Genomic DNA, 72,089 nt, shown 5'->3' with positions numbered 1-72,089 from the left:
ATCAGTATAATTTCAGTAATATTTTCGTTTACATTTCAGTTTAAAATGAGAACAGGATCCTGTTACAGAAATAGTGAATCAGTGCCCTCTTCAAATTACTTTTTTTCCTGTGGCCCTTTTTATTCCCTTTATTAACTGAAATTTAAAAAGGAGTTTACTTTTTACCTCTTATTTGGTAGAATCAGAATTATAAGTCTTTATAGTGGTATTAGAGAGGTAAACATAAGCGAAAGTACCTTGTACATGTCTGGCATACAGTAAATATAGTGTCCCAGACCTCTTCTACTTTTACTTTTTTTTGCAGTTACTGTTGTGTTGATGTTTCCTGAGTTATATTTGATTGTGTATACATTTTCATGGTGCTTAAAACTAGAGGGAAAATTTAAGTGAAAAATTTACATAGAGGGTGCCTGGGTGGCTCAGTTGGTTAAGCGACTGCCTTCGGCTCAGGTCATGATCCTGGAGTTCCAGGATCGAGTCCCACATCAGGCTCCCTGCTCGGCAGGGAGTCTGCCTCTCCCTCTGACCTTCTTCCCTCTCATGTTCTCTCTCTACCGTTCTCTCTCCTCTCAATAAAAATAAATAAAAATCTTTAAAAAAATTACATAGAAAAATTATGCAAATTAGAACTGAAGGTGTTTTTAAATTTTTATTTTATGTAGATATAAACAATATTATATCTTCATTTTGATGTTGAGATTTTACCATAGAAATATATTTTTTTCTTTCTGTTAAATGTTACACTTCAGAATAGGGATTTGGAGAAAACCAGCCCTTGATGCTCTAACATACATATTTTTTAGATACCCGTAGGTGAATCATTTACTTTTCTAGGTTACCATTCCTTTATTCACAGAACTGTAAATTTGAAAACACAATTGCTAAGGTACTTTCTAAGTTTCCAAACACTTATCTATCTTCTGGCTCAGTGCTATCTAGGAAGGAAATCTCTCCCTAGAATTGTGAATAAAGATGCACACAATAGTGTGACTAATTGTGGTGGGTTTATCATCTCTAGTTGTTTGGAACTGACCAAAAGGAATGAAATTATTGAGTAGGTTAGAAACATGTTGGTCAGATAATGGCTATAATACTCTTCATCAGCATGAATATTTAAAAGTAGCAGATATCTTAAATTACTCTGTTATTCTTGTGTTCTAGAAAATGAAAGACAGTCATATGGAGGATTTTTCCAAAGACAAAGAAACAAATTGGGATTTTCTACCATCTGGAAGAATTGAAAGTACAAGAACTGGGGAGGCTCCACTAGATACTCATTTTTCTAAAGACAAAGACAGTGATGAATTCCCACTCTGCTCACTTCCTGAAGGTATTGACCAAGAAGTCTTTAAGCAGCTTCCAGTAGATATTCAAGAAGAAATCCTTTCTGGAAAATCTGGAGAAAAAGTTCAAGGCAAAGGAAGTTTGAGTTGTCCATTACATGCCTCTAGGGGAGTATTATCTTTCTTTACTACAAAACAAATGCAAGATAGTCCCTTAAATCCTACAGATCATTTATCCAATAGTAAACAGATATCATCTGTGTCTCCCTGTGAACCAGGAACATCAGGTTTAAATAGCGGTAGTTCCTCTTCTCCGTCTAGCCAAAAGGATTATTCACATTATGTAGACAGTAGATTAAAAGATGAACGAATGAATCAAGGACCTAAACAATCTCAAGGATTTCATTTTTCAAATACAAACCCTGCCGTATCTGTTTTCCATTCATTTCCAAATTTGCAGAGTGAGCGACTGTTCTCCAAAAACCGCACTACAGATAGCCATAAGGAATCAACAGTGACAGTCTCTCATCATGAAAGACTTACAGAAAATAAAGAGCAAGATTCTAGTGATGAGAAAATTACTTTTCCTTCTGACATTGATCCTGAAGTTTTCTATGAACTACCAGAAGAGGTACAAAAAGAGCTGTTGGCCGACTGGAAGAGAGCAGGGTCAGATTTGCCCACTGTGCAGAAATAAGCATGTTCAGAAAAAAGGTCTAGAAAGCAAAGGAAAAGCCATTGTTCTCAGATTTAGCAGTTTATTAAGCTCCTCTAAATTAAACACTAATAGATATTCAATAATGTAGAAATCCAATATAAAATGTTCTCGATAAAAGCAAGTGTAGTTAGGGGAAGTAAATTCTGGCACAAAGCATAAAAATATTCATAACAGAAGAAATAATGTAAAATTATCTTCTTATTTCTAAAGCTATTTTGTATTGCTTTTCAATAAAAAGAATATCATGGTTAGTATTAGTACATTTCCCATAAATTGGGGAGGGGGGGAAGGGGGAGAGATATACACCTATGTGTAAAAAATAGACTAGCCAAATCATTGCTATGACATAGCAAAGAATTTTTTTTCTGTGAAATATGGAATGGCTCAAGAAATTCAGCCCATTAGGAAACTTCCAAAAAAGAAATTCTACTGCCAACTACTAAATATTCAGGTATCTTTGACTGATGTACTATGTACCATTTAATAAGATGATTTTTAAATACCGAAGCAATGTATATCCAGTTCATGCTTCTGAGTACACGAGAATCTACTACAGTGCCTACATAGAAGGCACTCAGTAAATATTGAATGAATGGTGTGGCAGGGGCCAGGTGGGAAGTTGAGCAGGGGAGTGTACATGTTGTAGAAAACTAGAAGGAACTCTCCATCCAGGTAGATTAAGGGAAGGATGGACACCAGAAAGGCAATGTGATAGGTTTTTAAGAATGCTAGATAATGGAAGAAGTCCATTTCCTTCTGGCTCATCTGTGTAGGGTTTTAAACTAATGATTAGATGTTTTTGCATCTTCTTATTTTTGGAGATGAGATTAAGGATGTCATATCCACAACAAATATGCACAATTACTAAATCAATAGGTGTTCTCTTTTTCCCATTGTTAATTGCCTTCCCCTTTTGCCTGCAAGGTTAAAAATTGGGTATAAGATTGTGGACATCTTATAATTTGCAAGACATAAGTTTCTAGAACACATCAAAGTATACCTCAGCACTGATTCGGAAGAGTCCTGTTCTCGAGTTTATGACCTTTGCAGATATAATCTAAAGAAAAAATGATAAAAATAAAATATACAAATGTGAATAAAGAGTAACGGAAAGATACTTTCTTTTAGATAAGAAGTTTTAACTTAGTTTTAGATTTTTTGAAATTTGAAAATTTCCTAACCAAGGATTTTTAACAGGGAGTTTGGGGTTATCAAAAACAATAACTTAGAGCAAGAACCTCAAAAGTTATTCATATGCAAATATTTAGTATTCTGGATCAAGGACTATGGAATTTTCTACATGTAGTATACTGGTAAGATTGTTAGCCTGATAAAAAGGATATATTACTTTTTTAGATAATACATTTAAAAATTTTTTCAAATAATCCTTGTATTATTTTAGCCAGAAATTATTAAGCAACTAGAAAGGTTTGAAAAAAAAAAAAAGGTTAAGAGTAAAACAGTTTTGGCCAGTTTAAAAAGAGAATAAAATAGTAGTTAAAGTACACTCTCTGAAGTGAGAATGCTGTGGGGATTATCGAAGCATTGTTACTCATTCTGTGGCTTTAAGTTAGCCTTTCAATATCTTAGTGCCTCTGCATTCTGACTTTCTAGTTTATCTTTTATTTCCGTCTCCTTTTAATCCTTGTTTTTGTTTTTCCTTTGGTGTTCTACAGATTTACTATGTTTGGAGATGTGAATTTCCTTTTTAGCCTCAATATATGCTGGATTCCCATTTCTTTCAATTTATGTTAGTTCTGTAAAACATTTGGCCACTAGTTCTTCAAATATTGCTTTTGTATTCTTTTAGGACTCTGCACAAATTATGGACTTTCCCTTAATCTCATAGTTTTTGTCATCTTGTTTATCTGCTGCATTTTGGTTATTTTCATCAGCTCTGTCTCTTGTTCATTAATTTGTTTTTCAGCATTGTCTGATCTACTGTTTAAAACACTAATGATGGTTTTAATTTTAATAATTATATTTTTCATTTGATTCTTTTTCTAATCTTCCCATTTATTCATTATAGCCTTTTATAAGTCCGTTTCTAATTTTTAAAAACTCATTTTATATTCTATTTTTGATCATTTCAATATTTTAATTCTTTATAAGTAAGTTTTTGATTATTGTCATGTACCTGTCGATTAGCCTGTTTCCTTGAGTGTGTAGCTGAGTTTAGTCTGTGGGAAGACAAAGGACCAAAATTGTGCATACTTCCCTTCAGATATGATTTGCATTTGCTTCCAGTGAGTCAGTATGAACCCATTTGGTATCACTGTAGCCCCCTGAAGGGTCCTTCATGAATGCAGTTGTCTTAGTTTGTCTTATTTTCAGCTCCCTGACCTTGCTACTGTCCCAAGGTTTTGTCTCCAAAAGTGGTTTGCAGGCATTTGCTGTCAGGGTGAATCCCACCTTTCAAGAAAGTTTGCTTTTTGCCTGATGCTTCCTGATCCTTTCCTGCTTTTGTTTCAGCTCAGTTTTTTCCCCCTGTGATTGTAGGGGATTTGGGCCTGGAGATTTCCCTTATATAGTTCAACCGACAATGAATTAAAAAATCTGTTTTCTACGGAATCTAGTATTTTGTATTGAAGGAACTCTTAAGAGTATTTGTCCCTTCATAGTGCAGAAGTGCAAATCTATTTGGATTTATTTTTTCCATATTGTTTGTGCTTTCTGTTTTTCTCTTTTTCTATGCTATGCTTCTTTCCCATCTTTTTTCTCATCTTGTTTTTGTATTACTTGAATTTTTAAAATATATTTTCCTTTGATTTGAAATGTAAACATTCTAAGTATTCTTGATTACCCTTAGAAATTAAACATGCCTAACATCCAAAAATGGTAAATATATGTACCTTCTTCCAAACAACATAAAGATATTAAAATATGTTAAACTTCTTTTAAAGATTTTATTTATTTGAGAGAGAGAGAGAGCACATGAGAGGGGGGAGGGTCAGAGGGAGAAACAGACTCCCCGCGCAGCAGGGAGCCCGATGCGGGACTCGATCTTGGGACTCCAGGATCATGACCTGAGCCGAAGGCAGTCGCTTAACCAACTGAGCCACCCAGATGCCCCAAAATATGTTAATTTTAATTCCTCTAGTTCTTTATTAACCTCCAAATTGGATATTATTAGTATTTTATAGAGTTAATGTTTAGATTTATGAGCATGATTATCTTTTTTTCCCACTCACCTTCTTTACTTGCATCTCATACATTCATTCCTTCAAAGTAGAATTCACTTTCTGAAATTATGTCGTTAAAACTGTGGATTTTGAGCTGACTTCTTTGGACTGTTTTAAGATATTCCCTTTTATCTTTGGAGATCTGCAATTTTTATTATATGTCTAGCTACAGACTTCTTTTTATCATGGTTGGGATTTAGGTGTTTTGTGAATCTGCAGGTATATGCCTTCATCAAATCTGGATTAATTTCAATATTTAAAAATATTTTTTTGTGAAATTTATATGCAGAAAAGTGCATAAGTAAGTTAATGGATGATTATAAGCAACAACTATGTAACCCGGTCAAGAAATAAAACATATCAAGTGATCAGGAAAGTCCAGAGGTTTTTTTGTTTGTTTGTTTTTGGTTATGTAACAACTCAAGGGGTTCACTGTTGGGGGTTGAACATCACATTGAACACAACCCAAGGAAATGTTGAAAGCAAAGAACTTTTTATTGCTTGTTACAAGTAAGAAGACAGGAAGGTAGCTCCCCAAGAACTGTCTCACCATGTGGTTAGTGCGGGAAGCTCTTATTCAGTGTGAAGGTGGGAGCAGGGAGCTTGCACAGGCACTTTGGTTCAATTGCTCATGCCTAGCCTGTCGAGGGGCTAGTGCATACATGGTATGTTCAAAAAATGTCAGAAAACTCCACCCATAGAAGGAGATCTTGGTAGTATAATGAGCTAAATGTAACAACTCAGGGGGGCTTCTGCCCTGGTGCTCGGCTCTGGTCCAGCTCAATAGCTCAGATATGGGGCTCTCAGGTGAGACACACCTAGCAAGGGGCTATCAGGTGAAACAGTTGAGCTTCTACTTGGCTGGAACTGTTGGTTCTGCACAATGAAATACATTCCTTCCCAGCTTTTGTCCCTTCCCCCACCTCCCTTCTGCTGAGAGCTTTCAGCTCTCTTTGAGTAACTTTCTGTTGCATCCTAGGTAACAGTTGTTTTTAAATTTAGATATAATTGACATACTATCTCAGGGGTACAATATAATCATTCGATATTTGTATATATTGTAAAATGATCACCACAGTAAGTCTAGGATCTGTCACCATTCTTAGTTACAAAAATTTTTTTTCCTTGTGATGAGAACTTTTAAAGATCTAAGGAAGTCCAGAGTTTTTCTTAGGGTATCATCATGTTGGGAGGGTTTAGTAAATCATTGACCTTGTGGTTAAACTCAGTCTCCAATTCCCCAGGGCTCCTACCCTCCCAGGATGTCAGGATGGCTCAAAGTTTCAACATTCTAATCATGTGGTGGTCTTTTTGGTGTGGGCTCTTGCCATCCTAAGCCTTCCTGTTGGCATAAACTAGGCCCCCACACCCCCCCCTGCCCCATGAGTCACCTCATTAGCATATACCATGATGAATAAAAAACACACATTGGGAAATTCTAAGGGTTTTAGGAGCTCCATGCCAGGACAAAGACCAGATAAATTCTGCAGAATATTTTGAAATAAGTCTTGAGATATTTTATGACCCCAAATGTGCCCTTTCTTAGTAAATGTAATGTGTGCACTTGAATGTGTGTTTTGCTGTTGGATGGGATATTGTATAAATGTCAATTAGCTTTATTTAGTTCGTGTTCAAGTCTTCTGTATCCTTACTGATATTTTTGTATATTAATTTTTGAGAGGAGAATATTCAAATCTCCAACTATGATTATAAAGGTATCTTTTTCTCCTTGCAGTTTTTTATCAAGTTTTGCTTCATGTTATTTGAAGACACATTCAGGGCTATTATGTTTTGTGGAATTGACCCCTTTTCATTCTGAAATGACCTGCTCTGAAAACCAGTTTCTTCATAAGAGCCACTATAGCTTTTGTAAAAAGTAATGTTAGACTAGTATCTTCCCCCATCCTTTTAACCTATTTGTATGTTTATGTAAAAAATGATGTTTTGGGGGGGTTATACAACAAATAGTTGGGTCTTGCTTTTTCGCTCAGTCTGATATCTTTGCCTTTTAATTGAGGTTTTTGACCATTCATATTAACATGGTGACTGATACAGTTTATTTAAATCTACCAGTCTGCTATTTATTTTCTATTTTTCACCGTGTGTTCTTTGTCCCCCCCCCTTTTTTCCCCTCTTCAGACTTTTACTGGGATTGAGTTGTTTTTTTTTTTTTATCGTTCTTTCATCTCCTTTATTGGCTTGTTACCTATAAACTCTTTGCTTTGCTATCTTAATGGTTGCTTTAGGGTTGATATTATATATCTCTAACTACTACTTTATGTTTAGGGGCCTTAAACCCCTTATGTACTTACTTCCATTTCTCCCCAACTGGCCTTTGTGCTATCGTTACTATACATTTTACTCCTCCATACATTGTAACCTCATATATATTTTTTATTATTTTTATTTTTGCTTTATATAATCAAATTTTAAAGATTTTTTTTCTTTGTCTTAGAGCATGCATGTGGGCGGAGAGAGGGAAGAGGGACAGAGGGGGAGGGAGAAGGAAAGGGAGAGAATCTCAAGCAGACTCCACACTGAGCATGGAGCCCAAAATGGGGCACAGTCTCATAACCCTAAGCTCATGACCTGAGCTGAAACCAAGAGTTGGACACTTAACTGACTGAGCCACCCAGTCACCCCTATACAATCAAATTTTAAAAAAAGATTTAAAAATAGGGGGAAAATGCTGTTAAATATACCCACATTTCTGGTGCTCCTCATTTCTTTGTAGATCCATATTTCCATCTGGTATCTTTTTTTCCCTGCCTGTTAGACTTTCTTTAACATATTTTTGTAGTGCAAGTTTGCTGGACACGAATTCTTTCAGCATTCTTATAGCTTATGTCTTATGTTTTAATTTTACCTTTATTTTTTGAAGATAGTTTTGCTGGGTATAGAATTCTAAGTTGTATGTATTTTTTTTGTTTGTTTTTTTTATGGGGGAAGGTGGGGTCTGGTTGCCTTTAAGGTTTTCTCTTTATTACTGGTTTTAAGAAATTTGATTATGATATTCTTTGGTTTGGTTTTATTCATGTTTGTTGTGCTAAGTATTTGTCAAGTCTTTGGAATCTGTTCGTTTATAGTTTTTGCCAAATTTGGAAAAATTTCAACTATTGTTCATTCAGATATTTTTATGCCTCCCACCCTCTTCTTTGGGGACTTGAATGAGATATTTCCATTCAAGTTGTTCAATAGCCCACCGATACTCAGTTAATTATTTTTTTCAGTCTTTTTTCTCTCTCTCTCTTAACTTTTGATTAGTTTTCATTGCTCTGTCAAGTTCACTAATTATTTCTTACATAGTTTGTCAGCTGTTACTTCTATTCACTATGGTTTTCATGTCAGACATTTTATTTCTTTGGATATCTGATTTGGGTTGTTTTTGTATCTTCCATGTCTCTACTTTTAATATCCTCAGTTTTTCCTCTACCCTCTTGAATATGTGGAATATTAATATTAACTTAATTGTTTTAAGGTCTTTTCCTACTAATTGATACCTGTGTCATATTTGCAACTATTTCTGTTCATTTGCTTTTCTCCTCATTATGGCTCATACTTTTCTGCTATATGTATGCTTGGTAATTTTTTTTAAATGAAGTATTTTTTTAAGATTTTTAAAATTTGAGAGAGAGCACAAGCTGGGGGAGAGGGGGAGAGGGAGAGGCAGACTCCCTGCTGAGCAGGGAGCCCCACTTGGGGCTTGATCCCAGGACCCTGAGATCATGACCTGAGCCACCCAGGCACCCCATAAATTGTTTTGCAGTAGTTGTGAATTTTGCCATGTTGAATAATTGGTGTTTTTGCTTTTCTGTAAATATTCATGAGTTTGGTTCTTGGTTACTTTAATGGGCTATTTTATTAGGTGCAACCAGAGCAGCAATTAGTCTAGGGACAATGTAGGGATAAGATAGGGATATGTTTTTCAGTTAGTTTTTACCCACTTCTCTTTACCAAGTGATGTTAGCATCACATTGGTAATGTAGCACAAGTCCTTTGGGGAAAAATTAGATTTTATCAGTTAGATGTAGTCCTGTGATTTTTGAAAGGTGAAAAATATAACAAAATTTACACAGTGAAGGTGAGATGGAATCCTGCCTATTTTGACTATTTTCTGCTGACAAGGCTGTGCAAACATGAGTCATTTTTGTAATGATATCGCTCAGTTTGTTCTCCAGTTTTCTGGAGATAGAATTGTTATGGAGATGGTGACTGGACTCTTTGTTCCAATGCCCAGTCACCAATTCATAGATGTCAAGAAGTATTTGCAGAAGTAAAAGTAATGATTTTCTGATGTTTGAATTACAGCTGTAATATATGTTCTTACACGTCATATTTCCAATGTAGACTTAGAGATAGTAGCTCTTCTGGTAGGATGCCTCCCTAGTATTCTGGGAGACATCCCTTGGCCGAGAACCTCCCCTTCCAACTTTTCCAACAATGATCTAGGTAGCAATTTAGCTGTATTAAATCCAACCCTTTCTACTTAAAATACCTAGATTGTTTCTTTATTGTTTCTAGAATGATAAAGTTCTATTTCATTTTTTAAAATTTATTTATTTTGATAGGGAGAGACACAGCGAGAGAGGGAACACAGGCAGGGGGAGTGGGAGAGGGAGAAGCAGGCTTCCCACGGAGCCGGAGGCCTGAGGCGGAGCTCAATCCCAGGACCCTGGGATCATGACATGAGCCGAAGGCAGACGCTTAACGACTGAGCCACCCAGGTGCCCCTCTATTTCGTTTTCTTAAAAACTACTTAAACCTTTTCTTATACTCTGTATTAAACCAGTTTATTAGTCCTGTCTTTATTTTACTTGTTTTAAACATAGTCATGTTAATTCTGTATTAGGTAAAACAAATGTTTGAATTCTTTGGTGGAGGACTCTTAATTCTTTGTCTTATTATTTCTTCTGACAATTTATTCATGCTGGTCTTTTTTCTCAGGTATTCTATGATTTTGGATTATGGGCTTATACTTGTTGGACTTTATTTGTGGGACTCCTATAAGGTCTGGATACCGATCTGCCCCTCCAAAAAATATATACACTTGTTTCTGCCAGCCCTTTGGGAAACCATAATTTTGGACCATTTTAATTTCTCATCTGTACAATTTAACCCTAGATCTGGACAGACTGTGGGCATGATTTTGCAGGCAGAGGATACTTCTACCTTTTCCCCTAAACCCATTCATTTGTCTTTTATTTTATGGTTGGATTATTTTTTTCTAATTCACCATTTTACTGAGAGGGTAGTCCTGTGAGGTTCCTGGGCTATCTCATCCCAGTTACCTGCCTTGCATGGGTCCAAGTTTTTGTCCTTTGTCTATAAACTTAGATTTATTTTGTTTTCTTATTTGCCACATTTCTCTCTTTTGCATACTATTTCCACTTGTAAATAAATGATTTGAGTTGTGTGGAATTCACTCTCATTTGTTATCTCACAGTGTTACCTGTACTGTCTTTTTTTTTTTTTTTTTGGAACAGATAGATATAATCTCCATATATAACCTTGTTCTATAAAGTTGATTGACATTAACAACAATGTCTTACAAAGAGTTCTTTTGATATATAAAGGTGAAGCTCTCATAATTTGGTGATATTTGGGTATCCTTTCTTTCCTAAATTGTATTTATTATATATTAGGTATATTAAAAATTTAAGATATTGAAAAAATATTTTTAAAATATGCTACAATACTTTGGGATAACTGTAAACTTCTTTCAAATGTTTTGGTCAGGAAGATGGAACTTCTGTAGATATTTTAGGCAAGAAGATTTAATATAGTAAGATGCTTACAAAATCATTGCATTGCTAAAGGAGTGGGTTCTGGGCTTGGCCTCTAGAATCACATCTGAGAACTAGACAGAACCAGTCCACCAGGTAAGCTGTCTCGTTTGAAGCCATTGGCAAAACTATGAATTCAAGGAGCTGAAATAAATAGGCTGTCACCACTGCCACTGCTTGACATCTGGAAGGCTGGAGAATAGTTACCTACAATTGTGTCCCAGTGATCAGGAACAAGAAATCAAGAAGATGCTGCTGCCTCTGTCACTGACACACCCACCTTTTGGCACAGAAGAATCTGGCAGGTGGACACTGGAACATAGAAGAAAAGTCTCACTTGCCAGTTGTCCTTGCTGGCCAGCAGAAACAACAACAACAAAAAAAATAGGAAAAATGGCCTCTGCCTCACTCAACACTCAAAAGACTTCATCCAATGGGTGTAACCTAATTTGCAACCAAAGACTAGGTGCAGTCAACTCCTGGGATGCCTGGTTTTTTTTAGCTTTCCATCCTCTTTAATTAGAAGCAAGGTAGAATGAAGGTGAGCAAGCCAATACACAGAATCTGTCAGGTATGTGTGTGTGTCTGTGTGTTCATGTGCATATATATGTACAGAATAGTAATTTATATATAAATTATATATATTATATAATTACTATTGAATATATAATTATAATATATAATTTATAGTATATACATATGTAATAAATTGTATAGTTATATAAATTATTTTATGTATAATTATATAAATTATATGTATAATTATATGTATATTTTATGTACATGTAATTATACATGTAAATGTATGTAAATATAATGCAATAATTATATATGTGTATATAATATATGTTGTAAAATATATATATTATATAAATTACTATTGAATTTTTAAAAAGTGGTTACTACAATATGTTTGTGTCATAGTGGTAATTTTTTATATCATATTACAAACCTGAACTGTGATAAAATTCATTCTGCAGTTGATTTATCTGAACCAAACTTATGTGGATACAGATATATTGAAGTAGAAAAACCTGAGAAGTTGATAGAATATTTAGACTTAGCCAGATTATAGTATTCTAATTAAGTGTCATCAGCTTTTTAGATATAACACTCTAGCAGTAAAAAGAATGGGGAGCCATACACTTCCAGTTTCTGTATTATTTAACTAGGGATACCAAAGTTTAGCTTTAGTCTTGGTATTCGGCCAAATTCAGTTATTTGGTTTTTGGGCAGTTGAATAATCAACTACTTTAGCATCATTTGTGGCTTTACTGAAATTGTGCATGAAATTACCGTATGATTATATAGGTTGCCATCATATCTAATCATAACATGTTAATGATTCTAGTCATAAAAATAAGTCATATTTAGATTTATTTTTAGCATCTGAGTATTGAATTTCAAATATAAAGTAAGCTTTCCAGATATAACCAAAAAAAATCTCGTGAGCTTCCTCTTGCAATTCCATCAGAGTATAAATTTGTAATTGTTATTGCAAAGTAAAATGTTGCAGTAAATGATGAGTATGAAATCTGCTAATTTTACATAGAAGACAATTTTCAAATTATTGAATAGGGAAAGAGATTGATAATTAGAAGATGGGGGTGTGTATGTATACAGTATACACACTGGTTTATTACTTAGCCATAAAAAAAGCACTAAATCTTGCCATTTGTGAAAACATGGACAGACCTAGAGGGTATTATGCTAAGTGAAATGAGTCAGGCAGAGAAAGACTAGTACCATATGATTTCATTTATAGTGGAAACTGAAAAATAAAACGAAGAAAACAGACTCATAGATATAGAGAACAAACTGGTGGTTGCCAGAGGGGAGGGAGTTGGGGAATGAGTGAAATAGGTGAAGGGGCTTAAGAGGTACCAACTTCCAGTTAGAAAATAAGTCACAGAGAAGAAAAGTACAGCATAGGGAATATAGTCAATAATATTGTAATAATGTAAGGTGACAGATGGTGACTACACTTATGGTGGGCACTGAGTAATGTGTAGAATTGTTGAATCACTATATTGCATTACCTGAAACTTATATAACCTCATATGTCAACTGTACTTCAATAATAAATATTTTAAAAGATTGAATTAATGTGGATATTGAGAGGTGCAATTATTCAATAACTTTATGATGAACATATATTCTTTTTTTAAAAAGATTTTATTTATTTGATAGAGATAGCGAGAGCAGGAACACAAGCAGGGGGAGTGGGAGAGGGAGAAGCAGGCTTCCCACCGAGCAGGGAGCCCGGTGCAGGGCTCTATCCCAGGACCTCAGGATCATGACCTGAGCCGAAGGCAGACGCTTAACGACTCAGCCATCTAGGTGCCCCTAACCACACATTTTTTTGTTGATTCAAAAAGAATGTATGTTCAGGCGCCTGGGTGGCTCAGTCGTTGAGCGTCTGCCTTCGGCTCAGGTCATGGTCCCAGGATCCTGGGATCGAGCCCTGCATTGGGCTCCCTGCTCGGTGGGAAGCCTGCTTCTCCCTCTCCCACTCCCCCTGCTTGTGTTCCCTCTCTCGCTGTGTCTCTGTCAAATAAATAAATAAAATCTTTTAAAAAATGTGGTTATTTGTGTTGTGGCATTATTTGAGTAATAGATTACAGCTACCCAAGTTGGTACTGAAGGTCGGGAGCTGTACAACAAAAACCTGAAGTATATGCTGTTGGCTTTTGGACAGTAGCAAGGTGAGAAAACTGTTCACTGAGGCTGGAGTAATGGTGAGGAAACTGCTTTATTAAGAAGCTGTTATGATGCATTTGATAAAACAGCTCTTTGTGCTATCTTAGAAAACAGAAAATCTAATGAACTTTTGGCTTTGGGCAAGGACGTCTCCAGGAAAAATGAAGAAAGTGCCACCTGGTGGTTTTTAGCTGCATAGGCTAAAGTACTCCTACAAGAAGAGCTGAGCGAAGGAGGAAGGAGAAAGGGAGGAAACTGTTGTCTTATTTCCAGCCAGCTCCGCTAGCTAAGTCTCAAAGTAAGACATGGGCACACATCAAACATCAAATCAAGATTGTGACCATCAGATATTTTGATAAGACCTCTGAGTTAAGGTGGTACTGAGTAGATCTTCTCAGGTGGACAAAAGCCAAGGGCGTGGTCCCACAGAAGCCAGATCCAAAAGTAGCAGTAAGAAAATCTAAAGAAGCATATATTGCTACCAATTATAGGTACGGCTTTTGGGTGTGTGATGGACCACAACCAGACAAGAAAGCTCAAAAATTTTAAAGAAAGTGGTACTAGCAAAAACAGCAACTGCTTGGGCTAAACTAAAAGGTGATCCTGCTATAAAGATGTCTCTTGGCCCTTGGCTGTCTTTGGCAGGAAGCAGCTAGAGAAAGTCACTCAGCTGCTACCAAGGCTGGGAAAAGAGGGACATGACATCTCAGATAGTATAACCAAAAGCTGTGGAGAGCAGTGAGTCAGGGAGCAACTCCCAGGATGCAATTAGAGATTAGGCTCCAATCAGGAAACATTTCCCCGTTGCCAGAGAGGTGGGCCCGGGAGGTGATCAGAATTGTTAGGAACCAGCGACTATATGCTTCCATTTCTTCCCCCTGTCCAGCGAACTATTTATTGTGGTTATTCTATTCTCTTTTAATTATTATAGTGTGTGTGTGTGTGTGTGTGTGTGTGTGTGTGTGTGTAGGCAGATGGGCATTGTCATCTTATCATTTTATTTCATAGATCTCTGGATCAAGAGGAGCTGCATCTGGATCTGACATATATCATGAAATCCTAGGCTTGAGGGCTGATGCTGTGATTGTATGAGAACTTCGGGGTTCCTGGGATGAGTGAATGTATTTTGCATGTGGAAGGGATGTGGTTATGGCCAGAGAGTGAGTGAACTGTCCTAGAACAGTTGCATTAACGGTCTCACTTCGCCTCTCGTATTCATACTCTGTTACCATCTGACTCTACAGTTTCACTAAAAGGTCAGATTTAATTTCTTTGCTTATTGATTACAAGTTTGGCCATGTGACTTGCTTTGCCAATGGGATGTTAGACTTGAAAAAACACAATGTTTCCACTTCCTCCCTTTGCCTTCATCATTAGAACATGCCTGGGCTAGGCTGCTGGAGGATGAGAGGAAGCACAGCCCAGCTTTCCAGTTGTCCATCCTTTTTCAGAAGACTTAAAATCAATTGCTGGGCCTGTGAGGCAGCCCAGCTGATACCAGCCTAAATTACCCACAGACCTTAACAGATAAATAAAGGTAATAGTTACATGCCCCTGAGGTTTTGTGATTGTCTATTATACATTATTATTGTGGTAATTGGTAGTCATAATAATTTCTTATAATATACTTGATGAATCCTCTTCATCACAAAATATACAAAGAAAGTGTTAGGGAAAAAAGTGGTAGTGAAAACATACTTTCTTCTGACCCATTAAATCCCAAAACAACCCTTAAATGGAGGATGAAATTTAAAACAACTTATTAAAATGATTATTATAGACTGCCACTTGAACTTGTGTGTTTTATAGTATCAAATATGTATAGTGTCTGCAGGTTTAGTCTAGTAGCTGACAACACTGAGAAATTATTTTTCCCTGCACTCTGTCAAACTTTAAAGTGTTGACTTCTAAATTCTTAAAACAAAATTGTAATATTTTTGGATAAACCTCAGATTTATCCTTATATCCCAGTTCATTTTATGATGGTGATAATAGAAACTGGTCAAAAAATTATTTTTTTATTGAAGAATAATTGACATATAATATTGTGTTAGTTTCAGATGTGTAACAGTGATTTGACATTTATATACATTATGAAATACCACAATAAGTCTCGTTACTACCTGTCACCATACAAAGTTGTTACAATATTATTGACTATATTCCCTATGCTGTACATTACATCTCCATGTCTTATTTTATAATTGGGAGATTATACATACTCTTAATTCCCTTAACGTATTTTGTCCATTCCTCCATGTCCTCTGCTCTGGCAAGCATCAATTTGTTCTCTGTATCTATGCATCCGTTTCTGTTTTGTTTGTTCATTTGTTTTTTTTCCCCTTAGATTCCACATATAAGTGAAATCATATGGCATTTGTCTTTGACTTATTTCACTTATCATATTACCCTCTAGGTCCATCCATGTTGTTACAAAAGTCAGGATTTCATGCCCCCCCTTTTTTTGGCTGAGTAATATTCCATTGTACATATACATACCACATCTTCTTTTTTTTAATATTTTATTTATTTGAGAGAGAGAATGAGATAGAGCATGAGAGGGGGGAGGGTCAGAGGGAGAAGCAGACTCCCTGCGCAGCAGGGAGCCCGATGTGACTCGATCCCGGGACTCCAGGATCATGACCTGAGCCAAAGGCAGTCGCTCAACCAACTGAGCCACCCAGGCACCCTACATACCACATCTTCTTTATCCATTTGTCTCTTGAAGGACATTTAGGTTGCTTCCATATCTTGGCTATTATAAATGCTGCAATCAAACATAGGGGTGCATATGTCTTTTCAAGTTAGTGTTTTCATTTTCTTTGGGAAAGATACCTAGAAGTGGAGTTGCTGGATTGTATGATAATTTTATTTTTAATTTTTTGAGGATGCTCCATACTGTTTTCCATAGTGCGTATAGCAGTGGGCATTCCCACTAACAGTGCACAAGGTTTCCCTTTTCTCCACATCCTCACCAACACTTATTAGTGCAGAATTGCTAAACTATTTTTATTTTTCCTATTATTTGGATGACAGTGTTATCATCAACCTTTTATATGGAATTTTTGTTATTATAGGTGGTACCTTCTAAAATTCCTAGCTATTTAGTGGTAATCAAGATGGTAAAACACCATAATATATAGGGATAACAACAGGACAAGGAGAAGGAATCAAAGATCCAGTACTTAGTATTCTTTCTTTTTTTTTTTTTAAAGATTTTATTTATTTATTTGACAGAGAGAGAGAGACAGTGAGAGAGGGAACACAAGCAGGGGGAGTGGGAGAGGGGGAAGCAGGCTTCCCGCGGAGCAGGGAGCCCGATGCGGGGCTCGATCCCAGGACTCTGGGATCATGACCTGAGCCGAAGGCAGACGCTTAACGACTGAGCCACCCAGGCGCCCCAGTATTATTTCTTTGGTATTATTTACATTTTACCTTAAACAAGATACAAGTTCATTAAATATATTATTTTCCTATTTGTGTAATGGGGAAAACAGTTTCAAAAATCATTTATCTTCCTTGGAAAAATGTGCTGTATTAAAATGTGTAATTTTGTGATTTGTGTGTTTGTGGCTAAAAGGCTCACATTATTCTGAAAGTACAGTCTAAATTGGAAAATAGTAAAAGTGGCATATTCATAAAATAAGGTGCATTCTAAATCAGTATAATTGCATCTTTCATTATGTCTTTTGAAAATTTTATTAGAAAAGGAAAAATACTCAGAATCTGCAGAGTTTTAGGGAGACCAGCATCTAAGGAGTTGGGTTTGAGTTTTCAAAGTTCTTTACATTTTCTAGATACAAGTCCTTGACAGAAATATCTTGCAAATATTTTGTTCCAGGCCGGAGCCTATCTTTTTATTTTCTTCACAGGGTCCTTCCTAGAGTATACATTTTTAATTTTGAATAAAGTCATTGGCTACTGTAACAAATTACCATAAATTTGGTGGCTTAAAAAACCCAGAAATTTATTCTCTCGTAGTCTGGGACCAGAAGTCTAAAATCAAAGTGTCAGCAGCCTACTCTGAAGGCTTTAGGGGAGAATCCTCCTTGCCTCTTCCAGCTCCTGGTGGCTCTAAGTGTTCCTTGGCTTGTGGCTGCAAAGCTCCAATCTTTGACTCTTCTGCTTCCTCCACTGTGTCTCTCTTCTGTACATCTCTTACAAAAACACTTAATGACTAGGTTTGATTTAGGACCCACTCAAATAATCCAGGATGATATTGTTCTGAGGTTCTTAATTATACCTGAAAAGATCATTTTTCCAAAGAAGTTCGCATTCAAGGTTCCAGGGATTTGCCAAGGACATATTTTTTGGAGGCCATCATTCGACACACTACAGAGGGGAAACCATTGGAATGCATTGGGTGGGCATGGAGGTGCAGCATCCTGCTGGGCCTTGGTGACACTGGGGATCGGGGAAGGGCAGTGAAGTGAATAGTGACCCACACTTCTTTGCACTAGCTGGCTAAGTCTTGTTGTTGCTAAGTGGGGGACACAGGACCCCAACTGACACTACCCCAGGAGGGATATCAAAGGACCACTACCTGCTTTTGCTGGGTGGAAGATGGAAAATCAGCTCCCTACTTAGTCAGCCTATACCACCTGGAAGAGTAGGCATAGTGCTACTTCTGCTCAACTCTGTCAGAGCACCACCACCTGCTTCTGTGGGATGGAAACAAGGTGGAGTATAAGATCACCTCTCTACTTTGCCCCACTGAAACCAGAGTGAGTGGGAGCAGTTTTAGGCTGCTGTAGATTTTGTTCCATTAGGCCACCCTTTTGTTCATAGTTACTTCTAAAGCTATGAGGAAGAAGCTTTTGTTGTTGTTCCTGCCAGATGGTGGTTCCAGGTTCCTGTTTGGAATATATGGAAGGCAACAAGGAGGCCCTGACAATGACTGCTGTCATTCCTCAAGTCCTAAGGTCCCTAGGCAGTTTGCCTCCTTCTTTCTACATATGCTTGAATCTTCATATACTTATATGCACAGTCTTTTAGTTTTAAGAGGAAGGATTTGGGAGGAATGGGTTACTACATCTTGGCCAGAACCAGAAACTGATTCATGATTCATTCAATTTTAAATTTTAGATATCATTCTTCATACATTCTATTGGAATTCTTCTCAATTTTTATGAGATCATAAGATCTTTTTATTTGTAAATGATCAGTTTAAGCAGTAAGCAAAGAAAGAACAATTTAAAATATATTTTAATTTTTAATTAGTGCTGACCTCTGTGTATGTTTTCTTACTGATCCTTTTGCAGAGCCTTTTCTAGGGGAAAAAAAACAACAGATAGAAGTGCGTTAAGAACATTTGTTATTGGGCACCTGGGTGGCTCAGTTGGTTAAGCGACTGCCTTCGGCTCAGGTCAGGATCCTGGAGTCCCGGGATCGAGTCCCGCATCGGGCTCCCTACTCAGCAGGGAGTCTGCTTCTCCCTCTGACCCTCCCCCCTCTCATGTGCTCTCTCTTTCTCTTTCTCTCTCTCAAATAAATAAATATCTTTAAAAAAAGAACATTTGTTATTAACATCATCCTTATATGAGATTAAAAACTATATTTAATGCTGTTCTCTTGTACAACTATGAGTTCTTACTTCCACAGAATGCCTTCAGTAATTTGTACAAGGATACAGTCTAGAATAGTGTAACAGTATTTATGCATACTGACTTGGAAGTAAACTGCAGTAACTGCCACACATGCTCTTCTATGGCCTCACTCCTTTAGGAATGATGAGTGATCGCTATGATGGTATCCACGTCCTACTGGAGCTGAGTGGCTGCATTCCATCCTTTGCATTGAGGACAAAGCTTACTAAGTTGGAAGGCATGGTTGCTTCAGTTATTGATGGGGACAATTTTCCTCTCATTTCTGTCTGGATAAACATCACTAGTTTGGAATGTGCTGGGTTCCTGTAAACAAAGGAAGAGTTAAAAAATATAAAGATTTTTAGATTTATCTATTGAATTTATAACTTTATAGAAAGCAGGATTCTTGTCTCATTCACCATGGATTCCCTCCAAAGTGCTGATGATAGGACAAACAGTTACTGAAGGAAGGGGGGAAGGAAGGGTACAAAAAAAGGGCAGAGTGATTTGCACTCATAAACATTTTACCTAGAAATATTAAGTAGTCAGACTATACGTTACAGTCTTCAGTCAGCTTTTCCTTTTTGCCATTTTGTTAACTTTTTTAAATTACAAAAGTAATGTATGCTTATAAAAATTTAAACAATACAGAATTTTCATAATTATCCTGTTCCCCAGAGCTAATCACTATTTATACTTTCGTCTGTATCTTTTCAGACTATTGTCTATGTATATACAAAGATAGCATACATATATGTATACCTACCCCACACGTTTTTTAAAAAACAAGATAACCTTTTTCTGCAACTAGCTTTCTTTTCCCTCGTAGAAGAATATCATGCACTTCTTTCTGTTGATACATACGTATCTGCTTGTTTTTCATGACTGTATTATAATTATAGTATTTCATTCTCTATGTAATCAATCCTTTATTGATTATCATTTGGGTTTTTCCCTCAGTTTTTGCTACTATAAATAAAGCTGCAATAAAACATCTTTGTAATGTATCCATTTGCACTTCTACAAATACATGGAATTTCTAGGTCAAAGGTTTTGTGCATTTAATATTTTGAAATATTCTTTCCAAATGACATTAGGAGGACTGTAGTATTTTATATTCTAACCCAGTAATCTTCAAACTGGAGTATGTGAAGACTTTCCAAAGGGTATGAGAGAATGAATAACATTTAAAGGAATAAATTTACAAATCTCTAACTTCCATATGTACCTTTTCCCTAGACTGATCTGAGTCCATCTCTGATGGAAATGTAGGCTTCTCCTTTTCCACTAGCCTGTTCATATCATCCTTCTGTTGCTTTACAGAACAAAGGTACTGTCATCTTCCCTGAATACTATGGTACTTTAGCATACTGGCATATAAAAAAGTGGTACTCTGGCATATAAAAAAGTGAATGACAGAAAGTGAATGACTAGTGATTGGGTAATAAATCCTTACCAAATTATGTCGTCAATTCTTTGCTTTCAATAGAATTTAAGGATCTAACTTAGTTGTCAGCTGATAGGTCATTAAAAATAGTTTTTGATTATAGGTCACTATGTAATTTATGGTACATAACACAAAAGAATTCAAGGCATTTAATGAAAGTCCTGGAATTACACTCTTTTCATTTTAACCCATTTATTTATGCAAACATTTTCTCAGTGCTTACATTCATAAAAATGCAAAGTAGAGTAGACAATAGTAAGTGCTATCTCATTTTATTAGTATTATCAATACACAGTTAAATGAGTTGTAATTGTTAGAAGCATGGACTCTGGAACCAGTTTGCACTGGTTTGAAGCTGAGCTTTGCTATTACCTATGTTTAACCTCGAGAAAATTAATCTCTCTGGACTTCCATTTTCTTTCTGCAAAATGGAGATAGTAGTACCTACTTCACGAGGTTATTGGGAGGACCAAATGAATCAATATATGTAAATTGTTTATAAAGTTCCTGGCACAAAGTAAGTGCTATTTAAGTTTTGCTAATAATAAAAGGTGTGTTTTCATTAAGTTTGCTTTTATATTTAGTAGTTATGTAACATTTGGTAATATATTTTTTATTTTGATCATGTAATAATAATTTAATCTAGTACACACATATATTTTGTAACATTTAGATACTTAAGGTCACAGGAAATAAAATGGAGTTTTAAAATTAAACACTTAATTTTTCAAAGAAGAATGACAGGGTGATTAATAAAAGAATAAAAGAATTCAAACCATAAAATATATTCTATTAGGACTAAATTATATGGGGGAAAAAGTAAGAACGTGGGAGCAAGGAGAAAATCAATGATGTAAATTTCTGACTGTTAGAGGTTGTATGTATTTTGAAATTGATAGTTATGGTAGGTTTCCAGTTATTATGGTATTCAGAGTTTATTGGATATGTTTACAAGAATGATATAACACTTTTTTTAGAGTGTCAATATTTAGAGTGCTGAAAATTGCACCCTCTTAATCCTATGAAAAATTTTAATATTAATTTAAAAATGTGCAAGGCAAAGTACAGTTTTACAAAATTCTTTTGGGGGGTATGAAGACCACTCTTCCAACAAACCCTGTGTCCATTTTCTTATACTCTTGTCTATGGAGTTTAGACTATTTTCACAGTGCCTCAGGCAGCTAGATTGAGAATATTCACTAGCTTTTGAAAAGGTCTTAAAGTTTGCTAGGGCTTTAAATGCTTCAGAAGATCTTTCCAGTATTTACTAAACAGTACCTTTACTACTGATAATAAATTTTATAAGTTTACTATATGACTTGTTTACAAATGTTGGCTGCCCAAAAATGTTGTGCTGCATGGAAAGAGAAGATACAAAAGAGTCACTTTTTTGTCAGTACCTTTCTCTGAGACTATGGATGAGACTGTATCTTTTCCTCTAACAGGATGCTAAGCAGAGTTCCCACCCTAGATGGGATGTCTAGATCAGAGCTTTTGTCCCATGTTTTTTGCAGTGGAAAGGGAAAGTTGACAAGATGCAGGAAGGAGACTTAGCCTGTGAAACACACATCAGAATGTGTGGCTTCCCAACTACAGTCCCTGCCAACCACTGATTTATCCAACTGATCTGAAGCAGTAATCCTTCCCTTGTTTTGATTCCTCCTGCTGTGGAGAATAAAGTCTTGACCATAGATTCAAAATTGACAGGTGGGTGGAAAGACCACCATTGTTACCATCTGCACCAATGATCCTGTCCATTAATGTACGTAATTGTGAATTTCAGTTCTCTAATTCAGTAGAGAAAACATTAAGGAATACAGTCTAAAATGTAATTTTATTTTGACTTTCTTCACGTTTTTTTTTTCCTCCTCTGATTGAGAGGTTTTTATCTGGCCAATATAAAATTTTACATGTTTTTATGTGCCAATATCTTTTACTTGTATAATATCATTTAGCAAAAACTAAAACTTAAAGAATTTGTGAAATGATATACATTGAATTAATGTACATACACTTACAAAATATGTGTATTTTATGTTACCATTTATCCCTAGGCTGGTTACTTATAGGCAGTGACTACTCTGATTTCTCTAGCTCTTTCCAAATGTACCTATTGTAGGTCTCATTCTGCAGGTATTTGTAGGTAGTCCGCTGGAAAGAATTCATTTAAGGTAAAGCATTCATTGCTGATAAATGTGAGCGTATTATAATTCTAGGGAAATGTATTTTTAATTTACAAAAAGTCCTTAATAATTCACAGAAGTAACTCAAATGGAGAAATAGAAATCATCAGGTTAAGATTCACTGGGGATGAGGGGATAGAGGGAATGTGTATGTGTGACTAGTCCCAGAGACCTCAAATCATACTTTTTAGGGAATTGTCCATTCTGATGATGAAAATACTTATAAAATTTTTTAAATTGCATTTAGGTTAGGGGCAATTTTTTTCCCCTAACAGTACGCTAGCACACACTCCTACCAGTGAGTTAGGAACCCTTTAGTAGAAATGACAAATTGAACTAAAAAACTTGTTAAAATAAAATAAACAAATGCAAGTAACACTTACTCTTGCAGAGGAGAACATATATAGCCACAAATTTTGAAAATTTGAAAATTTGAAAATTCCTCTCAAATTTTCTCATGCTATTATCTCTAAAGATGCTGTTACCCTTTACATACAAGAAAAAGTATTAAAAGTATCATTTAATTACTTTCTGAGATTTCGAGCAAAAGAAGAAATCACAAAGGAAAAGACTATTTCATTAGGATAGTGGGTTTATAAGATTTTTTTTGGTTAATCATTATTTATTATTTCTTAGAGATTAGATCCTTTTTAATCTACTTATTTTTTAAGTTTTTATTTGAATTCCAGTTAGTTAACATACAGTGGATTATTAGTTTCAGGTGTACAATATATGTGATTCAACATTTACATACAACATGTTCATCATTTTTTTTAAAGGTTTCTTTTTTTTAAGATTTTATTTATTTGAGAGAGAGAATGAGATAGAGAGCATGAGAGGGGAGAGGGTCAGAGGGAGAAGCAGACTCCCCGCTGAGCAGGGAGCCCGATGCGGGACTCGATCCTTGGACTTCAGGATCATGACCTGAGCCGAAGGCAGCCGCTCAACCAACTGAGCCACCCAGGCACCCAACATGTTCATCATTTTCTAAATAAAATATTTGACATGGTTATTTTGTCTATCAATAAAGATAGTTTTTTTTTTAAAGATTTTATTTATTTGACACAGAGAGACATAGCACGAGAGAGAACACAAGCGGGGAGAGCGGGAGACGGAGAAGCAGGCTTCCCGAGGAGCAGCGAGCCCGACGTGGGGCTCGATCCCAGGATCCTGGGATCCTGACCTGAGCTGAAGGCAGATGCTTAACGACTGAGCCACCCAGGCACCCCAATAAAGATAGTTTAAATGCTCTTTTCTGCCAGAGCACCTGGTGGCCTAGTTGGTTAAGCATCCAGCTCAGGTCGTGATCTCAGGTCCTGGGATCGAGCCCTGGGTCGGGCTCCATGTCCAGCGTGGAGGCAGCTTGGGATTTTCTCTCCCCTCCCCCTGCCCTCTCTCTGTAACATAAATAAATAAATCTTAAAAAAAAAAAATGCTCTTTTCTGCCAATTCACTGTACCTAATTCAAAGTATAATTACAAATCAGTAGAGTTTGTTTTAGGAATTATGCAGCATAACTATATTGTATGTGAATGTAAAAGGGAGGTGATTTGATTATGATTGTTTATGATAATTATATAGACTCTAAAAATATTTTTTTAAATATATTTGTTTTTTCTGTGCAACAGAGCCTAATGTGTTGGCATAGAGGTACTGCCAGAGGTGATTTTAAGACATTTTTTCTCTGTTTAAAATATGGAGATTATCCTTGTCTTTCTTTAAAATTTTTTGTTGTTGTTATATTCCACAAACAGGTATGGGTCTTTTGTGAGGCATATGGTATGATAGCACAGATTTTGGAAACTCAGAAGACTTGAGTTTTAATTCTGGTTCAGGTGCATATTAGCTATGTAACTTAATTTCTGTGAACTTTAGTTTCCTCATTGGTGAAATAATGCACACAAAATATTTAGCTCAAAGCAAGCTGTGTAGTAAGTTAAACAACAAAGGGAACATTAAGAAGAAAACTCAGTATTCATCAAAAATTCATTTAAAGAAAACTGCTTAAAGCAGATTTAGTATTGATCACTGGGTGATTGAGTACTACTACTATTTGTTTATTTTAACTTCGATAATTCTTTTTTACCTTCCCTCTGACCACTAAAAATGAGATTGAAGTGGTCTGCTTCAAAATACAGAAAATAACAGACCTATAATTCAGACATGCAGTATTTTGTGCTATAGACGGTGAATAAAATTTTATGTACTCTCATTTAAGAAGGAGACAACTGTATGAAACTGTAAGAGACGCCTACAGAGAAGCACTGAATCTCAGGCCTTGGTGGCATGCTGCAACAGAACTGTGTTTAAGTGAGTGCTGTTAGCAGAATGATGACGCAGTCTGGACTCTGAAACTTGAGTCCTACAGACAGAGCAGAGCAAATGAAACCTTGTTGGAAAATAATAATTAACAGCACTTAATTGTCCTATCCCCAAGAAGTTTACGGTAGAGAAGGCTATTCAGATAGGAATGGTGAGATTAAATTGAAATCTGGAGAAAAACAGGGCTCTAGGCCACTGTCCTACCAAAGTCCCTTCACTAGGAGTTACTACATTTATCTGAGTCCAAAGATCTTTGTGGTATGAAATGGTATGTTTTAAGTGAATAAAGCAAGTTAGGAAATAATTATACATTTGCATTTTACATAGTGATACATTTTTGGGAGGGCTAAGGATATATCAAAACCTTCAATTTCTAAAAGAAATATAAGCACATTTATATAAAGACTAATCTAATGGAAATTTCTTACAGAATTTTATCAGTTCCAGAATATGCCCATTCTACACGATTCAAATATAACATTATATATCCAAAGATTGTGTCTTAGTAGTTTTAAAATATATGCTGTGAGGTTTTTGCAAGTATCTGTCTATACCCAGGGCTACTTGGTATAAGCTGCAAAAAGCCCAAGCAAGAGATGCCATAATTATTGACTGATGTAAATGGCACCTCCAGTGTTGGGTAAAATGTCAGGATTCTTTGTCTATATTATACATATGTTTATCAGTCTCACTAAGTAAATAAAAAAATAAAAATTAATTGAAAACACAGTAACTTCCAAACTGTGGGTTAAAGGAAAACACATTTATTAATGTCTTATACTAATTCCAAAATGTGGGCAAAATGTTTCAACTTACAACTGATAATATCCATATTCCCTTGGTAGTGCTCGAGGTACACTAAGTCGATAAAGTCTCGGGGGGGAAATTGAGCCCATGGCAAAACTTGGTGTAATGGTATGACATATGAATGTGTCCTGGAACAAATCAAACCATAAAGATTGCAACAGTTATTTGATATCTATTCTTTGTATCATTTCCCAAAGAATTTCACTGCATAAGGTTAGCTACTATGTGGAAAAAGCAGGGCTTTGAAGTTATAAGAAGTTATCATCTTGCATTTTCAGTGTTAAAGGATCATTAGATCTATAAGTGCAAGGTAACAAAAGCAAAATTAAGCCAATGGGACTACATCAAACTAAAAAGCTCTGCACAGCAAAGGAAACCATAAATAAAATGAAAAGGCAATGTACAGAATGGGAGAAAGTAATTTGTAAATCATATATCTGGTAAGGAATTAATGTAAGTGTAGAAAATTCAGAATGGAATCGTGTTGTCATCTATTCTTTGAATTTTTATTTTATTTTTTTATTATTTTTTAAAGATTTATTCATTTGACAGAGACACAGGGAGAGAGGGAACACAAGCAGGGGGAGTGGGAGAGGGAGAAGCAGGCTTCCCGCTGAGCAGGGAGCCCGATGCGGGGCTCGATCCCAGGACCCTGGGATCATGACCTGAGCCGAAGGCAGAAGCTTAATGACTGAGCCACCCAGGTGCCCCTACTCTGAATTTTTAGTTGAAGACATTGAAGCCTAAGAGATTAAATCACATGCAAACTAGAGATAAGTACAGAACTAGAACCCATGTTCCTGATTCCCAGGACAGTACTATTTCTACCGGTTCACACTGGCTAGGTAATATATTCTGAAAAATACATTGGTTTAGCACCCTGGTGCCTCAGGTCCTGCCTCTCTGCCTGCACCCTGTCTTGACCTCCCCATGTGGCTCCTGGAGGTGTGCCGTGTACTTTTTCCAGGACTTGTGAGTAATAAACTTCTCTATTTCAATTTCTCTTGTGGTCTTTTGTTGAAATGTGGCTCGCCATCTGGCACCCTGTGCTCCATTTAACAAATGCCAATTTAACAAAGTTGGAATAGTCCTCCTCTCCCAGGCTGTGACTAAGGATTAATGAACTGCTGTTGATCTCATTTGTCTAGTGTGGGATGTCATGTGTTTGAATCCCTCCCTCATTAATGGGGGTGAATGAATCAGTTAAAACACATCCCTGGAGATGCATACTATGAACATTCATAGGAAGGTAAAATATTCTTACAGTGTAATGCTACTCAGAGATATGTAGTATATTGGAAAGGGCACAGAATTTGGAATTAGGAGATCAAGTGTTAAGTCATGGTTCTACCACATATTGGCTGTGGTGTCCCTGGGCAAATCACATAATTGCTCTGAATCTGTTGCTAGGTTTTTTTGATGCCAAATATAGTATTCTTTCCATTATTACAGTTGACTTGCAGTAATAGCAGAAATATATGATGTATGAATGGAACTGTATAATCAGTCATGAAAGAAACAGTCCAATGTTTGAATTTTCATTTCTGATGGACTGTTTCTCAAACTGAATGTTTAAATCCCAAGAGGGTAATGGAAAGGTGTTTTTTGTGGATAGGAACTTCAGAACCTTTCTACAAAATGAAACATTTACTTTCCTGGGCTTTTCTACAACCTCTCCCCACTCCCAAGCTTTAAATTCAATTTAATAAAAGGAGGCAAAGGTAACCTACAGAATTCTAAGTAAATGATAAGGTGATGGCAGATATGTGGGACATTTGTTTTGATGTGTGGAATGTGGCTTGGAGACACAAAGGACCAAAGACCTGGAATTTTGCAAAAGCAATTGTTTGTGAAAATCATAAAAATTTGCTTTATGACTCAATTTTTCAAAACAGCTTATTTTTTTAAAGATTTTTTATTTATTTATTGAGAGAGAGAGAGAATGGTAGAGAGAGAGCATGAGAGGGAAGGAGGTCAGAGGGAGAGGCAGACTCCCCGCCGAGCAGGGAGCCCGATGTGGGACTCGATCCCGGGACTCCAGGATCATGGACCTGAGCTGAAGGCAGTCGCTTAACCAACTGAGTCACCCAGGTGCCCCAAAGTATAGCAGTCCTAATAAATAAGAGGTCTATAGTGTGCTGCCCTGATTCTCTCTTAAATTCGGTCTTTTCTCTCACCTCTATGACTTCTTAAACTTTCTACTCTAATTGTATTTTCCTTTTCTCTGTTTTTATACTTCCTCTTCATCTATTTATTTGAGATAATATATTTGAAAGCAAGTCTAAAACTACAACCATCTATATAATGTGATTCCATACTGTATCCTTACTCTTAAAAAAAGTTACATGCTGTTTGCTCTTAAGTCCCTACAGTATGTCTGCATTATTCCTGTTATCTAATGTATTATAACTAAGATAAATCTACTGACTTCCTAGCAACAAGGCATGCTTAATCTTTTTTTCCACCTAATGGAGGAGGTGAATAAAGTTCAAACCCCTCAAGACCAAAGACACACATTTGCAAGAGTTAGCTAGATTCAGAATGTGCTAAGTCTTTACAACAGAATCAAGCTAATCGGAATTAAACTTTTCACTAATAATGAGGGAAGTTTTAAGACTTTTATGAAGATTTCAATTCTAGCCTATAAAATATGAAGTATCTATATCATCTTGTCTACATCACACAGGTTTAATATACTTAAATCACTAATAAAACTAAAAATATATTGATACAGTAAAAGTCCACTATCATACAGCAAATTACTGAATCAATCTTGTGTACCATATTATACACTTTCTTTTTTTTTTTTTAAGATTTTATTTATTTATTTGAGAGAGAGAGAATGAGAGGTAGAGAGCACGAGAGGGAAGAGCGTCAGAGGGAGAAGCAGACTCCCTGCTGAGCAGGGAGCCCAATGTGGGACTCGATCCCGGGACTCCAGGATCATGACCTGAGCCGCAGGCAGTCGCTTAACCAACTGAGCCACCAGGCGCCCCATATTATACACTTTCAATGATTTATCCCATGCAACTCTGTTTCCAGGTTTGTAGAGGAAATCAGTTTAGTTGTTGATTCTGGAATTATTCCTTCAACACGATATCTGCAGTTAACAAAACAGAGAAAATCAAAATTTAACAAGTTTCATCTAAGCTCAAAATATAATGCTATCATAGCATAAAGTAGGTTAATTTAGCAAATAACAGGAAAGAACACTTGAAAGTAATATCAGCAATTCAAAACACTAATATTCAATTGGAAGTAGCCAGGTTTATTTAAATAAGCACTGGCATAACTAACATAAGTTATTTCAAAATGTATTTTTCTACAAATCTTGTTTATACTGTTCTATAGTTGTCTTTTTAGAGGGGGCTACTTTCCTTTAGGATTTTTCTAAAATCTTTTTCATAAATATTTACCTGCCATATTTATCATAAGCCAAATGTAATTGATGAGACGTTTGTGTGGTTACACATTCAGTATCTTTTTTTTTTTTTAAGATTTTATTTATTTATTTGACAGAGAGAGACACAGCGAGAGGGAACACAAGCAGGGGGAGTGGGAGAGGGAGAAGCAGGCTTCCCGCTGAGCAGGCAGCCCGGCGGGGCTCGATCCCAGGACCCTGGGATCATGACTTGAGCCAAAGATAGACGCTTAACCAACTGAGCCACCCAGGCGCCCCACACATTCAGTATCTTCTAGACCCAATTCTTAATTTAAGGATGTAATGTGTCTAAAGCAGTGGTCAGCAAATTTTTCAGGCCAGATGGTAAATAATTCAGGCTTTGCAGGCCACATGATCTATGTTGCAACTCTTCAACTTTGCTAGGGTAGCAGTAAAGTAGCCACAGACAATACATAATGAATGAGGATGTCTGTGTTATAATTGAACCTTATTCACAGACAGTGACTTTTGAATTTCATTTATTTTTTATTTTATTTATTTATTTTTTAATTTTTTTTAAAGATTTTATTTATTTATTTAATTGACAGAGACAGAGAGAGAGATACAGCGAGAGAGGGAACACAAGCAGGGGGAGTGGGAGAGGGAGAAGCAGGCTTCCCGCCGGGCAGGGAGCCCGACGTGGGGCTCGATCCCAGGACCCTGGGATCATGACCTGAGCCGAAGGCAGATGCTTAACCAACTGAGCCACCCAGGCGCCCCTCTTTTTTATTTTTTTAAAGATTTTATTTATTTATTTGACAGAGAGATAGACAGAAGAGCACACGCAGAGGGAATGGCAGAGGGAGAGGGAGAAGCAGGCTCCGCACTGAGCAGGAAGCCTGATGCAGGACTTGACCCCAGGACCCTGGGATCATGACCTGAGTCGAAGACAGACGCTCAACCATCTGAGCCACCCAGGCGCTCTGAATTTCATTTATTTTTAACATGTCAGGATTTGGGCAAGTAACTAACCTTTGTGTTTGTCCATCACTTAAATTAGATGTGGTTATCCATCAATGGAATTAAGACAAGATGAGTAAACTGGATTAAAACTCACTATTTAGCAGAAGGTTGTTGAATAAAAATGAAGTCTGAATAGTATTGGCTGTACTCTTCTCCCTGTTAATGATTCTTTCCAAACTGAGGGGATAGGTTTAAGTAAAATCAAAATTAAAAAAAAAAAAAACTCTAAAAAGTTAAAAGTCCTAGGGGAAGTGAGATAAAAACCAAATACTGTTATTAGTCTAAATAATTGTCATATTTATGAATGGTTCTTCCTCTAAAACTTTGTTTTTATGATTTGGCAAATAAGGAATTCATTAGACTATTTCTTTGTATGTTAATTTCTCTTTAAAAGCTCAGTTAGTCCTTAATTTTCTTTATGAGATATCTTCAAATTTCCTTACTATGTAATGTTTCCTTCCTTCAGATCTACAAAGTTTTTAAGAGTTTATTATTAAGCTCTGAATAAGATAGTGAGAAAACAACCTGAATAATTATCAGGTCCTATGAAAAAGAAGTCAGATATAACACAGTTAAAATTTAAGTACAAAACTGTGAAGAGATTTGTATCTACTACCATGGATTTTTTTTTTTATTAATCTGTTCTCTCTCTTTAATTATACTATAAACTTTGAGGATAAAACATTTTTTTTTAAAGATTTTATTTATTTTGCCAGAGAGAAAGAGAGAGTACAATCAGGGGGAGTGGCAGGCAGAGGGAGAGGGAGAAGCAGGCTCCCTCAGCAGGAAGCCCTATGTGGGGCTCGATCCCAGAACTCTGGGATCATGACCTGAGCTGAAGGCAGACGCTTAACTGTCTGAGCCACCCAGGAGTCCCATGGATAAAACCTTTTTGTATTTCTAACTAATATATACAGATCTTCCTTGATTTATGATGAGGTTACACTGAGATAAACCATCATAAGTTGAGAGTATCTTAAATTGAAAATGCATTTAATACACCTAACATCATAGCTTAGCCTCGCCTGCGGTAATCTGACACAAAGCCTATTTTATAAGAAAATGTTGACTATCTCATGTGATTTAGGGAAAGGTCCCTAATATACATATAAGTTTATCAACATTTGAGGATTTGTGATTTTTCCCTATCTACTATTTAGGACAGGGTTTGGCAACCTATGGTCTATAGGTCAAGTCTAGCCTACTTCCTGTTTTTGTCATTAGTTTTACTGAAACACAGCCATACTTATTCATTAATGTATTGTCTGTCTACTAATGTTAGTGCCCTTGTGCTATAATGGCACAAAAATTTGTCTATTTATGTATTGTGTTTCTATGCTATAATGGCTGAGCTAAGTAGTTGTAACAGAGACCGTAGCAGCTGCAAAGCCTAAAATATTTACTTACTCTCTACCCCTGGTTTAGGCTGTCTACTCAGTGGCTGATTTGTTTATTTTTCAGTCATTTGTAAAGGTGAGAAAAGTATAAGTTACAGGTATTATATGACTACAAGGCAGAAATTATTTATTTTGCTTTTTGGAAGATTATAAAACATAGATAAAGTGGTGTCTTGGGCAGAGGGTAGGCTACTAGTCAAAAATTACCTTATCTTAATTCACTAATTGGAGGTATATTAGTGGCTTTTAAAAATATGTAAATATTAAGCCTCTCTGAAAACACAAAACATTTGTGTGTCTTGAGTACTTGAGCCTATCACTCAATGAGCAATTTAGTATCTACTGTGTTCAAGGCTCTCCAGAGATACCAATTTTGTCACACTTGAATCTAAGAACTATATTCTTGTATCTATTGATCGTTAAGATGAACAGTTCATCAGATACTTTACTATGATCTATAATGAAGCTTTTTTCTCATTATACATGAAATGATCTCAGGTCAAATTCAAAATATTTTAACTATTTTCTCTTGTCTTTTACAGTTTCTGACAAACTGTAGCTGGTATATGGAATAACTGCTAGATCGGAATACATTGTTACACTTTTTACAGACCATACATTTCATGAAGCTATGAGGCGGCAATGGAAACCTTTTAGTATGTGTGGATTTGTATCAACATACTAATTTTAATGTCTCCAAATCACTTTATAGCCTTTTATGATTTTTGTGAATGAATGCCAAAAGAGTAACCAGAAGGATGAGGGGGGGAGAAAAATAATGTAAAGTGCCTATTTTGGCACACTAGAATTGCAAATTTGGGGAAGCATCTGTAAGATGATGAAATAGACAGGCTTTTAGTGATCATATTTTTGTCATATCCTATGTGATATTAGAGTTGGGGGTGGGACTTCCAGAGTAGCTGTGTGAGGATTTTAGTAAACCCTCCTCCATAGTGAAATAACTGATGAAATGACTTTAAGAAACAACAATTTAAATTCTCTAGAAAATGACCTAAGGACATTCAGGAAATGGAGAAACATTCATTCAAGAAAGCCTACTAAATCTAGGTAAGAAAAGTAAGAGTCTGTACCAAATGAGCCACTATCAACTTCTAGGCAACACCTCCTCACCCCTGAAAGCCAAAGAGGACCTCCCTCTCCCCACTAACTCCCAGTCTGGGCTATGGTTTCATCCTAGGAGGGGCGGGACACTGACATCTCTCATTCTTGCACCCCCCAGCTCATGCTACATACTCTATGCCCAGCAGGCACTGCTGAGAAGACTGGGGCTTCATTTTCCCCACCCAGAGTTTACTGAAAGGGTGAGAACTCTGTCCAATGCAGTATATACTGGGGCTTATTTCCCCTCCCCCTACAAGAGGGGCAAGCTGAAGTCACGGTACCATTTCTCCCCAATGCCACCCTCACATCCCCTTCCTCCTCATGGATGGAGGTGTCACTCAGCTCCATTAATAGTGCATAGGTTCTGCTCAGGGGCAAAGGCAAGACAAAATGAGCTGGCAGCATCTCAGCTGTGGCTGAGAAAATAGATTTCATTTGGAACAAAATGTGGAGAAATTTTTGAAAAAAAAATACTTTGTTGGTGAACAATTAGAAGAATTACATGGAACTAATGCAAAAGCACAAGAAGACCAGCCAGAAGTAGGGAGAGATACAGTTAGATGAACAACATAAGATCACACTCATCTCTGGCAGGGGGGTTCGGGTGTGGAAGGCTGTGTATATGCAGTAGACTGCCCTGGCTCAGAGCAAATAGAGTGGATATCTTATGTTGTATCTATTCAAGATATTAGAATGGAGGTATGAGGATGCTTTTACTCAGAGCCATCAGAGCAGATGCACTAGGCCGCCCCTATTAGAGTAATTAGAATGGATGTACTAGGATACCCCTACTCAGAGCAATCAGAGTGGATGTATAGGCTGCCCCTATTCAGAGCAATCAGAGTGCATGTACTAGACTGCTCCTACCTACAGAAGAGGGGATGTACTTGGCTGCCCCTACTCAGAGCAAACAAAAGAGGTATACTAGGCTGCTCCTACCCAGAGAAATCAGAGTGCATGTACTAGGCTGCTCCCATCAGAAGTAATTAGATTGTATGTTCTAGGCTGCCCAGTCTCAGAGCAATAAGAGTTTATGTACAAGGCTTCCCGTTCTCAGGAGCAGTAAGAAGGGATGGACGAATTGCACCTACTCAGAGCAATCAGAATGGATGTACTAAGATGCCCCTATTAGAAGTTACCAGATTGTATGTCCTAGGTTGCCCCATACAGAGCAATCAGGAGGATGTACTGGGCTGCCTCTAATTAAATCAATCACAAGGGTGTTATACTAGGTTGCGCCTACTCTGAGCAATCAGATTAGATGTACTAGGCTCTATGCAGAACAGAGTGTATACACTAGGATGTCCCTACTCAGAGCATTCTGATTGCATGTATCAGGCTGCCACTACTATGGAATAATCAGAGTTAATGTGAAAGACTGCCCACTCATAATTATACTGGATGTGCCATACTGCTCTTATTCAGGAATAATCATACTAGATGTACTAGGTTGCCCCTACTCAGAACAATCATATTGGATGTACTAGGCTGCCCCTCACAGAAGCATTCAATGCAAGATATGGGTTGGTGACTTACAAGCATTTTCCAAACTGAAAACGTCAACAAAGAGCTGAAGTCTTACTGGCTTAAGAAACTGAAATATAACCTCTGACACATAATATATTCTGACCACCTTAAAATAAAATCATACTCTCTGCTGCTGTTCTGGAAGAATGTCTGTATGCCCACGACTGTTCCCTCTGAAGAGTGATTGGTTACAGAACTTCCAAGCTAGCTGTCCTTGGCTAAGTGCAGGACAAAATCATAAAACTGCTGAATTGTGAAAACAGTCTGTAAGCCATGCACAGATCTAACTGTAACGGGTAAAAAGTTTACTAGTTTGGGGGTCTTAAGCACAACTTGTGATCAATAAACAGCTTATGTTAACCCCTCCTATAGGCTAAAAGATAAAAACAAGGAAAAAAGTGATTTTGATAACATACAATGATCTATTTGCATTAATGTGATATCATGAGCAATGAATGAACAACTCTTAAGAATAAGATTAAAAATGTCAGCACAATTTCTCTCAGTGTAGTTATATTTGAAATAACGGGATCCTCAAAAGTATCCTCAAAAGCAGCTTTCAGAAAACATTACATATATCAGCAAGAGAAGTAAATTGGGGAAATAAACTTTATTTTTTAGTGGTTCATTTAATGGAAAGGTGAAATGTTTGAAAGGCTACAAAACACTACTGTGATCAAGAAAATACCAATCTGCTTTTATAGTAATTATTTCTTGAGGTAGAAATTTCCTATCTTAATGAATTATTCACTTGACTTTTTTTCCTGATTGTCGTCAAGTTTGAAAATGATTAGGTGGTACATAACTGCTCTAATTTATTAATATCACATTTCAACCCAGTGACTTTATAATTAATTTCTATTTCCTGATCACTAACAAGCAATGTTATAGCTAATGAACCAGCACTGAATTCTAGATACATCAATGCCACTGAATTCAAAACAACTATCAAAAGGATATGGAGTTTTTTAGAAGCCTTGCTGGAAACAGTTATCTTTTTCTCAAAGGGGAATAAAAATCCAGAAATAAATTAGCTGTCAAATACAGAAAAAAAAAATACAAACAAACAAGAAGTAAAAATATATTTTTTGGTCATAAAAAATATTTTTGGAAGTCTTTTTGAATCACTTCTCATTAAAAAATAAACTCTTGAAACATATTTAACTTATTTTCTTACTGAAGTCTAAACCACTTTCCAGCCTGATGTGTCTTGACTGTATTCTAAAACTTCTTGAGCAGTTTCTTGGGCAAGTGCCTTATAGTCCCTCTACCTGCAAAGTTGTAAAAACAGACAACTGGTAAAAATATAACTATACAAAACAATTTTTAAATGCTCTATTACATTTTAATACTATTTCTACAGTATCTGTTACATAATAATGAACAATAGCTACTTATTTTTTGTTAAGTTTTTACTTAATAATTGCTAAGTGTATGAATGCATGAATTCCTTCTTCCTTCTTCATAATCATTCAAATGAGAAAATGTGGTATAGTACAAAGAGTAGGCTTTGGACTCAAAGAGACCTGGGTCAAATCCTGTCTCTGCCACTAGTTGTGAACCACATTATTAATATTTCCATTTTTCCATTTTCTGGGATAATAACTAACTCTGTAGAATTAATGTGAGCATGAAATGAGATAATGCATTTAAATGTCCTCGCCCATTGCCTGGCATGTAATAGTTATTCAATAAATCATTAATATTTCCAACAGCTTAATCATGCTTCCTTTCTCTTGTAAAGCATCATAATCTGTTAATCATGTGTTTTTGGGAATTAGTCTTTTTAAAGTGAGGGCAATGGGACTAAATGATCTGACATTTGGCTTCCTCTCCAAAGGCAACTCCTACCTGTCTTCTCTTCCACCTCAGCTCCAATCATATTGACTTGGCTGTTCCTCAAATACAACCAAGCATCTTCCTACCTCAGGATCTTTGTACTTGCTTTTCCCTCTGCTTGTAACATTCTTCCCAAATATGAATGACAGATTCCTCTTCATTGGTGTCTTTGTTTAAATGTTTCCTCTTGAGACAGGATCAAGTTCAAATCAATTCAATATGAACATATTTATGGAACCCTTTACTAGTGATTAGGTACTGTAGTAGGTGTGGCAAAAACAGTTGAGTAAGATACTATTTCTGTTCTGAATGGGTTCAAGAAACTGGAGTCTCATTGGTCCTTTGGTTCATTATCTAGTTTTCATTTAGGGTGGTTTTATGGTGGAAGGAATATGACAACACACAGCTGGATTCAAATCCTAACTTTGCCACTCACCACATACTATATTATTTTGAATAAATTGCTCAACCTTTGAACTTCAGTTTTTACATGTATAGATTGGGGATGGTAATACCTATCTCATGGGGTCATTATAAGGATTAAGTGAGTTAATAAATGCAAAAGTGATTGAAACAGTGTGGGACCCCTTCTTGATGATCAGAAACATTAGTTTCTTTTCTTGAAATGACATTTAAATCTACCTTTTAAAAAACTCTCCAAAGAGCTGCCTCAATAAAACTTCTTAAAGTTTAATTATCAGAACCATGTCTTAATTAGCTCTCGCTTAAAGCTCTAAGTTGGATCATAAATCCACTTTCCCTTGTTTAGTTCTCCAGCAAGGCATAACACCTAGTTGACATCTATATTTGAAAAGCTTTAGAAAAACCATTACAACTCCTTTTTCCTAGTAGACGTTTGGTTTCCTTTCCTTTCCTAATAGATCTAGTCCAGAATTTTAATAATTATTGGGACTCTTCTCCAAATCCTTGTGGAGATCTCCATATCCCTTAACCTGTGAAGGAACAAAGGAAAATTATTTTGATCCATGAATTAAGTCAATATATTTGATCACTTCCTTTACATTTTCTCCATGTCTTTTGTTTTTACTTTATGTCCTCATTAGGAAACATTTGCTATATATGCGAAAGCAAAAGGCAGTAAGAGAAATGTTAATAATCGTGTTTATGAAAAGAACCTTTAAGAAATTATCTTAGAGAAGGACAGGTTAAAAAAACATTCAGGTGGAATGTAAATAAAGATGTCTAACTTTTTTAGCTCATGCCATCAACAATTCTTGGCTAGTCCCTGACCTGTGCTTGTCCCAGCACATATAACTCAGTTCTTTATTTCCAATCAGCAACATGCTTGATATTGAGTGATCTAGAAAAGGCACCAATTACTGGAACATAGCACTAGAGTATAAATTCCTGCAGGGACTTCCACTCATTTTCAAATCCCTAGCACTTACTGCCACAATAAATATGTTTAATTGAGCCACTTAACTGAATTTTATGGCTTGTGGACTTTTTCATTTGCTAAGAAAAAAGGAAAGGCTAAGTTTAGTGCGCCAGAGAGGGTGAAAAGAGAATAAAGAGCAAGACTACAGTTGCATTACCTGGTGATGTAACATCGGATGAACTGGAAACATATTCAGGTGGAGTAATGGTCAGGGATATCTTCACCCAGAGTCAGTGGAAAATAAACATAAACCAATATTGAGATGGCATCTTTTTTTGATACACCACTTGGTTGAAACTGGATTCTTCGCACCTCATAGCCTGTCCCAGCCTCGCAGACAGAGTCACACATGTTGTTAGTGGGTCTGTACATCTGTTTGTATAATCTCCCTTTCTCTGGGCTGCCTGACTGGGTCCCCAAATCCGTGCTGGGTCACTGCCATTCTTCCCTGGGAATCAAGGTCCCCAAGGAATTTGTTAAATCCATTCCTGGCCAAACTCCCTCCTCCAATCCCGCATCTGCTCTGAGAGTGAGGGGCTGGCAGCCAGACCAAGAAGGCCCGGGCGCAGGGATGCGATGTGGAAGGCACTGGGGAGAGAGGGAAGGATGTTGTCTGGGGAGCTGCCCCTCCAACCCCGGCTGGAGGTGGTGTCTTATAATGGGAGGGGGTGCTCCGAAAGCGGAGAGGCCGAAGTCAACATGGCAGCCGCCAGCGCCCCCGAGTCTCCTTCCCCACCTCATCCCCTCACACACGCCCGGGGAGCCCGCAGTGGGAAGCTCAGCCTGTCGTGAGCGCCGAGTGGCCCCAAAGAGCGGTGACGGAGGTGGGGAGGGCGTGCGGGGCAGCGACGCCGACGCAGTCCGGAGACCCCCCCCTCTCCACCTCCACCCCAGAAAGATGAGGAGGGAGAAACTACATTTCCCAGCATGGAGTGCTACCAAACGCCCCGCGGCACCCTCTTTCCCCCGCGGCCCCCGCCCCTCGCCCCGCTGCCCCAGGCGCAGAGCGCCACGCATGCGCACCGCAAGCCAGCGCCATGTTGGATCAGTTTGAAAGCGAGCGCGGGCGTCGCGCACCGCAGTGACGGCGGAGCAGGCTTCGAGCAAGCGGAGCCTGAGGCGGGGCCGTGTCCGGGTCGGGGATGCTTTGTCGCGTCTTCCGTCCGGTAACAGGCGCGGGCTTTTGGTGGAGAGTTGTGGACGTGTGCGTTTTTATCTCTTTTGGAGCCTTGGTCGGTGAGTTCGGCCGGAAAAGGTGGTGTATTTTCAAGAGGCGCCCCATCCTTTGACAGCCCGAGGGAGAGGCTAGAAAAAGAGTGGCGTGGAGGGAAGAGGAAGATGTCTCCTGAGGGAAGGCGCGAGCGGACCTTCCCCGTAGGAAGAGAACATCTTCATCGGGAGGCTCCCGAGCGGGGGAGGGTCCCGGACGAGACGGAGGGGCATTTGGAGACTGGAGGCGTCAATTGAAGAGGGCGGGGTGGGAGGGGGCTTGGGCTTTAGGGACTGTCACCTCGGAAAAACTCCGTCCGCCCACGGGGGAGCTCGCGCGTGCTGCTTAATAAATGGTTTCTGGGTGGAAGTACCTCACTGACGCCTGTGTCTGTTACTGCCGGGGGTGCTGCAATCCCGAAGGGTGGGTGTTTCCTAGGTAAGGGCGGAAGGGTTGAACCCCAACGCGCGGGGTGGGGAAAAGATGCTCTCGTGCAGGGGCGCCAGCGATCTTCGCTTTCCGGGTTCATTAATTCTTCTCTTTCTGTCGTAGAATAAACAAATAAATGTTCGGTTTCAAAACATAAATCACAGAGCTGTTGTTTCTAGGAAGTTGTTGCTTTCCTGTGAGCTGTACCCATTGTTTATTTAACACTGAACATTCTGTTTTTGAATCAAAGGTAGTTGAAATTTTTTGCCGTTCGTTTTAACATTTTATTCTTCGGAATGATGGATTTCCTTTTGGCGATAGGAACGGAAATGTTTACGGAAGAAATGGTAAGATACATTGGATTTGTTTCCAAATAATCCTATGGAGGAAGTGGAGAGAAGTGGGTGGATAAAAGTTGGGGTATGTTGGTAATTGTTTGAAGAAGGATGATGGGTGCGTAGGGTTTTATTAAACCATTCGTTCTACTTTTGTATACTTTTGGAAGCTTTCCACAATAAAAATTCATTGTGGATTTTCTTTCTGCCTCCTGTGAATTAAAATAAATGTTATTACCCACTTACTGAGGACTGTAATCCAACAGCTTTATCTTTTAGAGGTTTGTTTTTGTTTTTAAAATAAGACTGGTGACCTGTACTGTGTTGGAACAAGGGAGAAAATGTTTGGTCAAGCAGTTATTCACTTGAGAAAATTTAGACATCATTAGTGAAAGGGGTAAAGAAAGAGCAAAGCTGACTTAGTCTAGCCATTCTCTAGAGATTTACCAACATCCCAGCATTCAGGAAAATCAAAGAGGCTCAATAACCGTTATCCTGTGTTCTGCTGCTGCTTCCGCTGACTGCTGTCAGCTCTCTTGCCAAGGCAGTGCATGCTCAAAAGCTGAGGCAGGAAGATGTTTTACTCTGTCTTGAAATGGAAAACTTTCAGTATTTTAAAGTCAAATTTGATAGTTATTAAGATTACATTAAAAGTTACATTAAAAGTTGTTATAACTTAAACATTCCCAAAATTATAGCCCAAAGTTAAACGTATTGACTTTATAACATTATAGGGTGTATTAAGTCCTAGACATTAATTTTTCATTTTTAATACAGAAGATCCATTTCCACTGATTTAATTTTTTAAAAGAATGTCACATCATGTACTGAAGTCTTGTTATTTTTTAGTTTTTCAAATGTAGATCCTATTACTATCTTAAGGTAGACAGGAATTCTCTCAATTTTAGTAATGGAAAAACATTAAGATGAATATGTTGTCAATTTCCAAATTATCTAAGTCTCTTTTAAAAGAGAGGGTGAATCTGTTTAACATAAGTGGAAATGGTAAGGTACTGCCATAAATGGTGAGAAAATGATTAGCAATGTTGTTTTAGGAAAAAGCATTTTGCTAGCTCAGTAAACTTGGTACTTTATTTCTTTATACTAAATATTGTAAATTATTTTGTTCTTGAGTTTTCCTGGCGGAAAGGGTTGGCTAAAGTTACATATTGGCATTTACAACATTGAAAGTGGATATTCTTTTCTATTGTTTCTTCTTGTTTCTAATACCTCATTTGATGCCTTTAAAAACTTACTGAGTACCTACTATCTGTAATGCATGATAGTAGGCTTATGAAATGAAAAATATTCTGTATAGGAGAATGTTAGGTATTGTGATATCATAGACTCTATCCCCATAAGAAAGACCATACCTCAGGGGTGCCTGGGTGGCTCAGTCGTTAAGCGTCTGCATTCGGCTCAGGTCATGGTCCCAGGGTCCTGGGATCGAGCCCATGTCGGGCTCCCTGCTCTGCGGGAAGCCCGCTTCTCCCTCTCCCACTCCCCCTGCTTGTGTCCTCTCTCGCTGTGTCTCTCTCTGTCAAATAAATAAATAAAATCTTTAAAAAAAGAAAGACTGTACCTCAGAAGTTTTTAGGGCTTAAAAATAGTGAGGACTCTTCCCCAAGTACTATTCTCAGATAATTATGTATACAAAATTTCAGGAACATAGTAGGTACTCAATAAATGTCTCTAAGTCAATGATGAAGGAATTTACGGTAATTACAATAATAGAAAATCTATAATGTGCATTGCCTTAAAAGGATGATAGAAATGGATTTTATTTAAAGAAGATTATAAAAAGTTTACATGTTTAGTACTTTCTCTCTGTATGACTGTTATTCCTTTTAATGGAACCATAACCTATTGTTTTTGTATTACAGTTTTTAAGAGAAGTGAATAGAAATAAGCCATTTTGAGGAAGCCATGGCAAAATCAATTACAAAGCACAGAGTTTGTTCTCGGCAATCTTCGGTATCTTCTCTGTTAGCAAGCTACAGCCTGAGTGGTAGTAATTCCTCTAACTCTGATGGCTCGTTTCAGTATAAGGATAAACTGTATAGTTCTGCATCTCAGGCTCTACAGGCCTATATTGATGATTTTGATTTAAGCCAAATGTATCCTGGTGCAAGCACTGGAAAGATTAACATTGAAAGACGTTCCGCTAATATGCCAGAATTCTCCAACTATATTTATAAACCAAAGAATGGTATGCTTTTATTTTTTATTTATATTTTTATTTATTTATTTATTTATTTAGTCTACTGATTTAAAGCATTTGAGAGATGTAGCCTTGAAAAACTAGACACTTTTTTTTGTTGTTCCTTTGGGGTAAAAATGACCTTATAATATTGAGGTCTTGATATTTTTCTTAAATTATTCTGTAATTCTCTGGTTCTCAGGAATTTTCAGTTAAAAGCTTCTTGTGACCTTGGAGGGAAGGTGATGAATGTAACTAATAACAGCAGGTTGTTGATCCTAAACCCTTAAGTCATTTTATTATAGCATAATGGAAACAGCATTGACTTGGTGGTTCTAGGTTTCATTAACTAGCCTAATGACTTTAAACAAACTTGTCTTTCTGAATTTATACTTGATTAATCCCAGCTGACAGAATAAGACTCTATTAGTCTTCCTGATCTGTATCCTTTGGGACAATAATATGTTAAGAGTTTTTCCTTGATAAGGCTTCCACAAAGACAAGTTTGGAAAATGCAACTGTTGATAACCCAGGTAACACTTTACTAAGTACTTATGGAATGGCCCTAGTATGGAAAAAATTTGCATTCAACTCTTAGAAGTATGTGGGCACTGTATTCTGGGAGAGTATTAGAACGGATGTTCTCTGTGTTAATGCTGTTGCAGGTTTAGTAGGCAGAAAGCAAAGTATTTTTCCACCTAGTTTAATAGCATATTTTTCTCCTAAGTTGCAGCCAGTGTTGAGTGACCAATATTAATGTGAGTGTATTAGTGCATCAGGTATGTCTAGATGAAAAAAGTTGAAGAAACAGTAAATTAAAAGGGAAAATTTAGGAGTTTGAGAGAAAAGTGTAGAACTTAGTTAAAGTAAATTGGAGAGATGGGAGGAAAAACATATTGTATTTCATCAACCTATACCTTTTATACTTCCAATCAAAGTTTTAGTGAAGATAAAGGGAAGCAGCAAAAACGATTCTTAAATTCTTAATTCTATTTACTGTTGAATATTGTGAAGTATTGTTATATGTAATATAGGAAAATAAACAGAACTATGCTTTGTTTTTCAGCTTTTGAAAATCTTGATCCCAAAAAATGCTCCTCTTCATCCTGTAGAAGAAAGACTGTTAATGACATAGACTCCATTAGCCTAACAACTGATGATCTATTAAAACTTCCAGCAGATGGATCATTTTCTTTAACTTGCATTGGATCAAGTCACCGAATTAGCAAGAAAAACAAGAAATGCATTCGAAGACTGAGTTCATCGGATACTGAAAAGAATCAAAATTTTCAAGAACCTTCTATTCCCATGTGCAAAGATAACTTAGTTACTCCTGTTGTATACACAAATATAAATGGAAAGCAACGTGGTAGGCTAAAAAACCCAAAACTTGTGAATAAGACTAATAAGTGGGTTTCTGAACCATCTTTATCATTTTTCAAGAAGTTGTCTTTCAAAGACAGTTCAGAACACAAACTTGAAAAGAATTACCCAAGATGGCTCACTAGCCAGAAATCTGACCTTAATGTTTCAGGAATAACTAGTCTACCTGATTTCACATACCCAGTCTGGCTCCACCATCAAGACTTGCTACCTGATACAAATAGTCAAAGGATTTCTAAAATATTTAAAGAAGATCAGTGTTCCCCTAGACATAGTTACCAGGCACAAAGAACTTCTCGACTTATGAATAAATTAGATAGTTTTGAATATTCTTTTGAACCCTCAAACATTTCAGACTCCTTGAGTGATGATAAAGGATTAATTAATGAATATAAATGTGATTCTGAACATAGCCAGTGTCAATGTGAGAATCCACTTCTCCCAGGACAAACCAAAAAGCCATTCAGTGGTAATTGTTTTGTTTTGTTTTTAAGAACCAAAGGAAGTGCTATAAATTTGACCTAATGTCTAGGAGCTTTTATGGTATATTCTTGATGTAATGATCAGATGATAAATCTTTTGAACACTTATGGTCTTCATTTACATAGCATTTTGTGCCTAGGAAATGTCTTTTCTCCCCTTTTCCTCTTTGAAATGTCATATTTAAAAAGTTTATTGTTACAGTTATGTGTATATTCCAAATTATCTAAATTCTTATTTGTTGCCTTTGAAATTTTGCTGTGTTTTGTATTTATTTTTTCTCTTGAATTAATTTAATCTTTTAAATTAGGTGACAAAATTGAATTGCTTATCCTGAAGGCCAAGAGAAATCTAGAGCATTGTACTAAAGAGTTACCGAAGTCTACAAAGAAGGATGATAGTCCTTGTTCATTAGATAAACTTGAAGCAGAAAGATCATGGGAAAATATTCCTGTTACTTTGTACGTAAGTTACGATGGAAAAACTTAGTTTTCCAAATGAAAAATGTTATCTGAACAGCTGATTTATTTTTTAAGTAATTCAATGATAATTAACAATAATAATGACTTGTATAGAACATTGCTTTGTGTTGTTTCTTTAAATTGCATTTTTCAGTTGTTACCACAAGATGGTGTAATGTTTCATAACCTTAGGCACATTCTATAACTTTCGCCTTTGTTACATGTTTCTTGTGTTGCACTATGAAATACTGATTTATGTTTAATATGAAGAACCATAGCCCGGAGCAACTATTTTGCAGTTTGAGGATATGAAATTCTTGTTATTTTCTTTTTACTTTAAGTTTTTTCTCCTTCTATATTCTCTCCATAAATGGAGCTATGCAGTTATCCATTTCTTTTCATTTACATTTTACTTTCTCTTAGTTATTTTCCTTAAACAGTGGTGCAATTTTTGGTATGGTCTGTGGTATAAATTTTTGTAGTTTCTAAGATTATTTTCATCTGTGTGCTTAACCTTCCTATGACATAGCTTCTCAGAATAATTTAAATAGTGTTTACATAGAAACCTATGAATGTGAGTGTGGAGTAAGAATTAAGCTTAGGTAGGAAAGCTTTTTTCCTTAGGGATATTATTACATCTGAACTCTTCAGAAATGCATTCTTGGTAACCCTATATCCTGCCTTAGGCTCTGATAATTTATCATCTTCTGTTGTCTAAACTTTCATTCTGTTGTAGTCTGTTATAGACAGAGTCTGTTAATTCCTGTATCCATTTTTTTTTTTTTTTATCACTTCTCAGTTGAACATCTTATTTTTTTGAATGTGGACACTGAATATAATTCTGGTTAGGAATCCCAGCTCTGTGACTTCTTTGCTGACACCTTGTACAAGTTGTACTTCCACTTTTTACAAATTACTACTGCTTTGTACAAATTCTATGTACAAGTTACTTCTACCTTGTATAAGACCTTATATAAGTTCTTCTACGTGGGGTTGCTGTGAGAATTCGTTTGATTAGAAAATATATACAAGGTACTTAGAACAATTTCTGACTTATGATGAACTCTCTTGTAATTGTTAATAGTGGTGATGATTATCCAGAATATTTTTTTTTCCATATTTAGCTTCATTTCTCAATTGTTGGTTCAATAGTATCTTTATTTTTTAAAACTTGGGTTAATAACTAGCTCACTTAATTCTTAAATTTATTTTCTAATTTCTTATTTTCTTGTCAGTTGGTCTTTGTGAAGTACCATAACTATAATACTTTGCTTTCACTTGCAACCAAAATGGGTGAGCAGATAGTATAAGAGGTATTTAAGAGTAAAATTTTTGAATGCATGTAGTGTATTATGTAATTAGATAATATAATTTACACTTGTATGATTATTACAATCATTGGTTTGGCCCAGTACCTTGTGTATAGAAGTTGGCTTCTGGAAGATTGAATTCATATTATGATGGATATGTTTGTACATAAAATGAATGATGGACTGTGAGGAGAAGGAATTAGACCTGACCTCAGTGTGATGTTGACAACTTGTTGTCAATCTATCATCAAAACAAAAATTGACTAGGAAGTACTCAAGGTAGTGTACTAGAAGGTAGAACACAACCACAATCAGATAATTACTTTTTTTGTTTGTTTATTTAACATTTTTATAATGGGAAATTTCAAAGAAATACAAAAGTAGAAAAATAGTATAACGAATCCCTATGTACCCCACACTCATCTTCAGTAATCTGGTAAACGCTTTTTGATGGTAGTGGATGGATGTGCAAACTCCTTTGGTAAAGAATGGGCAAAAAGACTACTTGGGAACAAGAAAAGCTCATAGTAAGTTACATATCGAATGAGTCAATAATGAGGTACTGTTAATTACTAAGAAAAATTAGAATTGTGACATTTAAATGTTAGAGAAAGATTCTTAGGTATCTGAGCACTTGAGTTAGAAACGTATTTTTTTTTTATTTTTTAAAAGATTATTTATTTATTTGTCAGATTGAGAGAGAAAGAGAGCGAGCACACACAAGCAGGGGGAGCGGCAAGCAGAGAGAGAGAGCAGGCTCCCTGCTGAGCAAGGAGCCCTATGTGAGACTCCATCCCAGGACCCTGGGATCATGACCTGAGCCAAAGGCAGACGTTTAACTAACTGAGCCACCCAGGTGTCCCTAGAAACATATTTTATATTGACATATAAATAAGAGAGAGAATGATTTTATTTATTCTCTGTGACTAATAGAATTTGTTTTGGGAAAATTCTGACTTGCTTGGGTTGCCCTTTGCTCTACTATCCCTTGAAACATCAAGAAATAGGGCGCCTGGGTGACTCAGTCATTAAGCATCTGCCTTCAGCTCAGGTCCTGATCCCAGGGTCCTGGGATCGAGCCCTGCTTCGGGCTCCCTGCTCCGCGGGAAGCATGCTTCTCCCTCTTCCACTCCCCCTGCTTGTGTTCCCTTCTCTCGCTGTGTCTCTCTCTGTCAAATAAATAAATAAAATCTTTAAAAAAAAAAAAAAGAGAAACATCAAGAAATATACTAATATTTATTGAGCATCTATTACATGTTCCAGGTACGTAGAGTTAATTTATGCAGTACTTCTGTAAGATAAGTGGGACCACAAATGTAAAACTGAAATTTAGATAAATAAATTACATATAATCACATAGTGATTGGGATTGGGATTGGAACTCCGGAATTTTAATTTCAAAATTGATCTTTTTCCCACTATAATCTGTCCTCTTTGTTAATGCCAGTTCTGGAGGGCAAGTCCTATTGCTTTGACATGGAAGAGCATGTAACTGCCATTCCAGTAGAAACTCATGTATTTGTGGGGGTTTTTAACTATCATTGGGTGACAAACCATGTCTATTTGGAAAAATGTACTGCTTATTTCAAACAAACAAGATTTTGGAATATAGCCTGTAGTTGAAGGCTTATTTATTTAGTTAAAGACTAATGTTTTTACTTTCTTCATAGTTTTTCCTTAAAGCTTTAAAGGAGAAACAGGAGATAGGGAAAGTTAGATTCTGGTATCAGTTTAGAGAGCAGATGAGGGAATTACAAAGCAAAATCAATATGAATCATATCTATAATGGTTGTTTCTTGGTGACTATTTTTGTTTAAATGATAACCATTCAGTTATACACTAAATTTTATGAATTGGGAACTTAATTACTATCTTGTATCCTTAAATCCTATTTAGCAAATCTCCTGTTCCTGTTAATTCTGATGATAGTCCTCAACAAACTTCAAGGCCAAAGTGTGCTAAAGGGTTCCTTGAAGATTTTTTAAATAATGATAATCAGGTGGGTGAGGTTAAATCTTTTTAACTTACTAAAAGAGGATTTTTTGACTTACTAAAAGAGGATTTATGACTAATACACAGATTTTAATTTCTGAGATGTTAAAAAACAAAACCTCATTAGAATTCCCTCTTTTTTTTTTTTTTTAAAGATTTATTTATTTATTTGAGGAAGAGAGAGAGACAGAGAATACAAGCAGGGGGAAAGGCAGAGGCAGAGGGAGAGGGAGAAGCAGTCTCTCTGCTGAGCTGGGAGCCCGATATGGGGCTTGATCCCAGGATCTGAAGATTATGACCTGAGCCGAAGGCAGATGCTTAACCAATCTGAGCCACCCAGGCGCCCAAATTCCTGCTTTTTCAACACAAGTTAATTAAACCATCACTCCTAGAATTATTGATAATTTTGTTTAAGTATTCTAAAGTAGAGGGACCTGGGATTGAACTCTACAGAGAGCTTAAATTATCATGGTTTTTTTGTTTTGTTTTTTGGGGCAATATATAAAGCATATCATTCTAAGAGTAAGTTATATTTTCCCATACAGTGGTTGATTATTGAGAGTTGTATTGCTGAGAGAAAATTACAAATCTCTATAATTTAAGATAGGAAGATTATCCAATTTTACAAAATCAGCATATGTGCATCTTGCAAGTAACCCTAAAATAAAGTATAAATATATATATGTGCACATAAGAAATTATATATCATTTGACATAGAAACATAGCCATGGCTGTTAAATATTGAAATCATACTTTTGGGGTCTTAAAATATGGAAGATTTGAGAGGTTAAACACTCAAAGATTAGCTGAAAATTTAATAAAATGAATTCCTTCTGTGAAATTTACTAGAGAAAGTAGAGGCTGTCGATATGTTTGACCTTAGAACTTTGTGTAAGATACTATAGCAGATATTGGGTAAGTGAAGCTTAATTATAAAAAAACAATTTTTTTTTTTAAAGATTTGACAGAGACAGTGAGAGAGGGAATACAAGCAGGGGGAGTGGGAGAGGGAGAAACAGGCTTCCCACAGAGCAGGGAGCCAGATGCGGGGCTCGATCCCAGGACCCTGGGATCATCACCTGAGCCGAAGGCAGATGCTTAACAACTGAGCCACCCAGGCACCCCTATCAAATATTTTTTTAGCAAATATTTGAATAGTAAGCACTTTTTTAGGAACTGTATCCCCAGTAGTGAATAAGAGGAAATCCTTGTGTCTTGTATTTTTTATTCCAATTAGAAAACTAAACAAAAATATTGTATGTGATATATAAGGGAATACTGTAAATATTGTGAAGAAAAACTAGTTGGGATAGAAAAATTAGGGTATAATTTTAGCTAGGGTAGTTAAGAATGACCTCTAATGAGGGGCGCCTGGGTGACTCAGTTGGTTGGGCGACTGCCTTCAGCTCAGGTCATGATCCTGGAGTCCCTGGATCGAGTCCCGCATCGGGCTCCCTGCTCTGCGGGGAGTCTGCTTCTCCCTCTGACCCTCCCCTGCCTCGTGTGCTCTCTCTCTCTCTCTCTCTCATTCTCTCTGTCTCAAATAAATAAATAAAATCTTTAAAAAAAAAAAAAAAGGGCTCCTGGGTGGCTCAGTTGGTTAAGCGACTGCCTTCGGCTCAGGTCATGATCCTGGAGTCCCAGGATCGAGTCCCGCATCAGGCTTCCTGCTCAGCAGGGAGTCTGCTTCTCCCTCTGACCCTCTTCCCTCTCGTGCTTTCTATCTCTCATTCTCTCTCTCTCTCAAATAAATAAATAAAATCTTTAAAAAAAATAAAATAAAATAAAAAAATAAAAAAGAATGACCTCTAATGAGCTGATATTTGAGCAAAAATCTAAAATGAGTGAATAAGCCAAATATACATGGGAAAATAACTTTACATGTAGAGGTAATAGTCAGTGCAGAAACTGCAAGGCAGAATTGTATTTGGCATGTTCAAGGAATATTAGAGTCCATTAGTGTAGCTCAATCAGAATGAACAAGGGAAAGGATGGTAAGAGGTAAGATGGAGAGGTAACCAGGAACCAGATCATGTAGGGTCTTATAAGTGATGGAATGAAGATTTTATGTTTTATTTAGGTGAGATGAGAAGTCACTGGAGGGTTTTGAGTGTAGGAATGAAGTGATCAGATCTACATTTTAAAATATAAAATGGCAGCTGTGTGGAGCACAGACTTAGAAGGAGCTGGTGAAGGAGCAGGGAACCCAGTTAGGAAACTTTTGTAGTCTTTCTGGATAGGATTGGCATAGGGTGGGTACATTGGAGGTAGTCAGAAATGGGTAGACTTTGGCATGTATTTTGAAGGTAGACCTAGTAGGATGGAGATACAATTCAAAGAATGAATCCAAGATGTTTGAGTCAAGCAGCTAAAAGATTGGGTGGTCGCATTTACTTAGGTAAAGAGCACTGGTAGAGGAACAAATTTGCAGAGGTTCTTTTAAGTTTGAGATGGATGAGTGTTAAATACTAACCAGCTGGTTCCTTTTCCCCTGCCAGTACACACACAATCTCACTACACTACCAGGTTGTTTTGTTTTTGTTTTTGTTTTTTAAAGATTTTTATTTATTTATTTGACAGAGAGAGTCAGTGAGAGCAGGAACGCAAGCAGAGGGAGTGGGAGAGGGAGAAGCACACTCCCCGCCAAGCAGGGAGCCCGATGTTAGGCTTGATCCCAGGACCCTGGGATCATGACCTGAGCCGAAGGCAGATGCTTAACAACTGAGCCACCCAGGCTCCCCTGTTTTATTTTATTTATTTTTAAAAATTTTTTATTGTTATGTTAATCACCATACATTACATCATTAGTTTTTGATGTCCCTTGTTTTATTTTTAATAATTTTAGATGTAAAGGAAGTTCTCATCACCCTTCTTTCAGCTTCCCTAATGTTATCATCTCACATACCATACTATAATGATCACAAACAAGGAATTAAGATAGGTACAATTCTGTTACCTAAACTACAGACCTTACTCTGATTTCACTAGTTTTTCTACCAATGTCCTGTTCCAGGGTCCAGCATTGTGTTTGGTTGTCATGTCTCTTTAATCTCGCTCAGTCTGTGACAATTCCTCAGTCTATCCTTGTCTGTCATGACCTTGACACTTTTTAAAAAGTACTTGTTGGTTGGTTATTTTGTAGATAGTTCCTCAGTTTGGGTTTGTCTGAAGTTTTCTCATGATTAGAATGAGGTTATGCTTTTGGCAAGAATGTGACAGAAATCATGCTATGCCCTTCTCAGTGCATGATCCCAGAGGGTTCACGATATACTGATATCATTGATTTACTGACATGTGTCTTAGTCGGGGTACTGTAATAAATATGCCATAGACCTGGTGGCTTAAACAACAAACATTTATTTCTCACAGTTACGGAGGGTGAGAAGTCCAAGATCAAGGTATCTAGTGAGGTCCTGCTTCCTAGTTTGCAGATGGCCATCTTCTCCATAAGATCTCCCATGCCAGAGAACAGGGAAGAAGCCAGCTCTCTTGTGTCTCTTCTTAGGAGGGCACTAATCCCATTCATGAGGGCTCCACCCTTGTGACCTAATTACCTCACAAAAGTCCTTTCTCCAGATACCATCACATTGGGATTAGGCTTCAACATAAGAATTTTAGGGGGACACAAACATTCAGTCCATAACAATGTGTTAATATAATAATATATGAAATTATAATATATTAATACTTGTGATGTTAACCTTGAACACTACAGTCTACAGTGTCTACTGTCTCTCCCTTTAGTAAAATTACAGTTTCCCCTTGTAATTAATAAATATGGGGACATACTTGGACACTGTGCAAATAGTCTCAAAATTTCACTAATTTTAGCATCCATTGGTGGATCTTCTTTTAATTGAAATCTTGTAGAATGAAGAACTGTTCCTTCTCCTCCCCATATATTAAACTATTTATATTGGTAGGGACTCATAAATAGATACTTATTCTAAGTTTTTAATAAAATGTTGTTACTTTGTTGCTCAAATTGTTCCAGTTTTGGCCATAAGGAGTTCCTTCAGGTTGGCCCTGTGTCCTTTTGACATGTCCTCATCCTTTTTTGGAGCACTTGTCTGTGGGGCCATGTTTTTTTAATTGGAAAATGGCATTTAGAAACAAAGATCTGGGCACTAGTTGTGCTTATTGCTACTGGGAGATTATTCGTTCTAGACTTTCTCAGCAGGCAGGTCTATGAAACATGGATGATAACTAATCCACACATGCACATCTATATTTCTATATCTGTATATTTTATATGTATGTATAAAATCATGAGTTCATACTGATACCTCTGACTCCAGTCCACTCCTTCAGGGTTTGTTTTAGCCTTTCCTGTTCCTTATTTGTAACTTCTTTCCACTGGTGAGAATCCCGTCTATTATCCATAATCCCTTAACTATTTGTGTATTCTTAGCATAAACATACTTTGGCAATTGTTAATCCATATGCCTGTAAGAAACAAATTTACTAACTAGATCACATTATTTATGTATAGTTCTTTTTATCTTAGCCTTACGATATCCAGTCAAAGTACTGCTTTCCAAAGTTACCTTGGTTAATTATTTCTTCCCAACACCTTTCATTGTGGTCATATTGTTCAACTGTAATTCTCTTAGGTGGTTCACTTTTATTGTATGTATTGAGTTTAAACCACATCCTATTTCGTTTAAATTATTTGTTTTTTTAATATGTGAAACATTACTATAGTTCTGAGAGAGCTATATAAAAAGATATACTCCAAGACATTCACTACCAGGTTTTATTTTTTTATTTTTTATTTTTTTTAAATTTTATTTATTTGAGAGACAGAGTGAGAGAGAGAGAGAGAGAGAGCACAAGAGGGGGTAGGGTCAGAGGGAGAAGCAGACTCCCCAATGAGCAGGGAGCCTGATGCAGGATTCGATCCCTGGACTCCGGGATCATGACCTGAGCCAAAGGCAGTCGCTTAACCAACTGAGCCACCCAGGCGCCCTCACTACCAGGTTTTAATGATGAGTCTCAGGACAAATTCTATCAGACATACCAACATTTATTAAATATTCATTAGTGAATGGCACAAACAGTTCATATAATCTGTTTCTCGTAGTTTTCTTTTTGGAACTCTGATCACTAGTTTGCATGAAAAATTCACTCCAGAGGCAGGCTTTTGTAACCCTTATGGTTGGCATCAGGCAGCCAGAAATTCTTCTAAGTCAGTGGCTGGATGGAGGTAATTTAGAGATAATGCTTCAGGTGCTGTCTAAAAGAGTCAGGAGTATAAGACTAATTGGACCTTTTTTTTTTAAGATTTATTTATTTTTATTTGAGAGAGAGAGGGGAGGGGCAGAGGGAGAGGGAAGGAAGAGAATCCCAAGCTGACTCCCTGACGCAGGGCTCCATCCCATGACCCAGAGATCATGACCTGAGCCAAAAACAAGAGTTGGACGCTCAACCAACTGAGCCACCCAAGTGCCCCAAGGCTAATTGGATCCTTAAGCCCTGTTTATTTTTCTTTATGTTTAAAATTCTGGTGAAATATATATAACATAATATTGAAGATGTATGTAATATGGAAGATGTAAAAATAAGAGTTTGGTAAGAAGACTTTAAAAAAGAAGTTTAAAAATATCCCTCACAGATTCTCTTAAAAGAGTCCTGACCGCCTTATGTAGTGCTGTTGCCCTCCTTGAACACAAGTAAGATCAGTGATAATTGAGGTATGCGTGTTTTTTAGGTAGCAAGGAATGTGTGGCCAATGAATAAGTGAAAAACTAGCATTCTCTGTGTGAAAACATACTTAAAAGTGTTTAGAGAATGCCGTATTTCAAATTCTAGTCCCTGTTCCGCTGATAAACAGCTTCATTTACATATCCAAAAAGAGCATGTTGGCCTACCTGAGCTCTGAAGATCTTTCAGTTCTAAAAAAAATCTATGATTTTAAATGTATAAATGAATGTATTGCAAATGTGAAGGTGTACTGTTCATTTGAAAAGAGCAGAGACTAGAAAGAATATTGCCTAACTTTAATAATGGTTGTCTGTAAGTAACTTCATCTGGGGACTGGGTAAGGGGAGGTGTTGAGTTACAATTTTGATTTTTCAAAACACATTGTACGGTTTGAATTTTTGCACTAATTTTATATTGGGGGAAAATAATAAAAAATATAACTTTTTCCTCCCTGAATTGCTTGGTTTCATCTGTTTTAACCTCAGAGCTGTACCCTTTCTGGAGGGAAACATCATGGTCCTGTTGAAGCACTGAAACAAATGTTATTTAATCTTCAAGCAGTACAAGAAAGTTTTAATCAGAATAAAACAGCAGAACTGAAAGAAGAGATTAAGCAAGTAAGCACAGACTTGATTTATGAATTGAGATCTGCGAATGTGAATTGAGATCTATGAAGATATGATTTCTTCCTAGATCTTTTTCAGCTTGACCACTATAGTTATATGTTAATAAGCATGCCACATAACACATGTTGTAGAGTTGTGCTAATTGTTATTTTTTCAGAAATTAACTTAATTATAATACTATTAGATTTCTGTAGTTGTGTGTACCCCTGAATGGGTTGTTCTATTTAGTTTATGGTTGTAAATACAACATCTTATTTAGATCTTACAACATTACAACTATAATATGGAAGGATTGTAGGAGTTTTTTTTTTTTTTTAAAGATTTTATTTATTTATTTGACAGAGAGAGACACAGCAAGAGAGGGAACACAAGGAGGGAGAGTGGGAGAGGGAGAAGCAGGCTTCCCGCGGAGCAGGGAGCCCGATGCGGGGCTTGATCCCAGGACCCTGGGATCATGACCTGAGCCGAAGGCAGACGCTTAACAACTGAGCCACCCAGGCACCCAATTATTGGTATAATCCAACTTTTTGTATTTATATTTGGGGAGGCCTGTGAAACCTTTTCAACCTTAGACTTCTCCACATAACCTTTGTCTTCTGAAATTTTGTTTGGTTCCCATGAGTTTGGCTCTTCTTAAAGCTGATGTAAAATTTTATTTTAAAACCATTATGTTTTTGTGTACTTTCTAGGAACTTGGAAATCTCTTAGTGCTTTGGGCTACTGTTCTGTAGGGATTGAATTTTCTTCACAGTAGTATAGTGTTTACAGAGAGTTTATATTCTCCTAAATCCGATTTTGCATTCTAATTCTGCCACTTAACTAGCAAGTGCAATATTTGTACAAATCACTTAATCTCTTTAGTTTCAGCTTCCTCTTCTGTAAAATGAGGTTGAGAAGATAAATTGAGATAAACTATGTGAAGTACTTATTATATAGTACTTGACACCTGATAAAAAATAGCTGGTAAATACTTAATAAATATTTTTATTGTCATTGTTTTATTTTATTCTTATTCAGTAGAGCTTTATGAAATTCAGTTTTAATTACATATGAATGGATCAGCTCTTAGGAACTATATTACTTAAGTCTTGTCTATTTATTTTAATGATTATTACATTAACATATAGAGTGTATTCCGTCCTTTTTTAGACATCATTGAGACATAACCTTGTTCTTACAGTTAAAATTTCAAGTCAAAGTTTTATTTTTATTGGACATACATTTAGAAGTGTACATGAAAGGGGCGCCTGGGTGGCTCAGATGGTTGGGCGTCTGCCTTCAGCTCAGGTCATGATCCTAGGGGCCTGAGATTGAGCCCCGCATTGGGCTCCCTGCTCCGCGGGGAGTCTGCTTCTCCTCCTCCCTCTGCTTCTCCCCCTGCTCATGCTCTCTCTCTTTCTCTGTACAAATGAATAAATAAAAAAATCTTTAAAAAAAAAGTGTACATGAAAGATGAATCTAAGTTATATTTTTAGAATAAAGAGAAAATACTTATTTTTAAAAAGATTTTATTTATTTGACAGAGAGAGTGAGCGAGAGCACAACAGGGAGGGGGGCAGTGGGAGAGGGAGAAGCAGGTCTCCCCTGTGCAGGGAGCCCAACGCAGAGTTTGATCCCAGGACCCTGGGATCATGACCTGAGCTGAAGGTGGATGCTTAACTGACTGAGCCACCCAGGCACCCCTAGAATAAAGAGAAAATATGTAATGCTTCACTGAAAATTATTTGCTAGAATTATTTCCTTGGAAATGCAGACAATATTTTTTATTCTTATTCACATATTAAATAGTATTTAAGTTATTAGTTACATAATATTTTCAATATCTTTTTATATTTGGTGTTTTTAATAGGTTTCAGAAGATAATTTCTCTAAATTACAGTTGAAGGAAAGTATGGTTCCTATTACTAGGTCACTTCAAAAGTAAGTATTCCCTACTAATTTCTGAATATATTATGGATACAAATCCATTTAGCCATTCCTTTGAAATCAGAGGATTATAGGAGGAATTAAGTAGTTCTAAGAATAGATATACTTGGTATATTTAAGCTTCATGGAACAATGTTTAATCCTGAAGTTTTCTCTTAAACTTGCGTTATTTTCTGTTAAAATGTTCTTAGGATCTAATGAGATAACCTTAGACACCTAAGTATAATGGATGTGAGTGGCTTAAAGAGATTCTCTTTTCATTTCTGACTAATAGCAACAATTTGAGATAGTATTGGTATGGATATCATGGAAGAACAACTTGTTCATGAAATGTGTTTTTATGTATTCCCTCTAGAATAAATATAATCATAAATGTGTCATTATTTGACATAATCTCCACAGAAACCTAAAGTGGACATAATGTCCTGGATATAAAAATAGTTCTAAATGCCATAAAGGTGTTAATCTACTATTTCCTTAGTTACATTATCTTAAGTAAAAATGTGGAGATGAATACAAATGTTTCCTATGGTCATGGTATTGGCAGAGGGAATGGTCTTTATTTATGGGTTTGGTTGTGTGAATATGAAGTACCCTCAGAAGATGGAATACTGAACTTTAGGACATGCTAAGATTGAAATTTTTTACTTTAGTGACATCATTTCACTTGGCTATCAGTGGGGCTAAACAAATATTGTCTAGCTTTTGTCCTTTCAGAAATTGCTGAGGATTTGGTTTTCTAAGGAAGTGGTGGAAAAGTGAAACACTAGACATGTAAAATTAGGACTCTAATTGCCATGATATGTATGTGTATGTGTGTGTATACACACACACATATTTTTTTGTTTCCATGGTTTAAAAATATATGTATGTATGATTTTTCCCCCTCTACTTATAATCTCCTAGGTGGAAATAATGCCTCTTTCTTTATAGCTTGCCACAGTACTTGGGTATAGTGTTCCTATCCAGTAGGAGTCAGTGAATAATGATAATAACTAACATTTATTGAACACTTACCAAGTGTCAGTGTTCTTAGTGCTTTTGAATGTAATTCATGTGATCTTTACAACCCTCTGAGGTTAAGTACTATCATTATTTTCATAATTCAGATCAGGTAATAAAGATCAAGTAATAAAGTAACTTGTCCAAGGTGACATAGCTAATGAGAGGTAGCAGTGGGATTCAAACCAAATAGTCTGATTCTATAGCCTGTGTTCCTAACACTCCTCTTATTAATGATAGTGGTACATTATCCATTTAGACTAGTGCAGGGCCTCAATTGGTTGTCTAGGAATAAAGACCTCATTCTGCTTCAAAATTTAAAGTAGATGACCTCAAGCTTTTTGTGTTTCTTAAAAGCATTTATTCATTTATTTAAACAAATTTTTTTAAAAGATTTTATTTATTTGAGAGAGAGAGAGAGAGAGAGCAGGAGAAAACATGAGAAAGCACAAGCAGGGGGGAGGGTCAGAGGGACAGGGAGAAGCAGACTTCCTGCTGAACAGGGAGCCCAACTTGGGCCTTGATCCCATCATGATCTGAGCCAAAGGCAGATGCTTAACTGACTGAGCCACCCCGGCGCCCTTCTTAAAAGCATTTAGTATATGTGCTGCCGAAGCGAGCACTCTTAAAAGCATTTATATTGAACTTGTGTCACAGACTTAAATGTGTTTTCTGAGTTAAAGTACATAGCCTGGAAGATGTTTTTCTTGGTGAAGATGAACACTGGGCCATAAGTAATTAAATGGCCACAAAAATTGATATTATAGATGCTTTTACTATTAGCTAAAAGAATTTTTTTTTCATAGTAGTTACTTTTTTCTAGCTTCGACAACCAATAATCTTGCCTACATATAGAATGCCATTTTCAGAGAGTAAGATTCATGTTTTGTTAGATGGCTTTTAGCTGTTGGTTCTGATGGATTATCTGGGGCAATCTTAATTTGGCTTTTACTTACATTTCAAAGGTATTAGGCATTTGTACTGTTATGAAGTAAGTTCAAACTTTTAAAAGTATGTAAGTACATGTTTTCATTATTTTTAATTTGTAGATTATTTTAAGGACAATTTGAAATTCAAATTGTTCTGGTTAGGTTTATAGTCATCTTTCCATAATTCAAAATAAACAGACTCAACTTCTTCAAAAGTTGCAGATTGTACCTTGGGTGCTTTAATGACCTTTCTTGGGATGAAAAGTCCGATTATGTCTCTCCCCACCCCTCAAATAACAGTTTTTGTTTTTAACAGTTTGATTGCTAACCAGTTTTAAAATGTCTTTCATTAGCCTTAGGAAATGCCAAGCTCTTAGTATGGTTCTGTTTACTTTGTTGGACACTCAGTTTTCTTATATTCTTCCATTAGAAATAACTGCTCTCTGGGAAGACCTGAAGTATAAATGGTTGAGTAGCTTAAAATGTTATTTTTTTCAGAGGGATTTTGCTTTTAGTAGGAATCTAAATTGTAATTGTTTTGTATCCCTATAATGCTTATCTTTGTCTTATGTATTTACATAATAGGAACTCAATAAAAACTTATTAACTAAAATGTCCATAAGAGAAATTTGTCATCTTAGCAAATGAAAAAATTGTAGTTTTTGAGCAGGGGCCTTTTCTAGAATCTTGTATGTCATGTAAGCCACCAGCTACCCTGCCCAGGCTGGCTGTGAAGAATGAGCAATAGTATGTTGCTCATATGCTATAAAGGTGAGCAGTAGGAGATGATTGCAAAATCATCAGTCATCCAAAAATAATTTGTATTGGCTTTGGATTTGTTGTTTTATATATAATTTGGAAATGGATGTGTAAGATTTTATAGTTCTCAGTACTAAAGGCCATGCTGTGAAGACTTAATGATAGCTAGAAAGTTGTCCTGTTTCTCAGTTCTCTTTTCTTGCTCAATTTTCTGGTCTTCATTCTATACTAGAAATAGAATTACCTCTCAGATTTGCAAAACATGATCCTAGAGCAAAGATTTTTCTTTTATTCTAATGTACTTTACTAAAACCTAGGGAGTGGTCGGCAGTTTGTTCAGTTGTTGCTGGATACTAGGCTGAATATAGGCCGGTAAACAGTATTTAAGAACAGCCAGTATAGCAGTACTAATAGGAAACCAGATGCAAGATATCAGTAAGTTAAAATATAGTTAAATTGCCTTCATATAATTAGCCTGTTACTGAGTTTCTGTGGGTTGATTTCTATTTATTTATGCTCATTGATAGATACTTTTTCATAATAAGACATGAGTTTTTTTATTTCAATTTTTAAGGTGAATGACTATTCAGTGTTTTATGTAACATAACTCTTAAATTGATATTTTCCTCATTAGCTTGCTTTTTCACCTTTTTGGAGAAGAAACTCAGGAATAATTTCCTCCTATAATTTTATTCTGCGCTTGTCCCTACACATAATAGCAAATCACTTTTGATAGCCTCTTCTCTAAGTAGATTGATTGTCTTATTCTTAGCCGGGCAGATAAAAGTTAAATGAAAGGAACTGCTAGCTGATTGTATAGGGGGACTGAAGATTTCGCATTTCTGCTTAGCTTTTTTTTTCATTCCCATCATACTACACTCCTCCCTTTCCTTCCCATCATTCTCCTTTCTCCCTAACATTGTTTTTTAAAGACATGAAATAGGACTAGAAAGGAAGCCAGTTATATTGAGTTATAGTTATGAAAATGTTAGAATAAATTTCTAATTAGTAATACGTGCTTCTTTGTTAATGCATTTAAATAAGACATTTAAAATACAGGTAAGTTAAAATTCATTTTATAAAAACATATTATGTGAAGGCCTTTTACATAACTTGAATAAAAGCATTAAACCGTGCTGTGGTCTTTTATTTACCTTTCACAATGTTGATCAGCAAACAGAGAAAGGGAATATTGGAAAGCATCAATGTCTGGATCACCAGTGATGTCATATGAACTGGGTCACCAGTTATGTATATGAACTTTTGGACTGTAGGCAGAAAGACTTAGAATACATATATTTTAGCAATGGGGTTAATAATTAATGTAATTTTGTAACTATTATATACAACTGTTGTAATTTTTAAGTAGTGGTGAATATCAAAACTGTTTTGAGATACCTGCAATGACTACAGTGTGATAGAAAAATATCTCTAATTTCTGTGGCATATGAGGTCACCGATTTTGGTCTGTTGCTTACACTCATAATGGAAGGAAGTGCTAATTTACAGGTAGCATTTAGTGAAAATAAAGATGAGGATTTTTTCCCGCATCCAATTTTGTCAACCATCTAAATCCAAGGGATCTGTGGCCCTCAGAGTTGTAAACAGTGAGATAAGATGCTAGCTGCTTACCCCTCCCTCCCTTTCTTCTCTCCTTCCCTCCTTCCCTGCTTCCTTCCTTTTTTTAAGATTTTATTTTTAAGCACTCTCTATACCCAGTGTGGGACTTGAACTCACAACCCCAAGATCAAGAGTCTCACGCTCCACTGACTGAACCAGCCAGGTGCCCCTCTTTTGAATCATAGGTTGCTAAATAATAAGCCTGAAAAGAAAAAGATAGATGTAAGTCCAAAGTATATTCATAGACTATCTTCTTTCTCATAAATGTGTGTCTCTAGAAAGAAAGTGATTTTTTTAGGTAAAGAGTTATTACTATAGGATGTAGAAATGATAGAGTCTAATTAATTTTACCTCTGATTGCATAGTAACTTTGGGTGATTTATTGTCATTTAGTTAATGAAGATGAGAATCTCAAAAATTAATTGAAATTGCCAAAAGGGTGAGAAAATCCAGATTCTTACTACATTTGAGTAAGTGTCCAAGAAATAGAGTACAGGGAAATAGATATAATGCAGTAATTAACAGTACTAGTTTCTTCCATCTTCATATCCTGAGTCAAGTGGAAGATGTATTTTATTTAATATAAATTTATCAAACCTGTGTTAGAGACCGTAAAAATAGGGTACTGTAGTCACCACCTTTCAACTCAATTTAGAAATTACTAACAGATTATTGCACATCATAATTGTTACATTATTTGTTTTTGTTGGTCTCTTATTTATCAGAGATCTGAAAAATGGTTGATTAACTGACATTTTCTGGGTGGTCTTTAAGGATCTGAATGAGTAATAGGGGAGAGGAAAAAGGAAGAGTATTTTTTAGAGGAAGATAAAAAAGATATTTTTTATAAAAAAGATAGAGGAAGATCTAAAAAAGATATTTTTAGAGGAAGACTGGAAAGTTAAGGGACTCCTTTTTCTTGGTTTGTTTGAGGTATGATTAAATTTTCTCCACTGAGACCTGACCTATAATCTTAGCTTTATTTTAGAGAAAAAATCTGGTTGTTTGTTTAATACCACATAATTGTCATTTGTTTCCCCTTATCCACAATAAAAATGAGTTTTCCTCAACTGTAACTGATCCTTCAGTGCTATTTTTTAAATTTTAGCTATTCTCAATGTACATCTTAATGTACTTTTTTCTTAAATGATATAAACAGTATTCCAAAAGAAAAGGTATAATTTCACAGAGCTATTGTGAAAATGACATAAAAAATGTTTTGTTAAGTGTGACACAAATAAAACCTATTATTATTAAACTTTGTGGCAAACTTTCAAAAAAAAATCCTGTGAATGTCAAAAATATATTTTTTAAAGTAAATGTTTATAAAATTTAAATGAATTATTTTAGCCCTCAGTTATTCAGATCTCAAGGTTTTATAAAGAAAAATTCTAAATATTTGACACTGACTCTATAATTCATTTCTCATATACTAATTTTGAAGTTAATAAACAGTGTAATCACCATTTGTTGCTGTCTGCATTGTCTGTTTAATCCTTAATATTGGTTTATAATATGTTTTATACTTTTTAATGAAGGGCTTTGCACCATTTATCTCGCCTGAGAGACCTGGTTGATGATACCAGTGGGAAACAGTCACCGAAAATGTGAAGAGGAAAATAAAACAGTCCAACCAATAAATAGTCATCACAGAACAAAGATGTATTTTTTTTCCTGTTCCTTAAACTGACAAAGAAATTATAAGCCATACATTATTCTGTGATTGGTTCAAGTATTATATATTTTTTAAAAAACAAACTTGAAAATATGCATAGGTTTTGTGACCTATCCTCATTTAATGCCAAAATACCAGAATGTGAACTGGAAGGACCCATACTGTGTCCTACAGTCTGACTTTGGTCTTCAGGCCAGCAAATGTCCAATATTCAAAGGTGGATGATGTCTGTTATTGAAGCTTATGTGCACTTAATCTTCTTGAGCATCCTCATCATTTTATCATCTAGTTCTAGATTATTAAGAAACTCTTCCTTGTTTCTATCCAAAATCTCTTAAGTAGACATTTTGATATAATTAGCATCTCCATTTAAGTAGGCTAGAGGAATATCAAAATTGTTCTTGTGTATCTTATCCATATAGAAGTATGTTGCTTTTAATTTTTATAAATATTTAAGATATGTTGTATTTGCAGATAACATTAATTTAATAATGGGATGATACAGTGCTAAAAGGAATGTTTTATGTTGTGAAATCCAAAAGAAAAACTCATTTAATTAATGCTTTGATTTTGATTCTGTGTAAGATAATTTTGATATCACTTGATGGGTTACAAAACATTTTTTTGGGAGTATATTTGATAATTTAATATTTTGATATTATTTCCCAAATTTTAGTTTTGAGGTTAGCTCAAACTAGTAAAAATTGTGAGATCGGTGACCAATTGCTGTATGCAATTTGTTAAGTAAACTTAAAATGAATGTGGAAAATCCAAAAGCAACTCTGTATTATAAAGCTGTTTTGTAAGAGCTGAACTTTCTTTTTTTTTTTTTTTTTTTTTTAAAGATCTTATTTATTTATTTGAGAGACAGAGAGAATGAGAGAGAAAGCACATGAGATGGGGAGAGGGTCAGAGGGAGAAGCAGACTCCCTGGTGAGCAGGGAGCCCGATGCGGGACTCGATCCCGGGACTCCAGGATCATGACCTGAGCCGAAGGCAGTCGCTTAACCAACTGAGCCACCCAGGCGCCCCAAGAGCTGAACTTTCTTTAAAACAATCTGTAAAGTTTGTCTCTAGCTGGAACTCAACAGAGCTGTATAATTTTGCATTTTCTACCAAGTAAACTTCTAATAAACAAGAAAGCATCTTTACCAACAAAAGTAGGAATTAAATCATAAAGCATATTTTAAAAGCTTGTTGAAAGAACATGAGTGTTTGTATACAAATAGTACAAATTAGCATTGCCCAAATCGCAGCCCCTTTGCTAGGTAGCTTTACTGTCAAATAGGAGTTTCTAAGTACATTGTGTTGAAGATTTTTGTTTTTCCCCTCAAGTTTAAAGCACTATGTAAGAGCTTTGCTATAGAGCTTACATGTCAAAAACTATAGAGTGATCCCTGTCATTTTTTTTCTTGGCCAGTGAGTCAGAGTTACCACCGTACAATTGTTTTTGCCCAGTTTGAGAGTCACTTGCCATTAAGTTTGTTATGTTTACTCCATTATTTCTGCTACCAGCATTCTATTTTCTGATTATTGTTTTCTTCAAAACATATAGTTTGCATATAATCAAACAAAGTATTACTTTGATGATGAAAGTATGGATGGCTGTCAAAAATGCAGATTTTAAGTAGGTGAACATGAGGTGGATCTGGGTTGATCATGTTCCAGGCTTAGCCAAATCCACTGATTCTATAGAAAGCAGAGAAGATGAATGCATCAGATAATAAACTTCTAGTTGCATATATGTTGATCAGACTTAGTATTTAGTATGCCTAAAAAGTATTTCCAAAGGTATTATGCTATAATGACTGAACAGCACTGATTTGGTTAGTGCTGTCATTTGCAAGAAAATATCTCCAATGCTAAATAAGATAAGCCTTCTAAATTTTTATATTATAGCTAGTATTTTAAGAAACTTGATTATACTTATTAAAGGAGTATTTTCCTTTTGTGTTAAATATGGAAGCTTAGTCATTTACCTAAAAAGGGAATTAATTTTGAAACAATTAATTCCAACTTTTTAATAAAAGAAATGTATGAGAGTCAACTAAGAAAAAAATTTTTTTTAAGATTTTATTTATTTGACAGTAAGAGAGGGAACACAAATGGGGGAGTGGGAGAGGGAGAAGCAGGTTTCCCGCTGAGCAGAGAGCCCAGTGCGGCTTGATCCCAGGACGCTGGGATCATGACCTGAGCCGAAGGCAGACACTTAACGACTGAGCCACCCAGGCGCCCCTCAACTAAGAAAAAGCTAAATGATAAATGTTCATGAAATTGTCTAAAGAATTGATTTAATTACATGTTAAATATTTCAGTATTTTTTATTTTGAGTTTTCCAGGGGTAAAAGGGTGACAACAGTATTGAGACTGCTGAGTTGGAAATTAAAAGCAGACAATGGTAACAAAGGTTTTAAAAATTGCAGTGAGAATATAAATTTTTATCAACCCCTTTCTTTTAGGTATATTTAAAAATATTAGGTAGAAAAGGAATTTTAAAAAGACATTTCAAATTTTTAGTTAAGTATGAAAAAAATTTAACAAACCTAATTCCAAAATTTTTTAGATCAAAGGATAAAGGTGTGAGGAGTATATGAAGACTCAAAACTCAACTGTATGTTCTTTATTATCAGTAGGAACTTTACTATTAAGTATTTCTGTGCTAGCACATATCAACTTCATAGAGGTTTCTGACCAAATCAAGGAACACTGTCTTGGGTTTGTTTGGGTTATATGTCTCTCTAGTTTTGTTATTTCTTGTTGAAATTTATAAATGTGGATTTTTTTTGGTGTTATATTTAATGTTTAGGATAACATCTTATTACATACAGTTCTAACAAATTTTTTTTTAAAGATAAGTCATGACAATATTTTCCCCCTTATGTTTTGAATACATGAAATCACTTATGGATTTGAATTTTTGTTTCATCTTTCCTGTTCCAATGTTAACTGTGTCTTAAAACCTATTTGGTGGCTATGAAGAAGTGAACTTGCCAAAAGGCAAGTATCATGAAAAGAGACAAAAGAAGCAAAAGGCAAATAAAATTGATAATTTCTGAGCAACTGAAGTGTCTTCAAATGTGAAAGATTGTATCATTCTATTCCATGTATCAACTGGATGTTTTATACATGGTTATGTGTCCTGTTGGGTTGTAGTGCCTATCATATAATGATTGGTGCAAAACTAGGCCTAAACCCGAACATATATTCAGGTTGTATTGTTACATTTTTTTCCCCATGACATTTGAAATTATTCCTTTCCTATTTCTCTGTTTTATTTCTTCTTTATTTTCACCTGTGACTAAGATCATTTTCCTTTTTTGAGCAAAGGTATCTTTGCGTTTTACCCTCCCAGTTTGTTCTGCATTGTCCTTAACTCTAGACCAAACTTGTATTAACAGCTTTTCTCACAATGTAGCAACTTTTCTAACAATGTAACAAATACAACAGCTTCTATCCATCCTTCATTACCTTAACTCCTGTTTGCCTCCTAACAACCTGTTTCAACCTTAAACATTCCTTCCCCTCACCTTCAGCCCTTGGATTGAAGACAGGCTGACTGGTCTTTGCAAGACACTGTTGTAATACCACCACTGTAACATTACTAATTTATTTCAGAAATTCGCTGCAGTTATGGTGCCTGGGTGGCTCAGTCGTTAAGCGTCTGCCTTCGGCTCAGGTCATGGTCTCAGGGTCCTGGGATCGAGTCCCACATTGGGCTCCCTGCTCCATGGGAGGCCTGCTTCTCCCTCTCCCACTCCCCCTGCTTGTATTCTTGCTCTTGCTGTCTCTGTGAAATAAATAAATAAAATCTTAAAAAAAAAAATTTGCTGCAGTTAAATTGCTTTACTCATATTCTCCCAGACTTTCTACATATATTCTCACCTTTGTGCATATTATTTCCTAGACTTGAAACAGTTTTCTTTCATTCTGGTTATGTAAAGCTTACTCTATCATTTAAAGTTCTGACTGAATGTTGTACTTTCTTTTCCACATATTCTAACATTTTTTCCAGACTTGATAGGTTGGCTTTCCTTTTTCCTTACCCATCACTCATTTAGCTATTATATTTCTTGTTCTTGTATTGAACAGTGTTTCTTTACCACATTGTATCTCCAGAGGAGAAAATGTCTCAAAAGTTAGAGGATTGATTTTTATCTACTTTATGATATCAACTCTTACTCATTACATTGTATAACTAGGAACATGTAAACTTAAAATGAATGATGATTTTAAGCCTAGTTCTCTCTATTAGATTGTAGGCTTAAGAAAGGAGAAACCGTATTTTTTATGTGATGTTCTGCAAATCCTTAAAATGAGGTAAATTAAACCTATTTGTTTTTTGATGTTGCTGCCACTGTTTATCAAATAGGATCAACATGTTTAAGTATTTTGGATGACATATCTATAAGCCTAACCTTTTGAACCCTCAAAGCTAAGATTTTTTAGTTTTTATATATTTTGCATTTCATCAGATATACAAGTTATTTTACAGATTTAGGACCTCATCTGGGAAAAACTTTCAGTGGCTGATTTTCATTGTATTGCTTCTTTGAGCCTGCTTGGTGGGAAAGTATCAGTCTGGGTCCAATCTAGAAAGAGAAGCCACCTAGTGATTATAACAGGGAAGTTTAATATAAAAAAAGTTTTTAAAAAAATGTTATTTGACAGAGAGAGTGAGAGCACAAATGGGGAACAGCAGAGGGAGAGGGAAAAACAGGCTCCCTGGCTGATCAGGGAGCCCGATGGGGGGCTCGATCCCATGAGCTGAAGATAGACACTTAATCTGAGCCACCCAGGCGCCCCTTTAAAAAACTTTTAAACTGTGGCAAAAGAAAAAAGACATATGAGAATTCTATATGGTAACCCAGAGCTGAGGGAGGGTACTGAAGGAAGAGGTACTTGGATACCTCTTGGAAGTAAGGGGCCTAAGATTTGGGTTCAGGCCTGCCTTAAGAAGGGGTAGCTGCAGCCCATTGGATGGCAGAGTTTACTGGTTTGCCTAGACCAGAGTTGGTCTTTAGTCACTAGGCTACTAGGAAAACACCCTCCAAGATTCAGGGAAGCTGTAGCTAGTTACTGAGTGTGTGAGCACACAGAGACGGAGACATCTCAAGTGTTGGCGGGACATCTGGAACATGAGGTGTTTGTGTTGGAAGGGTTGAAGGAAGGTGATCATCAGCCTGGCCAAGGTCTGTGAGTGCCAAGGAGAACCATATATTCTGAGATTGTGACTAGGGAAGAGCATCACCAGATGTCTTCATACCTACCTTGTTTACTGATGGAGCAGCTGCCAGAAAGCAGTGGGAGAGACACTTCAGGGTGAATATGGAGCTGAGAGACTGTAAATTGATAGATTCTGTAAAGGTTTTGGTGGGAGGGAACATACAGAAAATATAAAATGCCTCACCTGTTCACCTCTGCTTTCCCTGTTTTGCAATGTCTTACATAGCCTATTCAAACCAAGAACTGGGCATAAAAGTAAGGTAGCAAAAATGTCAGGTCGTTTAGAAAAAAACAGGCAAAATGAGAAAACTTGGGCCAAGGTTTTAAACATCTATCTTTTTTTAAAGATTTATTGGGATGACTGGGTGGTTCAGTCAGTTAAGTGTCGGCCTTTGGCTCAGGTCATGATCCCAGTTTCCTGGGATTGAGTCCTGCATCAGGCTCCTTGCTCAGCGGGGAGCCTGCTTTTCCTTCTGCCTGCTGCTCCCCCTGCTTATGCTGTCTCTCTCTCTGACAAATAAAATCTTTAAAAAGTATATTTATTTTAGAGATAGTGTAGGGCGGAGGGGCAGAGGGAGAGGGAGAGAATCTTAAGCAGAATCCATGCTGAGTGTTGAGCCTGACGTGGGACATGATCTCACAAACCTGAGATCACGACCCGAACCTAAACTAAGTTGGACGTTTAACTGACTGCACCACCCAGGCACCCCTAAACATCTAATGAATTTAATAACTATAAAATAGTTCTGAACTGGAGGTCTGGGACTATTCTAAGTATTCTGGAATTACATGAATTATACTCAAATCAGAATGTCAGAGTCAGGAATTAGAGTACATTCCTTCTATTAGTTTTCATCAAAGTAGCCACATAGCTTTTATATGAACTTTTCTGGAAATGGGGAGTTTCCTGCAATTGGAATGCTTTATTTTATAGTATATTCTTGCTTCAGTTAAATCACTTTTTGCTTTTCTGTGTCTTCTACATATTGCTTTTAATTTTGCCACTCAAGACAGTCTCACATGCACATTTCAGTCTTCCAGGTACTGAAATCAACAAGAGTAATGCTCTTTCCATCTTTCAGACCTAAGTGTTTCTAATTTCTAAAGTATTCCTTTGGACAAAGTTTTGTTTATTCTTGGTTTCAGTTTTTGGATGTTCTCTAGCTTTCAATATTTTGTTGTTTAAAAGCCTGTATTTTGGGGCACCTAGGTGGCTTAGTTGTTAAGCGTCTGCCTTTGGCTCAGGTCATGATCCCAGGGTCCTGGGATCGAGCCCTGCGTTGGGTTCCCTGCTCAGCGGGCAGCCTGCTTCTCCCTCTCCCACTCCCCCTGCTTGTGTTCCCTCTCTCGCTGTGTCTCTCTCTGTCAAATAAATAAAATCTTAAAAAAAATAAAAAATAAAAGCCTATATTTTACAAATCATACAGAGCCCTACTTAATATAAACTAGAGTATAGGGCACCTCTCGTGCTCTCTCTCTTTCTCTCTCTGAAATAAATAAAATCTTTTAAAAAACAAACGAGTATATGCTCTATTTTTTTATTTTTAAAAAATTGAGTTACAACATTTTCATGTGTACAACATAATGATTTGATATTTGTGTATGTTGTGAAATGTTCGCAATAAGTCTAGTTAACATCCATCCACTTTTTTTATTTTTTTAGAATTTTAAGTCCAGTAGAGTTAACATACAGTGTTATCTTAGTTTCTGGGGTATGATACAGTGATTCAACAATTCCATCAGTTGGTGCTCATCAAGACAAGTACACCCCTTAATCCCCATCACCTACTTCACCCATCCTGCCACCCACCTCCCCTCTGGTGATATCAGTTTGTTCTCTACAGTTAAAAGTCTGTTTCTTGGTTTCTCTCTTTTTTTCACTTTATTTTTTCTTCTCCTCCTTTGGCTAATTTTTTAAAAAGGTTTATTGAAGTATAATTGGCAAAATATTTAAAGTGTATGTTGTGATGATTTGATATACATACACATGGTGAAGAGTCCCCCGCCCCCCGCCCATCTATTTATTACATCCACCATCTCATATTTATCTTTTTTTTTTTTCTTTTTGGTGAGTTTTTCTGTTGTGGCACCGATATGCAAGATGTAAAGGGTAGAATGGGGACTCTACATTGGATTCTTTAATAATCTGTTACTCCATCCAGCTAGCATTTATTTGGCTCCTGGCACTGTGCAAGATGTGCGTGGAGGTGGATGGAGGAGGGGAGGGATGGGTGGGAGACGTGATGGTGAATAAGGAGGCATGACTACCTCGAGGAACTCAAGGGTGGAAAGATATAAATGGGCACAATTACACCACAACCAGTAAGTATTGTTTCAGGGAAATGAAGTTGGAGAAACTGCTATAAAGGCACAGAAGATGGAGCAGCTAAGTGGCCTGGAAAAGATCAGGAATAATTTCACTCATGAGGGAAATGGAGCTGATCTAAAAATGAACAAGTCTGCCGTGAGAGAAATTGGGTGGAAGGGTATTCTAGGCAGAGGGTAATAATGTGCAAAGACTTGAGTGGTAAAATGGTCTGATTCAGAATTCATTGACTCGCAAGGGTATGTTGTGGAAGAACAGTGGAAGAATCCTGCACGATAGTATCAAGCTTAGGATCCCGCCATTTATTAGCTCTTCATTGTGAATGAGGCACTTGACTTTGCCTGAGTCTTTTTTGTTTTCCCTCCCATTTGTAACAGCTACTTTGTAGTTTTGAGGATTGAATGGTGTAAGTTATGCCTGGCACATATGACACAGTAAATACTAGCTGGTTATGTGGTGATAGCTCTAGTTGGTGAGAGGCACTAGGAATAAGCACATAAGACTGCTTCTACCTTTGTGCCTCCCTGTTTTTATTCTCCATATTATTGCAAGGCTTATACTTTTCTTTCTTTTTTTTTTTTTTTAAGGTTTTATTTATTCACTTGACAGAGACACAGCGAGAGAGGGAACACAGCAGGGGGAGTGGGAGAGGGAGAAGCAGGCTTCCTGCCGAGCAGGGAGCCCAATGCGGGACTCGATCCCAGGACCCCGGGATCATGACCTGAGCCGAAGGCAGACGCCCAATGACTGAGGCACCCAGGTGCCCTATAAGGCTTATTCTTTTAAAAACATGTCTGAGATGTACCTCTTCTCAAAATTTCCAGTGGCTTCTCATCTCAGAGTAAATGTGAAGTTTCTACCATAGCCTAAGAAGTCCTATGTAATGTGCCAACACCTCTCCCTTCACTCCCAAAACAACATTTCCTACCACTGGATTTGCTCTCTGATTCAGCCACATTGGTCTTGCTGTTCTCAAAGAACTACAGATATGCTTCTGTCCCCAGGCTGTTGCACTGTATATTCTTAATTTGGGCAGTCTTTCCTGAAATACGGCATGATTCCCTCAGATGTATGCTCAAATGTCATTTTATCAGAAAGGCCTACCCTAATCCCCACCACTCCCTTATGCCACTATTTTTGCCCCTCTACTCCTACTTTATTTTCCTTAAAGTTGAGGGCAGAGACTGTTTTTTAATTCACTGTTTTCTTTCCAACAACTAGAATTATGTCTAGCATTAATTTAAAGTGATATATAAATATTTTTGTTCTCTGAGGCTGAGAGAGTGGCCTGGGCACCCATCTAAGACCCTTGGAGTGTTCGGCTAAGAATTTTGGATTTTATCCTGCAGGCAAAAGGAAGGTAACCAATGTTTTTGATGCAGCCTAAAGTGAATGTTAATCTTTTGTGTTAGTCCCTACATTGATTTGTGGTTGCAAATTGAATTTTTCCAAATACTAAAACCAATTATTTTCCTTCTTTCCAGTAATTAGTCCTTAAAATCTGATACCACGGCATAAATGCATTATGGTAGAAATTTCTTTAGATAGTTAAAATCAGAATGCAGGCTTTATTTAGTTTTTGTTCAGAGGTATAGAGCAACTTTTACTGCAACTACTATGATGTTTTAGTGTAAAGTTCTCAGAATATAGGTTTCCTTTTTTATAACGTTTAGAGGTCTGTTGATTTGTCTTAGGCTGCAGTAGTAAATGCTATTAAATTTACTGAATAATTTACTTGTGTTTTTGGACAAGAGATAAGAGAAATGAGCATAAAGAAGTCTTTTGGAAGGGGACTCAGAAGCTCTGATGACAGAGCAGAATATTGTGCATAACTTGTCTCACCCAGGGCTAGAAGGAACATGATGCCCCTGACTAATAATTCAGCACCACTTAAAATCATTTAAATCTTCAATATTTTGAGAGAGACTTAGGGGAAATATGAAGAATTTTATTCATAAACAGCCTTACTTATTTCATTATTACAAGTTAAAGCTTGCAATATGTTACTAAAAATGAGCAATTTGGGGGCATCTGGGTGGCTCAGCCAAGTGTCTGCCTTCGGCTCAGGTCATGGTTCCAGGGTCCTGGGATCGAGCCCCGCATCTGGGCTCCCTGCTCAGGGGGAAGCCTGCTTCTCCCTCTCCCCCTGCTTGTGTTCCCTCTCTCGCTCTCTTTCTCTGTCAAATAAAATCTTTTTAAAAAAATGAGCAAGTTGTAGCAAATGTTTTCCAAATTTTCTGCTGTAGTTCTTGGCTTTTTGTGTGTCAACATGTAGTTTTCTTAAGACAGTTTAAAATTTAAAAGTTTTTCGTCCCTTGCCCCCACCCCCCTGCCCTTATTGGCTGGGGTGCCGTGGGCACGTTGTAGTTTTAAGTTCAATTTATAAAACAGAGTTAATGGTACCTGCCTTACACAGTATTAAACGAAGTAATACTTGTAAAACGCTTGCTTAGTACAGTGCCTCCCACATAGTAAGTGTCCAGTGTCAGATATTATTGGTAAATATAATTATTTCAGAATTTCAGCTGATCACGATTATTGCCTTGTAGCTGCCTGTGTGTGGATATTTTGTAGAAATAGATAAGGCTCAGTGTTAGTAGTAAGGGCGGCTTAAAATTTTTTCCCACTAGAGGGCACTGTGTTCTTTGACGATGACAAGATTACGAAACTGCCTGATTGGTTTACTGCCCCTAACGTGGTTTTGAGCTCCAACCCCTGGCATTCATTCTCCGGTTACAACTCTTAAAGACTGTGCTAGAGTATGTTAAGAAATGATCTTTCTGGGGCGCCTGGGTGGCTC

General features: G+C 36.5%; 3 protein-coding genes across 10 annotated transcripts in view; 2 read left to right on the top strand and 1 right to left on the bottom strand.

Moving 5' to 3' along the window:
* Window positions 1–2,253, top strand: part of POLI (DNA polymerase iota) — a 24,884-nt gene extending 22,631 nt beyond the window's left edge. For 4 of the 5 annotated variants that reach the window (XM_025886805.2, XM_073898169.1, XM_073898171.1 and 1 more), the window contains exon 10: window positions 1,162–2,253. In XM_025886805.2, the coding sequence (XP_025742590.1) occupies window positions 1,162–1,980 (819 nt within the window). In that variant the 3' untranslated portion in view covers window positions 1,981–2,253. The remainder of the gene's footprint in view (window positions 1–1,161) is intronic. The other variant, XM_025886807.2, reaches the window with a different exon arrangement.
* Window positions 2,254–19,338: 17,085 nt separating this feature from the next.
* On the bottom strand, window positions 19,339–35,728 carry STARD6 (StAR related lipid transfer domain containing 6; the record flags this gene model as incomplete). The annotated part of the gene is given in 11 exon segments (XM_073898168.1): window positions 19,339–19,445; window positions 19,447–19,575; window positions 23,265–23,325; window positions 25,432–25,454; window positions 26,016–26,083; window positions 26,085–26,138; window positions 28,774–28,806; window positions 29,018–29,070; window positions 29,073–29,110; window positions 35,382–35,490; window positions 35,635–35,728. Coding segments are annotated over 11 exon segments (729 nt in total), but the record flags the coding sequence as incomplete, so codon positions are not given.
* Window positions 35,729–38,728: 3,000 nt separating this feature from the next.
* On the top strand, window positions 38,729–65,495 carry CUNH18orf54 (chromosome unknown C18orf54 homolog). Of its 4 annotated transcripts, none has more exons than XM_025886746.2 (10): window positions 38,729–38,935; window positions 39,589–39,685; window positions 41,557–41,882; window positions 42,940–43,242; window positions 44,047–44,197; window positions 47,404–47,506; window positions 53,689–53,820; window positions 55,679–55,749; window positions 61,604–62,537; window positions 62,766–65,494. In XM_025886746.2, the coding sequence occupies exons 3-9, from the start codon at window positions 41,600–41,602 to the stop codon at window positions 61,674–61,676; spliced, it is 1,116 nt and encodes a 371-aa protein (XP_025742531.1). In that variant the 5' UTR covers window positions 38,729–38,935; window positions 39,589–39,685; window positions 41,557–41,599; the 3' UTR covers window positions 61,677–62,537; window positions 62,766–65,494. The 4 variants fall into 4 exon arrangements, with proteins under 4 accessions (XP_025742531.1, XP_025742528.1, XP_025742530.1 ...); XM_025886743.2 differs by having other exon boundaries at window positions 42,940–43,725; window positions 62,766–65,490; XM_025886745.2 differs by lacking the exon at window positions 47,404–47,506 and having other exon boundaries at window positions 42,940–43,725; window positions 44,047–44,201; window positions 62,766–65,495.
* Window positions 65,496–72,089: the final 6,594 nt, after the last annotated feature.

The sequence above is a fragment of the Callorhinus ursinus genome, unplaced genomic scaffold (genome assembly GCF_003265705.2).
Source record: "Callorhinus ursinus isolate GAN/ISIS: 27379988/994484 unplaced genomic scaffold, GSC_fseal_2.0 scaffold11, whole genome shotgun sequence".
Taxonomy (NCBI): Eukaryota; Metazoa; Chordata; class Mammalia; order Carnivora; family Otariidae; genus Callorhinus; species Callorhinus ursinus.
This window is presented reverse-complemented; position numbering and strand designations above follow the sequence as displayed.

Bases quoted from the DNA above. Each gene is read 5' to 3' on its own strand.
- CUNH18orf54 (XM_025886743.2), top strand. From the start codon at position 41,600: ATGGCAAAATCAATTACAAAGCACAGAGTTTGTTCTCGGCAATCTTCG. The intron at 44,198-47,403 runs GTACGTAAGTTA...AATCCTATTTAG, and splicing joins GAAAATATTCCTGTTACTTT to CAAATCTCCTGTTCCTGTTA. The intron at 55,750-61,603 runs GTAAGTATTCCC...TTTTTAATGAAG, and splicing joins ATTACTAGGTCACTTCAAAA to GGCTTTGCACCATTTATCTC.